This window comes from Pseudonaja textilis, chromosome 2 (genome assembly GCF_049901715.1).
Source record: "Pseudonaja textilis isolate UNSWEBS1 chromosome 2, rPseTex1.2, whole genome shotgun sequence".
NCBI lineage: Eukaryota > Metazoa > Chordata > Lepidosauria > Squamata > Elapidae > Pseudonaja > Pseudonaja textilis.
In genome coordinates this window covers 59371053-59432000 of record NC_141991.1, presented here as the reverse complement: position 1 = coordinate 59432000, position 60948 = coordinate 59371053, and the positions used below count along the sequence as shown (strand labels likewise).

At 38.5% G+C, this 60948-nt stretch overlaps 1 protein-coding gene across 1 annotated transcript; it reads left to right on the top strand.

Moving 5' to 3' along the window:
- Nucleotides 1–22547: 22547 nt before the first annotated feature.
- LOC113449837 (kelch-like protein 6) lies at nt 22548–28638 on the top strand. The gene is made up of 4 exons (XM_026720986.1): nt 22548–22632; nt 23235–23313; nt 25379–25606; nt 27198–28638. Exons 1-4 carry the CDS (start codon nt 22548–22550, stop codon nt 28636–28638), a joined length of 1833 nt encoding a protein of 610 aa, XP_026576771.1.
- Nucleotides 28639–60948: the final 32310 nt, after the last annotated feature.

Genomic DNA, 60948 nt, shown 5'->3' with positions numbered 1-60948 from the left:
AGACACTCAAAACATGGAGGCTGATTGGAAAGAGGGGTTTATTGATGAAGCGGAACCACATGACAAAATGGAGTTGAGAGTGGGTGGCTTTTTATACCTTCTTTGGGCTTTGTATTCCAGTTTCCTGTTCCTGTGCAAGAACATGTCCTTTAATATTCTATTGGCTGTTGTCAGATTCCTATGCGGGTCATCTAGGGTATATGTAGGGAACATAGCTGGCTCTATAGGCAAAAAAGGAAATGCAAATTCTAGGTGTTTATCTGAACTAACCTGGCCAACCTCTGGCTTATTGTTTATCTGAGCTCCCAAGGTTCCTGTGACTTTGAAGTTTGGACTGCTCTGAAGGTGCAATGAAGGGACTTGTGTTCTGAAAGGATGCTGGGCAGTTCCTACTGTGCCTAATGGCTTTTGTCCTATATTGGATCTTGAGTGAGAGGCTGCTTCTAATACTACAATTTCTGCCTTTGTTTCAAAATATCCTGTCTTGAATGGTTTGTCAAATCTGCATCTCCAAAAGCTAGCCTCCTCAGTCTCTACTTGAGGGCTGGAAGACTGGAGCTGGTCCAAGAGCTTGTTTCTCCATTTCTCCTTTTGGGGAAATATAATATCTTGCCTTTTTAATAGTCCTGAAAATATTTCATTCTTCCAGGAGGGGGGGCTTCCCACAGAAGACACTAATGACCCCAAGTCAGCTTGCAAATTCCCATGGCTGAAAGTGGATTAGAATTTGGATCTCCCCACTCTTAGTCCCATGGTTTAACTTTAGAGACTCTGAGTCCATTAAATCTTGTATTGTTAGAATGTTAATATTTTTGGTATCAGTAGAGATGTTGTCTTCCTCCTTAAATTAGCTGAAAAACTAGACAATTATCTATCTATCTATCTATCTATCTATCTATCTATCTATCTATCTATCATCTATCATCTATCATCTATCTATTTGATATATAGAGTTACTCATCTTACAGCAGTGACTCTGGGCTATACTCAAAGATTTAAAACCATCACAGAACTAGCAGCTTATGATATCCCAATTAAGCAATACCCGTTGTTTGGCTTAAAACCTGGAGGACAGTTAGGTCCTCAAAGCCTTACAAAAATGCATAGCCTTGTTATAAATAAACAATATACACATTAAGTAAGGTCTTTAAAGTTTCCCATACATCTTCTCTTTTGGCTACAATGCAGAAAGATTTCCCAAGAACCATAAGATATGGTATTACAGAACTTTGGCAATCATTAGAGATCTCCTGTTAGAGTATTGCCATCTCAGATCCAACATCCCATCATAGAGAACCTCTTGGAGAAGAAGGCATGTAGGAACTTACTTGGTCTTCAGACACCCTCTCAAACCAGTGGTAGCTCTATCTATAGTAGCTCTGAATCTGGCATAGTACAGCATGGGACATGAAGTCCATAAAACAAAGGAACTAAGATGGAAACTGAAGCTCAAAAACTCTATTTTTTTCCTTTCCATCAGTATAAGCCAAATAGGAACTTAGATATCACATGGACTCTCTCATTAGAGCTGTATTATTTTGGTGGCTTGTATTTTGCTTGACATTACCCAGAAATCTTGGCTCAGCCTTCCATTTTGTTTGCATTCTGTTCTGGATCTAGCTAGACCAGCTGGAGAAGGCTGAAGAAGCTGCCAGAAACAAAAGGCTGTTTTTAGCTGTAATTTGTATATCTCTGAACATAAATGAATTAAGTAGTCATCTGCATATGCCTGCTAATTTGATTCAGGGAAATTTCCTCAAGTGATAGTACAATTATACACTGCATATCTAATTAGGAGCCACTGCTCAGCTGGTAAATACTAAGGCTGTGCAAAACATTAAAAAAGGTGTTTCAGAAAATATTTTACCACAAAGTATCTGCTTTCAAAATGCCAGAGTAGTCACATCCTTTACAAAGGTTCCAATGGCTACTTCAAAAGATGTCAAAAGCCACTTCATTTTTCCTGCCATGCCCCCCTAAGAAGTCTATGGATAGAACTCAGATACAGGACAACCATATATAGTCTCTTCAGTGGCTCTTTTCCACCATTCATGAACATGAATGAAGTCTCTTTTCATTCAACTTTCTCTGGAATATGTCGCTATCATCTGTTATTCCATCATCTCCTTTGTAAACATACCTGTTCTTTGTATGTTCTATTTTCGTTCCTCAGCACCAAGCTTATAATTCTCTGGGTAGTAATCTCCAGTTGTTGATATCTCCCTTCCTTCCAATCTTTGAACACAACATATTTTCTTCTTATTTGCTGCTTGGGTTCTATTAATATTTTCTTCTTAGGTTTTCTTGACATACTCTCTTTAGATTATGATACTTCAAGTGAGTACGCAAATCCATCTGATAAGTCCATTTTCTTCTTTCTAAAAATAAATGATTGCCTCCTCCGTGCCTTTTTTATTTGTGTAAAATAAATGTGTTAATCTGTTTGCACACTAATGTTTACTTTTAAATCTTTGCTGTGATAATTTTATTTTCCATTGTTTGTGAGTTTGAAATAATTAATGGGACAGAAATAGCTTTTCCCACATAACAAATTGCTCTATACATATCAGCCCCTCAACAGATTGGCTCCTGTGAGTTTCTGTGCACTTTGGACCTCATCAAAGAATGAGGTAGTCTTTTAGATGGTAGAATTACTCTGAAATAATTCTGTATTTTTGACTTGTTCCTGAGTTGATGAAGTTAAGCCAGACATTTTGTAGATGTTTTGTCAAATGGGTATGGTGATTTTGTACCCACATTGCATCTTTGGGATTTAAAAGCATGCACCCTATGTTATTCTGGTTATGTTTCCTTACTGTTTCAGGCACATGCACACAGACACACACACACAGGCAACACAAATCAATCAAGAGATGAATGTAGATTTAGCTCATGGTAGATTGTGGAAATTCCATGTACAGATTGAGCCCTAACTATTAGCAAATAGATGGTTCAATAAAGAACTTACATATCCTTGAATGTCACATAGTGGAATTATCCTGCAAAATGAATTCATAGGGCTGGGCTTTACATTTATTTTGAATACAACTTATTTTCTACTTGTGGCGCATTTCAAAAATCACCCTAGAACAATGGTTTTAGAATAATAATATGTTTCATTAAAATATAAATATTCAGCAGAACAGCGAATACTCTGAAGCATTATCTGGCCAAAGGCTTTTGATTAATAATAACACCAGCCACGGTGGAATTTGCTTCTTCACATCACTTGCTCTCTCTCTCACTATGAGGAGCTACCCTCCTGTGAAACTAGAAGGGTGCAGATATTTTAATTTATCAAATGTAGAATGAGAGGAGTTTATATATACTTTTCGGTCTCCTTTGGGCCCTGACTAAATAAAGCAGAAGATAGTTGCTAAGAGAACCTCGACTGTGTCCACAGATCATGCTAGAACCAGGGAAGAGATTCTTACCTTGTGTTAAATCTGGGAGGACGGTTCAAGAACGGAGGCAAGACTCAGATAGCAACAACAGCTCTTTATTTGTGACTTCAGATCTGAGCAGCTAACCCCAGCCGCAGCAGCCCCTTATATAGGGCTGGCTGCGGCTAGGCAGCCAATGAAGGCGATTTGAGTTTGCCGCTCTTGGCAGGGCCAATCGCGGCAGCCCATTTACTGGCCAATTGCATCAGTCTATGGCGACCAATCACGATCGGCTTTCAGTGGGCCAATCAGATTTGCAGGCTACGAGCCTGGCAGTCCAGAACACCTTGCACTAATCTAGAGAAATAATTCCCTTTCCAGACTAGCCAGAAGTGTATATACATAATTCTGATACCTGCAAGCAGTGGTGTCAGATCCGTGTATCTGTCATTTCTTCAGTGGAAGAAGAAAAGTTGGGGGGAGGAGGCTGATAAAGAAATCCTTTCTTGATGTAACCTGAATATATCTAATCTTATATCGAATTTGTATAACCCACACATGATACAATGGAGGGAGAAAAGCCAGATGGCCAGAACCTATCACCTCCGAGAGGCACAGCCAGGAGATGAGAAGATCATAAAAATTCCACAGTGAGATGTATCCGGGGAATCTCTGGAAAAAGTTCGTTCTGAAAAGGGGGTGGGGGAAAATTAGGTATGTCCTGGGAAACTGTGAGAAAGATCGTTCCTACAGAAGGAGTGGGAGGGGAATTAACATACTGGCTTTTGTTTCTCTAAATACACATCGAGATAAGGGGAGGGGTTCCAAACTCCCTTATGCATGCCTAAGGTACCTCAGACGTTGCTTTGAACTCCTACATGAATTGTCTCATCTCAATAAAGGATTCCTTTTGATATGTTTGGTTCTCAGAAGTTCATTCTTGCTAATTGAATGGGAAAAAGTTCTGTAGCCTGACAAGTGGTATATTTGTACAACTTTAGTATGTGCCAAGAATAAAACAAGCATGTAGAATTAACAGTGTTAAGTAAAACCAGATCACCTTGCCTTGCAAAACCAAGAGAAAAAATATTTTTATTTTTATTTATTCATTTGTTTGTCGAGCATGTATTAGGTAATAAATGTAAGTATAAACATGATTATTAATACAGGAAATGGATACGAATAAAAGGGAACAGTAGGACAGGGATAATAGGCACGTTGGTGCGCTTATGCATGCCCCCTACAGACCTCTTAGGAAAGGGGTGAGGTGAATAGTAGACAGTCTAAGGTTAAAGTTTTGGGGTTTGGGGAATACCTCTGTATTGTATTCCTTTTTTAAAAAATAAAAGTTTTATTTAAGTTTTCACAAAACATACAAATACAAATAAAATATCTTTTTTTGAGAACATTGTGGCCCTGGGTTATCACTTCTCCATACAGATATAAACTCAATACATATTTATCTTATACATTCTAATTCATATCTTATAACTATTTTTGCAATTTTTTCAATAGCTTTTCCCTTTCTTTACTTCCTATAGCCTTATTTTAAATTATCTCATTCCTTTCTTAATTCAATTACATATCTTTTTCTAATTTTTAAAATCTTTCTAATCAATTTTTTTATACTTTTGTCTCTCCTGTTTACAATTTCACATTATCTTATCTCATTAAACAAATTTTCCCCTATAATTACTAGACTGGAGTGTAACACCTTTGTATCTTTTTTCAAATCTTGTTTAAAATTTTAAGTTACACCTTTACAGTTATAACATTCATTTTCTAACCTCTATTTTATAACACATACCTATTTTCAATCAAATTCTGCTTGGTACATTCCCTTAAAATACACACTAAATTCTTAAAAGAAAAAAGTATATATGTATATATATCTGTGTATATATGTATAACAATAGTAAATGGAATAATTATTCTCTTCAAGTACAGCCCTGCCATTAATATTAATAACAATCTTTTACATTTCTATTTCTTTTAACAAACATTACCTAATAATATCAGTTGTCTTTCACTTTAATCTTCTATATTTCATATTTTACTTATTACTGTCTTTAAATAAAAAAATCAAACAATAGTTATTAACAGTAGTCAATAAAGTTATTATTCTTATTCAAGTTCATCTTGTCAACTGATAAAAATTTTCCATGTTTCTTTTCAGTTTTTTTAAACATTCTTTTTAAACCATTGAGAGCCTTATTCTCTTTACAAATATTCCACTACACATCAATAGAATTTTTTTCTATCACTTTAATCATCTAACCTATTTTCTAACCCTTTTCTATTTCTAATATAACAATGCTATCCCATGCACCCTTGCAGAATCCTCTCCTTAAGTTAAATTTTAACCATTGTTTCTGTGTCTTTTAAATAAGTTTATACCTTTAATTCTTGTATGCTTTTCCTGTACCTCTATATCTTGTTTCTGTCTTTTGTAGCTTCTTTTCCTTTCCCTCTTCCCTCTCTTCTTCTCCCTCCCCTTTTTATTTCCTTTTCTATCTGATTCTCCCTTCTGTGATCCTCCCTTCTGCTTCTTCCTAATATTATGATTACTTTTCAAATTACTCTTTTTTTTTGGTTGTTGCTTCAGTGCTTAAGTTTTTAACTCCCTTTTCCCCCTTTCCCTATATTGCCCCGCTTAAAATTGCTTGGTCATTAAAGATGGCTTCTTCGTTGTCCCATCCTTCTCGTTCTGCCAGCGTTTCTTGTTGTTTTTCATAGCTCAAGATCTCCATTTCTAAAAATAGAAATATGAAACCAAAAGATCCTCTTCTGTCTTGTGCTTCTTCTTTGTGTTCTTTAAGTCTCATTTTTAACTCTTCAAGGAGTGATGCCATTTTAAAAAATTTAAACAACCCCCAATTGATTTTATTTTGTTTCATTAGGATCCTCCATCCAAAGTTCCAGGAATCATCCAATAATCCAAAACTGTTTCTTGCTTCTTTTCTCACTTTCTCTTTCCAGGGGCTTTGTTATCTTGTAACAAAGTTTCAGCTAAAATGTATCTTTTGCAAGCCTTGTTAAAATTCCACTATCAATTTTTTTTTAAGTTCCAGGTGGTCTCCTCCATTTTCCAGATTCCACCTTCTTTTTTCTTTTTTTCTCTCCGCTGCTTTCTTTCTTTTTTTAAAGAAAGTTTTTAAATTATCCAAGAATCTTTATCCCTTTGACACTTTATTTTCAACTAGAAATAGCCTATTAATGTCAAAGTGGATTAGTATCAATTTCTTATTTGAATCTCTTCTTCTTAATGTTCCAAGTCAGTTAAAACTGTTGATGTTAGAGGAAAAAAAGCCAATTCCGTTTCCTTTCCCTTTCTTTTGTAGCTTAAAATCTTTTTAGGAATAGTATTAGTCTTTAAAATTCAGGTTCCAGATACCTTAAATAGATGTTTTCCATTCCACCCGGTCAGTTAAACTTTCTCCTTTAAACTTCCTCCTGCACAATCTTGTCTGGTCGGGTTCTTCTTTGAGGTGGCCATTTCTGACCACTGCTGCAATTGCCTTTGGGAAAGGGAGTAATGGACAACTGAGGAGGAGAGATGTGGCTCTCCTCAACCCCGCTGATTGCTCCCTCTTTTTCATCACTTCTACGGGGTGGCTTCAGCCCTGAATCCGGGCCGCGAAGGGTGCTCCAGCGGTGAGCACAGATCAAAACCGCGCACGATCACGATTTTGGTCCATCACTGAAGAAGCCCAAACTGGAATTCCCCCTGTATTGTATTCCTATCAGTCACCACAGCATTTACAGTCAAATCTACTGGCCTGTCTATCATACAGGCTTCATAAATTGTGTCTGCCATTATGCTGGACTTCTCAGCTGGATTGGTGTTGTGACCAGGTCACAAAAGGGGATCCCATGACCCTGGGACTCTGCAACGGTCATAATTATGAATCAGCTGCCAAGCATCTGGATTTTGATCATGTGACCATGGGATTGCTGCAACAGTCCTAAGTGTGAAAAATAGTCATAAGTCACTTTTTTCACTGATGTTGTAACTTTGTTGTCCAACAACTTTGTTGTAACAGTCACTAAACAAACTGTTGTAAATTGAAGACTACCTGTATAAAAGGGCAAGGAGAACACAAACGATCATTTCTACTGGAAATGTTTCTTTAGTGAGTTCTTAAGATTGAGATAATGAATGGAGCAGTGGTGGTATTCGACCGGTTCGGCCCGGTTCTGGCAAACCAGTAGGAGTGATGAGCAGTGGAGACTGAACCAGTTTTCTCCACCGCTCTGCTGTTGGGCCCACCTAGCTGCCTGGGCTCCCATACTCACTTTTATCTGCTGAATTTGAAGTGCAGCTGCTTTGCGCAGCACGGAAGAGTGCCGTGCAGCAGCTGCTGAAGCGATCGGGGTCATGCAGGCTTGCAGGAAGTGAGTTAGAACGCCTCTGTGCCTCCGCAAAGTGCGCATTTGGCATGCGTGCACGCAAAGTGTGTGCACACGCACAAAGCTTGCCCACCAAGCCACACCCACCGAACCAGTGGCAACAATATTTGAATCCCACCACTGGTATGGGGGAAGGCAGTCGGTGCTTTTAATAGTTGCAAAGAAAAACAGATTTCAAAAGAGGCTGTTTATATGACAGGAAATTCCATCTAAACAAGCTTTGACCCCTTCGACTATCTATTTTCCCCCTTTTTCATCAATGATAATTCTTTGCCATCCAGCATTTCTGAGGCAGAAAGTTTCAGTTCAGTCTTCATGGAGACGGGAAGGAGAAGACAGAAACATTAAGAGAGGCTCCATTCTAGCATCTTAAAATTTCAAGATGGAATTCCAAATGCATGGTTTGTACTGAAAATAAAATTTACTGCATCCTCAGTCCTGCTCATTATTTGCAAATCCACAACCTTGGCAGGGGGGGGGGGAATTCTCTTGTTGATGCAGGTGAGGATGTTAAACAGTAAAGGTTGCCTGAAAGGAAGAGGGTGGCCTTCACAATCTTCCCTCACGCATTTCTTCATTCACGTGCAGCCCTTTTCTGTTCTTGTATCTGACAGAGTTTTCAGACCTCTTTCTGTAGTCAGGATCTGGTTCCCTTCATGAGGGAAAGATACACTGCAGACAAGATGCATCCTGCCAGATGCCATCAAAGGCTGGTAGTCTTGTATTGATGCTTTCTCTGTGCATAATCAGGGTAGCTGAATATAAGCCCTTGCTCATTCTTTTGACATCTAGTTTCCAGGCAACCACCAGGGGAATGGGAGAGGAGAAGACCTGTTTCCACTCCTCAAAAACGGTGTGAAGAAAAGCTCATATTTGGCATCTCCTGATTGCTGTCCAGAGTCGGCACTTGACTGAGCTACGCTTAGGCATTTCAGCCTTGTGGAAAAGTCTTATTTGCTATTTAGGCACAAAGAGATTCCAGCCAGCCTTATTTATATAAAGTGATTAAAAAGACTCCACAGAAGTCAGAGTGAGGATTTAGGCAATTGGGACAAGGGGCTTTTCTGAACAACCAGAGTCATTCAACCTCCTCTGCTAGGGCTTTCTTTATCATGAACGGACACCGGAAGAAGATCCTCTTAATTCTGTGGTCTTTTCAGATCAGGCTACACCTGATCATCCCCTGTTCATCTCAGTGTGCTTGGTGCAAATATTTACTTTTCTTCTTACAGGTAAAGAGCTTCTGTCTGTCCCCTCATTCTAACTATATCATATATTGAGCACTTGCTGCCTTAATACGTGGCTGTGGGGAAGAGAATAGAAAAGGAACACATGAAAGGGAGCCTCATCTGGCATCTTTCCGACAGTCATGGGCTGACCCAGGAGTGTGGGGGCAATGCAAGCCTCATTTAGAATCCTCCACCGCCTTCCGAGACCTCGGCTTCTATGCTGCGTTTGAAAAATAGCAACTATTTGGGGGGGGGGGGATGCTTTTTTTTTTTTTAAGGTTCATTTATCCTTTGTTGTGTTGTGCCTTGGATCCTGTTCTTTGCTTTTCTCCAAAGAACAGTCTCTTCATCCTTTACAAAAAAAAAAAAAAACCCTAACTTGAATTTCCAATGGAAAAACAAAGCTCCGGGGCTCCATTGCCCCAAGTCCAAGCTCCGTGTGCAATCACACAGGGCTGGGTTGGGTCTCCCTTGGCGTGCTGAAGCCTCAGTCCCACTTCACTGCCTGCCATGTCCTCGTACAGAACTGACATTTCCAGTCCTGACATTTCTACAGCTCCATCTGGGGATTAATGGCTGGGTATTAACGGTGATGGAGGCTGTTTATCATAATTAGGCTCATGAAGCTCTTGAGCATTAGGCTCCCCCTTTCCGTTTTTCCTCCCCTCCCCCTTTAATCAATTCTGAGGGAATAAGAGCAGAATCTAATGGCAGAAATAAGTGACAGACTGATCCAACAGACTGACAGACCGATTGGCGGATTGACTGACTGACGGATAGACTGATTGATTGATTTTGCTGTGCCAGGGTTTATCTGTAAAGATAGCCAAATTGTGCACGTCTTCATAGGGATAACCCCAAGCTTGACCTGACTTGGACATGTAATTGGAATTACCGAAGACATTTGGTATTTTGAAAAGACGTGTATTATTTTGACATTTTCTGTAATTCAGACCTTTTCCAAGGCAATCTAAATCGACAGTCCTGACAGGGATATTTCAAATACTGCAGATATTATAGTGCTATATCATCTGTAAGTGCACAGAAAAAAGTTAGATCATATGCAGTTTCCCACATTTCCTGTTCCTGTGACTGCAAGGGGACCTCAGAATTGCTCAATCAATATCATATGTGTGTGTGTGTGTGTGTGTGTGTATTATTGGATCTAAGGTCAGGGTATTTCATGGACATTTGAAATATTCAACAAAGGAACATCCATTATGTCTGTTACTTTTATTGTTAATATCTTTCCTAGATGTCTGGAACCTTTCAAGTGATGGGAGAAAACAGAAAGAAAAAAACTAAAAAATAGAATCTGTATCAATAAATCATACACAAAAATGAAAAAAACAACAACCCACATGCATGCACACACCCCCACACTCATACACACACACACACACACACACAACTCAAAGGTTACTTTTGATATATAGGGAAAAAAGAAAAAGGAAGTGAGTTAACTCAATTTTTCACCAATGTTGTTCGTAAAGTTTTCTTCCCCTGTAAAATAAGTTTTTCTTTCTTAATTCAGTCTAGGGGATGTTTAGAATTTCCATTCCAGTTTGGTAAAAAATGATACTCTTTGTTAGGAGGTGGTAGAAGGAGCTGCTGTTCTCACTTTATTTTTATCTTTCTATTAATATTTTTCTCTCCCTCTCCAGCCTCCCTGGCTACTCACAGCTCCTGGTTTAAAAAAAAAGAAAATTGTGAAAAAAGTTCCTTTATGGTATATTCCCTTGTTACATCCCACAGTCTGCTAGAGAAATAACCATAAAAGGGGAGACAAGAAACACACAGTGTGAAAATTTCAGCCAAGGGAAAAATAATTGAAAAAAGGCTAAAGCCTTCGTCTTCTTCTTTTAATGATCCTTCATAAGAGAATCAGCAAATAAATTACATGGTTCTCTCTCAGCTACAAAAATCTGGACTCAAGCTGACTTTCTTTATTTCTGAAGAGAGAAAAATAGAGAGAAGGCTCTCATATATTCACTGAAATTCCTGAAAAAGTATATATGGGACAAGATATACCATCCCTCCATTTACTCATAATAGTTGGAATATGGAGACTACTTTTTCCACAAGAGATGAGGTTAGTGGGAGCTCATGAATTGTGTTTTTCTATAGTGGTTGTCCTGAATGATAGCCACTTTGGTGTAGTGGTTAAGGCATCAGGCCAGAAACTGGGAGGCTATGAGTTCTAGACCTGCCTTAGGCTCAAACTCAGCTGGGTGATTTGGGTCAGTCACTCTCTCTCGGGCAATGGCAAAGCACTTCTGAAGAAACTTGCCAAGAAAACTTTAGGGGCTACGGAAGTCAGAAAAAGTGACTCAAAGGCACAAAAGAATGGCTCTGACTTTGTCAAACAGTTCTCAGTGGAGGCACCAGAAACATCGCCAAACCAGTTATTCCATAGGGTGTTTGAAAGTTGAAACTGCCTAGTTGTGCCAGCAGTTATGTGTTGTGATTATTATGTGTTGTTATTTTGATGCCCTCCTTTAGATTACGTTGATGTTTAAGAGTTACCAAAATGACAACATATCTATTTTAACCTTGATGAAATAAATCGACTTTGTATTCTTTCCTAATAATTTCCGTCTTTAGTCCATTCAAATAATATCATCAAACTTGACTTCTTTTCATTTTTATTTCTCCCTTCTCATAAGATTCTACAAAACTTTAAACAACCCTCTTTTATAAATCCAATAAGAGCTGTGGTGGCGCAGTGTTTTTTAAAGTATATTTTTATTGTTTACAAATATAGATATCAAACACAGTGCAACCGTCCTCGCATTTCTCTGTCATACATACTAACCCTAACCCTGACCCTGACCAGATCAAGATTGACTCAGTCTCCATCTTTCCTAGGTTGGTAAAATGAGGACCCAGATTGTTGTGGGCAATATGTTGACTCTGTAAACCACTTAGAGAGGGCTATAAAGCAGGGGTCGGCGACCTTTGGACCTCAGGGACCATCAAACTCATAATTTTAAATCCTGCGGACCACTAATATGAATTTTGACTGACGGTGGCTTGCTGATGTTTTCCCAGGGTCTCTGCAGAAAGCAGAAGAGACCCTGGGAAAATCCCCCCAAAAGTCTACAGGAAAATTCCCCACCCCATTTTCTTACTGATCGATCATTCTCCAGTCTCCAGCTCTGTTCTTAGGGGGAGAGAAAGAGGAAGAGAGACTTTTGGCTTCATGCAAAGAAAACAGCAGAAGTCTTTCTTTCTCTTCCCCCCAAACTCTGCCAGAAATGAGTCTTTGCCGGCACAGCCTCTTGGAGCAAGATCCCTTGCAGGGTCCCAAAAACTAATTTCTAGCGGAGTTTGGGGGAGAGAAAGAAAGACTTTTGCTGCTTTCCTTGCGTGCAGCCAAAAGCAGAAGAAGAAAGAAGAGGAAAGAAGCAGCCTGGTGGCCAGTCCAGGCGCGTGGGGTGAGTGGGGCAAGTTCCCCCCTGCCCTTTCCCTCACTACTCGTGTTGTTTGCAATACAAGCAACACAAGCCTTGTGTTGCCGCAGGCCTTGTGGGTGGTGAAGCCTTGTCTTCCCATCCAACCTGGATTAATTGCTTTGGGGATGACATTTCTCTGCAGACCACCGAAATTTTCTCACGGACCACCAGTGGTCCCCAGCCCACTGGTTGGCGACCACTGCTATAAAGCACTGTGAAGTGGTATATAAGTCTAAGTGCTATTGCTAATATAGCACAATTATTTGGGTCACACTCTTGCTTTATTGTTTGTATTTCCCTTTTAATTATTAAAACAGCCAGATTATTTTTTGTTGTCTAGTCTAGTGTAACATGTTTCTCGATGTCATTTTTGTAGCCTGTCATTTGTAAACACACTTTCAACTCAGTCTCTGTCTTGTCAGATAAAACCTGTTTCTCTTCCATTACATTTTTTTGACACAGTCTGTTCACAGGAGCAGATATTGCTGTTGACATTGTTAACTTTTGACTCTACTTTTCAAAAGTGTCCTTCCAACACTATTTCCAGTATTAGAATATTTTGTAAATATTCTGTAATTGAAAATAAAGTTTAATGTTTTTCTCTTTTAATTGTAATGTTAGTTCCCTCCACTGCCCAATTTTTCAAATTTTAACTTATCTTTTTTTTTTTAAATTCAAACAAATCATTTTCCCACAGAAACGATAACTTTAAAATTAATTCCAAAATTTTATTTCAAATTTCTCTGGACCCCATGTGCTGCTGTGAAACCTGTTGATCTAAGGGTTCCTAATTGTTGGGGTTCACCGGCAGCTGGTGCAGATGGCAGTGGAATTGGACAGTGGGGAAGAATGGGGACCAGTCCGGGAGTCTGGGGAGAACTCGAATAAAGGTCCCGCGTCTGATGCAGAGATGGGGCTAGGACCATCTGGGAATGGGGTGCTGTCTCCAGAGCCTCCGGAATCTGGCAGCAGTGAGGCAGAGGACCCAGTGGAGCCTGTTCCCAGTGTGTGTGTGCACAGAGCTGCTTGAAGGTGAGAGCAGCTGAAACAAAAGGGGTGACTCGGGAGTAAGACTGGGAGGTGATTGCCCCTCCCATAAGGTATAAAGGTCAAGTAAAGATGATGAAACCTTTGCAGGAAGCAAAATAGTTTGTTTGGTTCAGATTCATTCCTGAAGCTCTTTGTACTTCAGTTGTTGTTGTTTTTTTAGTTCGTTTGATACTTCTGTTATTGGCAGCATTTTACAGAACTGAAAGATGTGTGCTTATCTCGGGGGACTGTTTGAGATTAATTCCAGCTGGGAATGAAAACAATTCCCAGCGTTGCAATAAAATAAGTCTTATTTTTAAAAGATGTGTGTGCGTAATAGCTGAAAAGCAGTAAACAACCTTGAACTATGCCACCTATAGTTAGATTTAAGCGTAGCACACAACATTATCTGCTACAATGTCCTACCAGTCAATGACTACTTCAGCTTCAACCACAACAATACAAGAGCACACAATAGATACAAACTCAATGTAAACCGCTTCAGACTTGATTGCAGAAAGTATGACTTCAGCAACAGAGTGGTCAATGCCTGGAAGGCACTACCTGACTCTTGTTACATCATCTAACCCCTACTCCTTTAACCTCAAACTAACCACTATTGACCTCACCCCATTCCTAAGAGGTCTGAAAGGGGCATGCATAAGTGCACCATCGTGCCTACCGTCCCTGTCCTATTGTCCCCATTTATTCGTACCGATTTCCTGTATTCTTACTCATGTTTATACTTATATCTATTATCTTGTAAGCAATTGACAAGTCAAATCAAATCAAATCAAATGAATCAATCAATGAATCAATAAATAAATAAATGGCTATTCCCTTGTGTCCTAGACTGATGAACTGTCTTGTGGCAGCTTTCTGGAGCACTTGTGGATCATCTAAGTCTCCTTGTTCAGAAAGGTTTCAAAGAGCTGGTCTTACCTGCTGGCTCTTGTTCGCTGCAGTCTTCAGCTCCTCCTTTTTTGCGGTGCTGTCTTTAGACTGCCATTTCTTTCTTTAAAGTCAGCTTGTTTGATTTTTCTTGCTTGGAAGGTACATTCACTTCCAGTCATTAAAAAATATCTCTAATAACACCTATCCTTATTTTTAAGTGAATGGTGCAGAGAAAATGACTAGCCAATCTATGACGACAATGTCCTAGGAAATCTCCCCATCTCTGCTTTTTTCCATGCGTTGTAATAGTAAAATTTCAATTTCCGCATAAGTCCTGGTCACTAAGCTTGCTTGTTGTTTTGTTTAATTTTATTGAATTTGATCCTGGAATTGTTATCCTGGTCTTAGCCATTTTGATTTTCTATTCAGTTTCATGCATTTCGCATCAACTGAAACTATATAGAGGTCCTGCTATTTTTTCTGACATACATTCCAACACACTGCAAAATATTTTAAACATCACCACTATGAAATATCTGAATCTGCCCAGTGCTTTTTTACTCTTGGTGTTTGCTCTTAATAGTTATACACATGCTGAAGAACTACAAAGTTAAACAATGAAGATTCTTTTTCTCTATTAAATATTTACTAAATTGACTTTTAAAGGGATACTTATCTGTGGATTTTTCTTCTAGTTAACTTTTTATGATAATCATGCAACTACCCAAATTACATATTAGTATATTAGAATTAGAGAACCTTCCTTTGATCAGTTCCATTCTATATAGCAGCTATTATATTACACCACTGCACTATAATATGGCAGGTATGATATTCTTTATGGAACATAGTATATATTACATCATACATATAATGACAAACAAGGGAAAACCATGTCTATGTATACTATTTCTGTACAAAACAAAAATTCCAAAATTACATGCTATGATAGTGTTTAAATCTTGCTGTTGAAAACAATGCCAAATGAAAACAAACAACAAATATCCAAATAAATGACAGGTTTTTAATTATTGATGAATATCAATGAAAAGCAAAAGAAAGAACAATAAAATGGATGAAACTAGAGTATCAAAACTTATAAAATGGATAAATAGAAAAAGAAATCTGGCATATCTTATAATATATCAACATTGCTTAGCTCACTGTAAGATTTGCAAACAAAAACAAACAAACAAATGAGGAATAGTAGTAATAACTTGTTCTGATATTACCTTGAAATTCCATCAGGAATTTTTTGGTATATATGTATGTGTTCTGTCTCACCTGTGACCACGAGGTGAGAGTCCAAGTTTCCAAAGGAATAGAAATAAACAGACAGGACCAGGAATGACAGAGTTAAATTCCTTTGACTGGAGAAGTCCTTGGCAGTCTTCCAAAGGCTGCCTGCCAAGTCCGATAACAAGACAAGACCATAAATCAAAGGCAAACGCCACACAGAGAATTTGTCAAAGCTTCTATCCCAAATAAACAAGTTGTCCCGAATGAGGATTCAGAGTTAACATGCCCCCTTTTATTTCCTGAGGGGCAGGTCAGTCTCTCATCTCAGTCCCTGATTTGACATTTCCTTTTACGTTGCATTTCATGTCTATGTCTATGTCTTTGCCTTCCATCAAACCAACATTCTTCAGTTTGATCCTCAGCCAGAGGCTCCGCTACGATCTTCTGATTATCTGCCAACACCTGAGGCACAACCAGGGAGGAAGGTCCTGGGGAGGAAGATGATTCCGAATCCTCCAGCAATGCAGGCTCAAACCTCAGAGCCAAATCCTCCTCTTCCTCCTGGCTCAAGTCTGTGTCCTCCAGCAAAGCAGGCTCAAACCTCAAGGCCAAATCCCTCTCTTCCTCATTGCTTAAGTCTGTATCTTCTAACAAGGCAGGCTCAGACTTCCGAGTCACAACATGTATGTATTTCATTCTTCTCTATCCCGTTTGTACACAGTTATTCCAAATGTCTACTTTCCTTATGAATTCTGGAGCTGCCTCAAGTAAGCCACTCCCAGTATCTTCCTAGTGTAACTCCCAATAATTCCACCAATGAGTTTCCAGCAAAAAGTGATTATCCAAAGCTTCCTCTCCAGATGTTTGCTAGGTAAACATAAAAGATTTTGTGTTTACATATTAACATTAACATTCTTCTGGTGATGTTGATTGAAGGTAGTAATTATAGAACCAGATGGGGGATGTACATACCATCCTTGACATCAAGCCCACACACTGCTGGGTGGCATTTTTTTTTAATGAGAGGCCAACAACCAGCAGGAAGATCAGCAAAACAATTAAAAACTGAATGTCTAAATCTACTACTTGGCTTATTGCAGGTGAAAACTAAATGCTTTTGGCTGAAGCATTTGGCAAAATAAGTGTATATGGGAGCCATTCCAAGCTAATGTGCTTAAAACTGAGATACCCCTTGTTACAACATGACAGCAATAATACAATAATTAGATGCCATCACCTTTATGTTCATTGGTGAAATCCTTGTATATGAAAGGATTCTCTATGCAGTGGATGCTATGTTTGAAATTAATGTAGCACATGGATTTTTTTTCTGTGTAGTCTCTATATTTACTATTACATGATGCTGAAGGCTATTAGAAGCTGGTATGGAATCTCTGTAAATATTATTTATTTATTATTAGACTTCTATGCTGCCCATCTCACTAAGAGGCTCTAGATGACTTACAGGTATGCATTTAAAATATCATATAATACATTAATTAATTTGTATGCAATTCAGCTATTTGGAAGCATTGTCAACAGTTTTAATATGAAGGATTATAATAATTGTATTCAATTTTAGCCCCTGAATGCCAGTGGGAATGCTAGTCAGGAGAAGTTTACAAATATTGTGTAAATAAGATCTAGTTCTATTTTAGTTACCTGTAACTAAGAATAATTTGTGATTGTTCTAAGGTCAGTTTTTGTTCCCAAACTCTAGACTTCAGTGGCTGTTGGGACTAACTGACAGTAATATACAAACCAATGAGGCCATTCAGTATATCTCAGCCATTGAATTTGCTTGCAAGGTAACTATTGACATTGTTAAAGGCTTCATAAACTGAAAGTTATGATATTCATAAAGAAAAATGGAAATCCAATTGATAATGAATAGACACAGGCTCCCACAGGTAATAATAATATAGGCCTTGTATGCTCTTCCACAAATTTCAGTATTATACAGAAAGAGAATACTGTTTAATATATTACTATTAGAATAACTTGGAATAATTCCAGTTTTTCACTAATACAAAACTCCTGGCTTTACTGCTATTTGTAAATTTATAAATGGGTTTCTTTTTTAGTCCAGATGTTAATTCTATTATTCCGAAGACTCCTTGGGACTATTTTTTTTCTCTTTGAATAGGTTATCAATGTGTCAGACTTGGTTTGACACTCCAACAGATGAGTAAGATACTTAATTTGGGAAAATGCATAAGCGAACTTGGTATTTAGAGAGATATGCATAATCTAGCATAGACAGCAAATGTGGAACAAGACATGAGGTGTGAAAAGTGAAATGGAGATGAACCAAGGTTAACTGCACAAAATACAAGATCTACATTTGCAGGGGTGGGATTCTACCAGTTTGCACCTATTCGCTAGAACCGGTTGTTAACTTTCTAAGCAGTTCGGAGAACTGGTTGTTAGAAGAAATTACTGGCCTAATCCTGTAAGGAAGGCAAGAAGGAAATATTCTGGTGTTGTTTAGAGAAACTGCCTCTCCATTAACCCTTATTACATTCTTGGCAGGACTAGATTTCCTGTCTCAGGAACCTCTCTGGAGTTTTTTTTTTCCTCCTTTGCTGGTACTTTGTTTGTGTGGAGTGACCATTTTAAGTTACAATGGCACTGAAAAAAGTGACTTATAACCATTTTTCACACTTACAACTGTTGCAGCATACCCACAGTCAGGAGAGGCCATGTGAGGAGATGGGTGCCTCGATGTGAGTGATATTGAGTTGGCCATGCCCAGCGAATAACATGACCACCAAGCCACGCCCACCAACTAAGCCACACCCACAGAACCATTTGTTAAAAAATTTGAATCCCACCCCTGTACATATGTTTATAGTGAGTTCCACTCCAAATGCCAAAGAGATGCATTAAGTTTTCTATAATCATTTTAAATGCTTACTAGTTCATAACTTAGAGGGGATATGATTGGGACGTTCACATTTTGCTCTGGTAAGCAAATTACAGTTGAAGTGTCATGGATTATTTACACAAAGATAAATCTCTCTCTTAGACAGACTAGGTGCTAAGTCTACTACTTCAGCAAAGCTCTTATGATACTGCTAGAAGCATATCATAAGAGCCAAGCCCAACTTTGATTGGCCTTACTCAGCTGGACGTTTGGAATAGAGTTTCTTGGTCTCGGTAAATAGAAACAATTGTTCTCTGTGTTTGGGAAAGCCAATTCTTAGATCTATATCAAGGCTGCCAAATCAGAAAGTTTTTCCTGTTTACAAGAGAATGTTTCATAACAGTGGTGGGATTCAATTTTTTTTTTATTACCGGTTCTGTGGGCGTGGCTTGGTAGGCGTGACGGGGGAAGGATACTGTAAAATCTCCAGTCAGAGGTGATATTTGCTGGTTTTCCAAACTACTCAAAATTTCTGCTACTGGTTCTCCAGAACTGGTTAGACCCTGTTGAATACCACCTTTGTTTCATACCCACATTTCACTGCTTCTTCTGTGATTTATGTCTCTTAACTACAAAAGCTGGAAGCCAGGGTTGTTGTTTTTTTATTACTTTTATTTTTTTATTATTATTATGAAATGTATATTCTTACCCAAGAATTTCCAAGCTGCGAAATATACTGGTGTTTTCCCTGCATTTTGGCAAAGTATCAACAGATGGTGTGCTATGCCACATCCCTGTTTGCAATATATGTTAGGAAAGAAGCCATTGTAGAAGGTAAAAATAAATAAATAAAGCTCTTCTAGCTAAACTTAATTTATAGACATATCTATAAAGTGTTTCTGACAGCATTATGGAACTGGGCTGCCACTGTCTTTCTAGGATGATTTTTAATTTTTCAGTTTAGTTTGTGGCCCCAGGATTTCCTTAGGAGGGCCCACCTTGTTTTAGTTTTCAAGCTCAGAAAAGGTTAACTAGTTCATGGATAAGTGTGTATGTGTGTTGGTGCATGCTGAACTTCAACAACAAAGATCGATTGGTGGTTGGAAGGCTAGAGAGATTGAATTTCTTCACTTTTCTCTAGTTCTGATTAAGCTCTTGGTCCCTAAATGATTTGATAAAGGAAAGGAAGACAAATTCGTGCTATAAAAATCTGAGACAGAGAATGTGTTTTTTCCCCTCACTATACAGTCTGTCTTTGTTTCTGATAATATGTTACATTGGAATGCAGCTTATCTGGTCTGGCACTGAACACTGAGAACACACTGTTGTGATGTTACAAATCACTTCCAGGCTTTATTTAGAAATGATCGGGTTTGTTCCATATACAAGGAGATAATTGTATGAAAATAGGTATAGATTAAAATCAGAGCAAAATAAGTCTCAGCAAACAATACCTTATAAGCCTCATTAAAAGTATTACCTAAAGCATTTTGAGTAATTAAAACATTTTTTTTCTCATTGAGAAGATCATCCTGAGACAAATTTCACATTTTAATGCAAGGTCAGAAGGTTGCGCCTTTTATTAATTTGCATTTTACTGGCAGACCTGGTCCAGCTGGACATACTATGACACGGGCAGAATTGCCTCAGTTCATGAATTCTGTTGCTGAAAAACCCACTCTGGAGAGATACATCAAATATGGACAATTTTGAGCTAAATATTTGCAGTAAAAGAAGAAATAGTCACAATCATAAAGGCACAGTTGCCCATTAACTTAACAAATTGAATTCACTGATGTATGATTACATATATTTGTCACCTGAATATTGATTTGTTTAATCAATTTGTAAAGCCATTCAGCAGATTCTGGATGGCAAATAATATAAAAATAAATTAATATATCCCTCAAAGGAATTTAGAAATTTAGAAGGTAACTTAGGGAGTACCACAGCCCTTATGATATGTCATGAGAACTATTTTATCCAGTATGAAAGGAGAAATCTGAACAAAGAATAGTCTCACTCACCTGTTAAACAGGGACCTGGAAGACAGTTATAAGTATTTGAAAAATTAATGTTGAAGAGATAACCTTAGGACTGACCTTGCAAGCAGTGAGATCTGAAAGAGACACCAAGAAACATGTTGATCCTAGTATATACGATATATATTGGGGAAGGTCCCCATCTGGACTTTACTTCAAGCAGTAAATTATCTTGGGCTAATATAATGGAAGATTTGATTCAGGAAGATATAAGATATTATTTAGGAATAAAGAATAAAGAAAAATGCCTGTGTGAGTATTGGTAGTCCAAAGATGACAAGCAATGAAGTATCCCATGCTGTCTATAGTAAGATTATAGATTTATTTCCAGCATCACAGAATGGTTCTCTTTATACACTGCAGCTGTATGCTAAGAAACACTAGGTTCTAATACTGCTGGTATTAGGTTCTAATACTGCTGGTTGGTGGTTAATCTGTATTGGATTTTGACTTTCATAAGAGATCGTAAACGTTTTATCTCAATTTAGAAACATAGTTGTAGCCCACCTTCCTTATAAAAATTGTCCATTCTTCTGTCTATAACATCTCTTTATTTATGCTTGGTAATTTATCCAGAAGATTCCCATAATCATATGGAGGCAGACAAGTTGATCATGGAGGAATACTATCTTATTCTTCAACCCTTATGTGGTATAAAATATAGGACATCTCTTTTCCTAGAATAAGCATCCACATGGTATAACTGAGCTTTCAAAATGAGATCTTCATTTATAAATGTAAACTTCCCAAATGTTCTGTGTTAAAAGAAGAGATGATTTTGAACCTCTCCTTGATGCTGAAGTCTGAATTAATAGTGTCTAAAATATGCTTTATTAGTCCCACATTCAGTATGCAAATTAGAAATGGCACTAACAGCTCATTGGCTGCTGCCTGTTATTTCCAAGATATACTATCATAATGGGGGGCTAGAGTCTTTGGGAGCAACACTTGTACTCTGCATTTCTGACTTCTGCAATAATGCCCATGTATTTTGACTTCATCAATTAGCAGGAACAAAGCAAATCCACACAACCAGTTTCTTATGGAAAATCAACATGGATGATAAGTTATATAGCACTAGGCCTATTTTTCTCTTTTTTCCCCCTCCAATGCTGTTGGGGACTGCTTTTTCCTAAGATTTGTTCCAGGCCCTGTAAAAATAACTGATATAATTATCAAATAACACCGCCACCCCACCACCCAAAATCAGATTTGGACACTATTTTGATATTTATTTTTGGTAGATACCTGTGAATATCAGATGGAAATAAAAGTCATGGGCAGAGACTGGGTTTGTGAATGTTTGTTCCAGGTTAATCATTCATAGCACATAAAAACCTGAATGTTTAGCTAGTTGTTCATCTATCTATTCAGTACAGTAACTGCTCCCTATGTACCTACTCACTCATTGCAATCAGAGCAAAATGATCTGCTGCTACCTTGTTTTTGAAAAATGGAGAGGTCAGGGACCAAATCCAGGACTCTCTGCATGTGATGTCTGAGTTCTGTGAGCTATGCTTTCTCTACAACTTTAACCTAAAAAGCCAAATATATTGACTGTTCAATAATTAACCAGAAAAAGAGAGGGGAGCCATCAAGTGAGTGCAAGGGATATTATTCCAAGGTGCCTGGGAAGAGAAGATGAAACAATAAGATGATCAATGATGCTCTGAAGAAGACAGAAAAATTAGGTTATACATCTCAGTATAGATTTCAATTTGTCATGTGATTCAGAATTTCAAGATGAGACCTGGACTAAAAAAACCTCTAGGTTTCCAATGTATTATATAACAATGGGTCTCAGGAGGACAGCAGAGCATCTGTGATATATTTGGCTTGATGCTGCTGGGTCCTGGCGCTCTGTATTCTAACTCACATGAGGCTGCCATTGACATCTTATTGCCAATTATAGGATGGTGTCTTTTTCCTTAGACATGATTGGTTGATGAGTCTTAGAGAAGAATCCTTTTTTAAGAGATTCTTGTGCCTGTAGGTGGATTATGGATGCCAAAAAAGACTTCAACAATAGTCAAGAGATTGATATAAGGGTGAAGCCTACTACTTTGGGATATTATGTAACCCAGGGTAAGTTTATCGCAGAAATTAGTATATTAACTGCTCTATTTCCTCCACCAGGAAACCAAAACCTTTTTCTTCCCTGGAAATAATTTCTGCTTTCACTTAGAAGCTGCACTTTTGCCTCAGTCTCACTTTTTTGCCCTATCTGGGACTTTTGGGATTTGTAATCCAATTAATGTGGAGGAACCAAGTTGGGAAATGTTGTCTCATATTGATGTGAAATATGTTGTGATCTACACTAAGGCAATTTGAAGCAGCTTAAGTGTAGTACTCTGTATTCAGTTATGGTTTCTGGATTTCTTTTCTTTCTTTGATGGATCACCTCAGTTTGACATTTTTATGTTGATTTTACTTTTGTGGCTTTTATTCTAGCAAAATGAAAGCTGGAACAATAAACAGAATCCAAGAAATTAAAGCAGAAGACACCCTATACCACAAACTACTTCTAATATAATACTCAAATACAAACAGTATTGGAAACGAAAGATCCAGGACATCTCTAAAAACTTGGTGTTTTTCTTACTTGACCAGTGGGCGTGTCCATCTTCTTTTTTGTTTCTAGACAGGACCTAACATTCCAACTTGGTTTTGTTTCCCCATCTTGACAGGTTTGATGCACCTCTATAAGACTCAACAGCTTTGTGATGCCATCCTTGTAGCTGAAGGCAAGCACTTCCCATGTCACAGGTGTGTATTTTTCTGGATTTAGAAGTCTCGTTTTTTTTAAACATTGTCCTGAAAAGCCAAGTCATATTATACTGGTATGTAATCTGCAACCAGGCCAGGTTTTAGTCAGGGTTGTGAGATAGATAAATAAACTAGGGCAGATAATATATTAACAGCAAGATGTTGCAGTTCTAGGGAGCAACTGCAGACTCTATGATACTCTTTGTCACAATGGATCTCCCCATATCATCTCAAATCACTTGTACTTTTATGCAGCTCATGTTCCTGCCAAAGCTTGAGTCATTCATTTTTGCCTAACAAACTTTTTAAAATAAAAATTAGCATAGCATAAATCCCGTTCATGCTCCTAATAGTTGAGATTTATGTAAATGAAATATAATTAAAGTTAATAAAATTATGCCTGGTGTGAAGAAACTGGATAGAGATATCCACCCCCGCTTCTTAATATGAGGGTTCAGGGTCATCCAATAAAAGTGATTGGCAAAAGATTCAAGGAAAACAAAGTCCTCCTTCATATATCACATAATTAATGCACAAATTTCATCACCACTCATTATGTTAGACAGCTTTAAAGGAGGATTAAATATTTTCAGAGAAGATCAACCAATCAATATATAAACAGTTAATGGCTTGCAACAGAAAAACAGAATCTCTGTATTTGGGGGTACTAGATACCAGTTTCTAGAGGAAAGTATCTCATTTTTATTCCCTCATGGTGGACTTTGAGTGACTACATTGACTGGTCATTATGGAGAAGAGTGTGTTGAACAAGATGGCTTGATTAGTTTGGAACATTATCTTTCTAGTTGTTTGTATGCACATGTTTGCATTGAATTTATCAGCCATCCAACCCCAATGGACTATTTCAATATTTTGAAATATCGATATTAATACTGATGTTAACTTGTTTGTATTTATCATTCTTGTAATCTTGTAAAATATGGAGTACTTTAACAGTCGTGGAACATAAAATCAGCCTCCCTGAACTCCCCAGTTTCCAGATCAGCAACACTATACTTTCCATTATCCCAAAACTGCAGGGCCAATGATGGAGGATAGTAAAAGTTATAACACATTATGAAAGTTCTCAATTTGGCAAACTCGATATATTCCTTCATTCCGTATTCTCAGATTTGGAAAGATTTAAAAATGTACCTATGCTAATACTAGCTACCATTATTGAAAACAAACTATTATCTAAGGCTGCTTTTAGCATGGATTTAAGGACTCAGGAAGAACTAATGAAGTCTGCAGCAAAACTCTAAGTCTTGATGGGCGGGTGGAGGGGAGGAACGAGTAGAAGCCATCAGTGATAAGTTATCAATTCAAGCATATTAAACAGTCAACTTTTCCGCTTCTCAATTATTTGAAAGAAGTTTGAGACCAGCCCATTATCAGCTGCACTTCTGCCAGTCATGAAATGTTAAGAAAAAGACTATATATATGCAGGAATAGAGGAGGGGAAAAGAAGCTGGGAGAAAGACTGAAACAAATTCTTCAGTTCTACAGAACCAGATTAGTTGCTATATGAGCACACTTGGCTTCTGAGCGTTGCTGGTATCATGATATAGGACAGGTCAGAGCTTCAGATTCTGAACTCAGGCAATTTTTACCTTCAATTTTATGTTTGTCCTGTTTTTGTTTCACAAAAGAAAGAAATCCTCGTGGAAGCTTATTCAGTGATTATTTTTTCTAATTATATAATCTTCAGAGTATTTCTGTCTGATGGACAGTTTTTGTTAAGGGATTGCTTTTAGGTTCAGTGCATTTTTGAACACTGATTTCCTTAATATAAAACTTCTCTGTTTGCATTGTCTATTTATGTGTTTTATTGCAGTTCTTTTCTGAAGAGTTGTGTCATAATATTCAAATCAGTAGAAATGCCAACTGATAAAAATGTTGTAATTTGGACATTTTTGGAAAGCGTGAATTAGATTTGCATGGATATGCAAACTCAGTAACATTTTCCCTATCCCTGTTTAATAGAACCATATACTCTCAAAAATGTGCACTTAATGTTTAATGCAAGCTCACATTCTTAGTATTTTGCTGCCTCTCTTTGTAGGGCACTGTTGGCATCATTCAGTCCATACTTCCGTGCCATGTTCACCAGGCCCTTTAGAGAATGCTGGGAAAGGCAGGTTGTATTTGAAGATATGGCCTCATCCATCCTTCAGATAATCTTAGATTATCTCTACACAGGACGGTTACTACTTACACCAGAGATTGCACAAGATCTTTTCACAGCAGCCAACAGGCTTGTCATCCTCCCTCTGCAGGACATTATTGGCAGGTAATTTAGTCTAAACAGAATAATGTTTTGGAGCTGAAATTGGGGTTATCTGAGAAGGTGGATGCATCCTTAAAAAAACTAAAAGCAAAACATTTTTCTCTGTATAAGATAAATATTTTTATAGAACACAATTTATTTCATATTTATTTGAGACCTTTGAGCAAATAATGTGTGATGGAATATTCAGCATGACTGTCTGAATAGGTAACAATGTCAGACAAAGTAGCTATATTTATTTTGCTCGCATATATAAAGGGAGAATTTGTAATTTCATTCTTATCTTTAGTACTGCATCTTAGTCCTTCCTATAGGCCCAAAGAGTTTAAGATCTTTCCATTTACAGTTGAGACAATACATGTTTGAGATATATTAGCAAAATGAATGAAACATATCCTAATCTACATAGACATAATTTATTGCTTATGGGCTTTTTGCAGAAAATATCACAAGTGCTACTACATTATCAATTAAAGTCATATTCATGTAAATACAGTCATTGAAAATTCCAGCAATCTCATAGCAAGTTATTACAGCTGATTGTCTAATAGAAATAGAATGTTTCTATAATTGAAATCAGGAAAAAAACAGAAGATGGATGCCTAGTTAGTCTTGCTGCAATCTCTATTTCTGCCACAAAAATATGCTGCCTAAAAATGAGCAGTATTCATTCTCTGGTCCTCATCTTGGAATTGCTGTTGTATATTTCATTTCCCCATTACTTTAGAATTTGTTCTTTATCCACATACATCAAGAGTGTCTGTGCTATATGGTTAAAAAAAAATCTAGATGATCACCATGATGGAGGAGCAACACTCTGGCCGCCACCATCTTGCTTTTTTTGACCACACCTTGCAGACATCCTTGATATACATGGTTAAAGATCTCCATTTTATTCCACTCATCTCAGTCTCCTGCCTTGCCTTTGCTGAGGCTTATTTTGGCTCAGGTCCTGCATTTTGCCTTAACAAGTGCTTGACCTACAGAGCAGCCCTCTTTCTGTATTCTCCCCAAGCATTGCTTCATTTTACTCCATCTCCAAGGAAATCCAATTCCTAATCCTCACATGTTCGTTGAGCCTTCTGTGTGCTCTCTCAATTAATGGATTCTCTCTCCAATGAGTAATCATTCATGCTTGAAGTTAAATATTTTAATGTTTTATTGACTGATTTAAATTTATGTTGTAGATCACTCTGAGATTAGGGTACTCAGCAATGTAAGAACGTGTCAATAAATACAAATCAAAAACAGAGTCATAAGGGACTCATACTTAACTTTATATTTAAGAGAGCCTGGTGGAAGCCATAAATTATTTTGCTGACCACTCCTTTGTGAACATTTTGTCTTTTTATAATTGCTACAGAAAAGATAACATTGTTCCCTTTGTCAAACTTGTCTCAGTAGTTATATTCGATCTTTAGTGAAAGGGAAAATTGGCCAATGTCTGTGGGCATGGTGGATAAGCCATTCCACTAATGAATTGTGCTCCTTCCTTCCTTCCTTCCTTCCTTCCTTCCTTCTTTCCCTCCCTCCCTCCCTCCCTCCCTCCTTTTTTTCTTTTCTTCCCCTCTCCTTCACTTTTTGCACTTACTAGGTTCCTAGCTGACAGCATTTCTATGGACACTTGCCTAGAGATTTATGCTCTGGCCTATGCGCATAATCACCATACTTTGCTTCGTGTAGCCTCACGCCACATCACCTTGAATTTCGAGCCTCTTTCAGAACACGAGTCCTTTCCAGGCTTAGATCTCAGTACAGTGACCAGCATTGTCTCATCTGACAAACTTCTTGTGTCTTCTGAGCTAACAGTCTACCAGGCTGTGCAGAACTGGGTCAGATCTCAACCTGCAGAGCATTTCTCACTCATCAAGAAGCTGATGCAACAAGTTCGACTTCCACTTTTAACTGCTGAGGAAATCACAAGAGTCCAGAAAGACATTATTACAGAATATGGGCATGCCCATTTACAATGGGAGCAACTGGATGGAGCAGGAAGATTGCTGAAGAGTGGAGGTCTCAGGCATGGCATGTATGACGACTGGATTGTGAGTCTGGGACTCTTTGTAAGCAACATGCAAGGAGGAGTAGTGGAGCGTTTGAAAACTCATTTCCTGGGGTTCAATCTACAGACAGAAAGTTGGGAGGAGATACCACCCTTGATGTATCTGGATTCCTCTGGCTTCTTGTCTGTAGGGCACAAGCTTTATGTATCTGGAGGACAAAGGCTTAACGGTTCTGTTTTATGCAACCTGCATGAGTTTGATGCTCTTACTGGGAGATGGATGCAGCTACCTTCCATGTCTGTACCTCGACGAGAACATGGCTTTGTAGCATGCCAACATAAACTATATGCTCTGGGAGGCAGGAGTGGCCGAAGTGTACTCGATTCTGCAGAAAGATTTGACTTAGAAAAGAAGACCTGGTCTCCCATTGCCAGTCTACCCTTTGCAGTGAGTCATTTTGCCTCTGCTTCACTAAACAAAAAGCTCTACTTAATTGGAGGGTTCTCTCATACAAGAGCAAATGGTCTTGCCCACCGGGGCATCCTGATTTACAATACAAGCTTAAATGTGTGGAATCAGATGCCATTAGCTTTTCAGTGTTACAAATCAACTGCAGTGGCAATGGACAATGGCATCTTTGTCATTGGCGGGCTTGTCGAAGAGAGCAGCCGGCGTGAAACCCCTGGCACTGTAATCAGAGCTCTGATTTCTGGCACCCATAAATGTTTTTTCCTGAGCAAGGATGGCACAGTGAGCCAAGATGTGGCCATCCCAGACCTTCCCATATTGGTCTTGCCACCTTGTGCTGTGCAGTGGCAGAGTAGAATCCATGTGCTGGTGGGAAATACGATTTACCAGTGGAAACCCGGAGAGCCACACTGGACAAGGAGTCGGAAATGTGCTCCCAACACAAGGGTGACGTTTCTAACCGTGGTTAATGGGGTGACCCTGAAGGTGCCAAAGAAGACCCTGCAGCCCCTTTTGCGGGAAGCCTCAGCAGCCCTGACAGCCCTTTGGGTGGCTGACAATTAGGAGCGCTTTTTTGGCGCTTTTGAGCCTTTGTTCAGTATCTTAGGGCCATCTTCTGCCTTGAATGGAGAAGTCCATCACCTCTAGCCTTGATATTACAAGGGCAGATTCCTTTAGAAATAGGATTCAGTTACACTGATGCACTTGAGAAGGGGCTATCTGGCCCAGAGAAGTAGACTGCTGCTGAATAAACTCCATTCCTACCTTCAACTCACTTTACTTATATAGTTGTTCTGAGTGCAATGGGGTACAAGAGAAAGCTTAGAAGTTTATGACTGACAGAGTACTTTCCTTGGGGAAAAATAAGAGGGTTTTCTCTCCCAGACAGCCTACATCTGTTTCAGAATTTTGAGCCAGAGCCTCCCCTGGCAGGTGTGTATTCAAAAGAGGAATAGAGGCAATTTTTGTAACACAATATATTGCAAGGTCCTGTTTCTACTACAGGAAATGTGGTAACTCTTTCCTAATAGAGAGATGAAATCTATGGCTTCTAAACCATTTACCTTTTTCTGAAAAATAAAACCATGTGTGTTGGTGGTACTTCTGTTACAAAAACTGTATTTTCAAGTGATATGTTTAAACATCAGTTTAGGGTTAATGTACAGAAATGGTCCATAGTACATATAAGTCCATTATTTTTCAGGAAAAATATCTTTCTAGGAATATTAATAATGAAATCAGCTTTTGATTATTTTCACGCACCATGATAACTTATATTAAATTGCTAGTCCTTATAATTAAGGTTGCCTGTCTAAAATCAAAGGTTTTTCTCTCATTGTTTTTCATCTTGTTTCTCTACTGGTGCTTTTGCTAGATTACTAATCATAACACCTGTGCCTTGTTCTGTCCTACCACAACTATTTTTTTCATCCATTCAATTGCGTCCAGTTCTGGACAAGTCCCTGGAATTTTCTTGGCAAGAATTAATTTACCATTGCCTTCTTCCTAGGGATGAAAGGAAGTGACTGGCCCAAGGCCACCCAGCTGGCTATGTACTAAGGCGGGTCTGGAACTCAGGGTCTCCTAGTTTCTAGCCTGATGCCTTAGCTACTACACCAAACTGGCTCTCACTACAACTCTCACTATTACCATATCCACACTTAAAAAGCCTGGACTTAAATAGTCATTACTTCTCTGTAGTAACTACTTCTTTCATAAAAGGAAGTGGGGCATGGCTTATATCCAGAAGACAGAAATATAAATTCAAAACCATGTCAATAGATTAGAGCATTAGGATAAAGTAACAGACAAAAATCATTATGCACTTGTGGACTAGGAGTTAAATCCATATCCATAAGATCAGGTATATGTTGACAATAATACTTCTATAGAAGATCTTGGAACTTAGTTACAAACTGAATCTGAGTCTGCGATAACATGCGGCTGAAAAACAAGGTATGCAATTTTATACTGCCTCAGCAGAAGTATAGTTCCTGAATCATGACAATAATAACTCCACTTTATTCAACATTAGTTACACCTTACTTCAGATTTTGAGGGGCATTCAGATGAATTTAGAAAATGTCAGTGAGGATGATCAGGGCACTAACAGAATAACACAGTTGGAAGGGACCTTGGAGGTCTTCTAGTCTAACACCCTGCTCAAGCAGGAAACCCTATAACATTTCAGACAAATGGTTTCCAATCTCTCCTTGAAAATCTCCAGTGTTGGACCATCCACAACTTCAGCCATTCCACTGATTAACTGTTCTGTCAGGAAATTCCTCCTTAGTTTTAGGTTGATTCTCTCCTTGATTAGACTAGAAACTAAGTTCTGCTAGAATACATGGAAGAAATTGGGAAGATTCCTTAACCTTGAAAACAGAAGACTCCAGTCACTTTCAGATGGTAACATTAAAGAGATGTTTACTAATCTTTGATCTGGCATAATGCTATGTTAGCACATATTTTCTCATTCTCTTTGTTTATCCCTTCTCTGTAATAATACCTAAGCTGGAAGTGGTGCTGTCATTACTAATGTGTGAAAAGGAAAATAAAGGAATGGGTGGATTGTCTTAGCTTCATTTTCCCTTGAATCTGACAGGTTGGAAATGTGGGGCGATGCGTAGATTAGTGGATTTAGCCACTTGTCAAGTTGTCCTACTAATAGGCAGAAATGAAGAAATGCCCCCAATGCTCTTGTTTGGCACAATCCTTCCTCCACACCTGAGACCTTCAGACTATTTCTTAACATAGCACTACCTTCACCTGAAAGAGTGTTAAATCTGGATCCAGATATAGCCTGATTGACTAGTCCAAGCACAGAGGAAGAAGATGGGTTGAAGTGGGAAGTAATGAAACTGATCTTAGCTACGTCTATATGGAAATGGCAGTGCTGCAGGGAGTGACCAAAGTACCCAATTCTGACCCTGCAGCCAACAGTATCTGGAAGTAGAAAGGCACAGGGAGTACCCAGTTGTGGTTGCCTATGCATATAATAACAATAATCATCACCATTGTACTTTCTGCTGTAACATTCAGAGTGAGTATGCCAAATGGCACCAGTCCCTAAGTAATTAAAAAACAATAAAAGTAGGAGTTTGTGTGTGTGTGTGTGTGCGTGTGTGTGTGTGTATCAAAATTATATAGCTGCCCGTCTTACTAGAGCATGTCAAATCTATATGCATTTGAAACTCCTGGCTGGAAGGAGCAACAGAAAATCAGCAATGCATCGAAGGGTGACAGAATTGGCGACACAGAACTGGCAGAACCAGCTTTCTTTCCCTGATTTATCTAAAATTATGCAGCAAGGACTAGCACTAGACATTTTAAACAAAGCCCGGAGGTTCTTTGCAAAGGATGCTAAACTCGTGTTTACTAAGGATTTGTGTAAAACCTGACAAGCAATTTGAGAAGCACCAATCAGGCATTGCACATGCAGATGCCTTTGTGGAAAGCAGGTCTTTCCTGCAACCACGGAAACATGGCCTTGAAGGGCTGTGCCCAGCTTGCAAGAACCGATTATTAAAGCTTCTGGGATTTTTCAAGCCATACTTTTAGTATGCCAATCAGTACACCTTGGTCATCTGGAATGCAGCCGCTCCTTCCTGGGAATCCAGACTACATTCTACCACAAATTTTGCTGGTATATTCTGCAAACTACAGGTACCCTCAATTTATGACTGGTCATGTAATGACTTGGAGTTATGCTGTAAAGACTTCCAGACATTGTCAATTGTCACGCCTCCCCTCCAATCACATGACTGCAATTTCCAGTCTTTGGCAAATGGCTCACATTTACCACTGGTTGCAGCATCTTGCAGTCCATGACCGATGTTTGCACTGTTTTCATCAGTTTAGTAGTGTATTTTTTGTCTGAATCCATTCAGAAGAATGGTTTCGGACTGTTGACTGTGTGATTCACTTAACAACCACATGATATGGACTTATGACTTTGTGATTCAATTAATGATCACCATAAAGACTTGTCGTAAAAAAGTATGCAGTCACCTGGGTGCCTCAACTTACGATCCATCATGAGATACAAAAAAAATTCCAGTCTCAATTGAGGTCGTAAGTCAAATACTACCTGCACCTTTTCAAAGTACATTTCAATAACTGCAGTTAGCATAGGCAAATACAATTAGTCTGCAAATGATCAGGCAACTTTAATTTGGATTAAATGAGCTGATGGCCCATTTGTTTTCCCGAATCATATCTAGGCGGTCGTATAACCTTGGTATTAATTTCATACCTAAAGCATACTCTGATGTTCTCTGTCTGAGATCAATGAGATTTCAGAGTAAGAAACTTTTTAAAATTGCATTGTGTTCCCTAGAGCTTGCGCTCTCCTGGATTATTCTTCTCCCATATCTCATTTTAGTTTGCTGCTGCTGTAGGGAGTTTGCCATTCTGTTTTTTTTTATCCATCGTGTGCACCTTCTCGGTCCCACAGAGACTGTGCTCCCCCTCCCTCTCTCTCTCTCCCTCCCTCCCTCCTTTCCTCCCTCCCTCCCTCTCTCCCCCTTCTCTCTGTGTCTGTGTCTGTCTGTCTCTCTCTCCTCCCCCTCCCTCCCTCCCTCCCTCCCTCCCTCTTTCCCCCTTCTCTCTGTGTCTGTGTCTGTCTGTCTGTCTATCTCTCTGTGTGTGTGTGTGTGTGTGTGTGTGTGTGTCTGTCTGTCTCAGGGGTGGGATTCTACCAGTTCGCACCTATTCACTAGAACCGGTTGTTAACATTCTAAGCAGTTTGGAGAACTGGTTGTTAGAAGAAATTACTGGCCTAATCCTGTAAGGAAGGCAAGAAGGAAACATTCTGGTGTTGCGTATAGAAACTGCCTCTCTGTTAACCCTTATTACATTCTTGGCAGGACTAGACTTCCCGTCTCAGGAACTTCTCTGGAGTCTTTTTTCCCTCCTTTGCTGGTACTTTGCTTGTGTGGAGTGACCATTCAAAGTTACAATGGCACTAAAAAAACTGACATGACCATTTTTCATACTTACGACTGTTGCAGCATCCCCATAGTCATGAGAGGCCAGGCAAGGAGATGTGTGCCTCGATGTGAGTGATATTGAGTTGACCACATCCAGCCAATAACATGACCACCAAGCCATGTCCACCCAGTCACAGGACCACCAAGCCATGCCTACCACCTAAGCCATGCCCACAGAACCGGTTGTTAAAAAATTTGAATCCCACTCCTGGTCTTCTCTCTCTGACTTTCTCTCTGACTCTCTCTCTGTCTGTGTCTGTCTCTCTGTCTCCCTCTGTCTCTCCTCTCTCTCCTTCTTTCTCTCTCTCTCTCCACATGCAGACACACAGAAGTTATAAGCATGCTCATTTGAAACTGGAACAAGCATTAATGGTATGCTATAAATTATGCCCAGCAAAGCTCAGACCCCACTGAGGAGTGACTGCAGGTAGGCAGGTGAAAGCTACAAATAGCTATACCTGGTTTCTCTTTGATTCCAAGGTTGCTTCTCTGCATCCTCTTTGATATTTTATGCTGCTCTTACCAGCATCTCCACCAAAGCAAACAGCAGACTGCTACAATATCGCAGTGCTTAACAATGTGCAGGGAAATATCAGCTTCCCACCAGAACCCCACTTGTTTCCCCAGCATTCTGCAGACAGGGTTCCCCAGGGGAGTTACTATGAAGCATCTCCAAATGTTATCTCTCACAGCTTTATGTAGCCACCTGCATAGCATAGTAATGGCCACCTGCTCACTCCCTCAGCTTTAGGGAAGCACACCCACATCAAGCTGTTCAGCCGGAGGATTCATTCTTTATGGCAATAGAAAAAGGAGAAAATAGAAACAGAGAAGACCTTCTACTTGGGGGACAAAATTGAAGTCACCAGAAGAGCCTTTTTGAAAATTCCATGGCGTGTCTGATCACTCACCCTGAAAAAAAAATAATGAGGAAACCATATCATTCTGCCATGCTGTTTATTGCAATGTAAAATGAGAAGGAGAGCTAGTTTGTTATAGCGGTTAAGGCACCAGACTAGAGACTGGAGGAATGGGAGGTCTAATCCTGCCTTAGGATAGCTGGTAAACTTAGGCCAGTCACTCTTTCTCAACCCTAAGAAGCAGGCAAAGGCAAACCACTTCCAAAATCCTGCCATACGAACTACAGGGACCAATCCAATCAGTTCCAGAAGTTGAGACGTATAAGAAGCCCCCACTCCATAACACAAGCCCCTCCCCCAACCACCCCTAACCTCCATCCAGAAGAGAGATCATCAAGTATAAAACAATGTGCATCATTGAACAGAGGCCTAAGTTGTTTCTTGTTGTCAAAACTTGAAACCTGGGTTTCCCAGTGGCGGGATTTGGGAGGCCTATGTCTACGTTCAAAGTTTGGCCTAAATTGAATTCAGATAGCCCTCATTTAATGACTGCTGTGTTTAGCTGCAATTCAGTTATATGGTGCTGAAAAAGTAACTGTACAAATATTCCTCACATCTATGACCTTCCCAGGGCTGTAAAGCAAAGGAAAGTGAATGTCAGATCATAAGCACAGTTGCAGTTTCACTTTGCAACCACTTTGCTTAACAACCAAGTCACTAAATAAGGACTATCAGTATTTCAATCAGCAGAGGTGAATATCACCAGATAGAGGCAGGGAGCAGAAAGACAGGATCAGAATTCAGTAAATGGGCTCAAGAGAACTGAATTTGAGTTGAATGTGTGGCTCTTGTCATTCAGTGCCTTGCAGAGATGCAAGAGAAATCTAACCAAGACTGGATAAACACAGCATTATAATGCTGAAAGTTCCCATAAAACTTGATAACTCAGTAGTTGAAAGAGTTCATTAGCAAAAGAGCCAAGGAGACTCCCTTACCCAGAAATTTGCTTACTACAGTTATTTATCCAGTTAAAATTCATTAATAATTATATTACTTTAAAATTAAGTTCCAAGTGGCATTTACAATAATACCGTGTTTCTCATAAAACAAGGCCAGGTCTTATTTTTTTTGAGCCCCCCCCCAATGTCTAGGACATCTTTTCGGAGGTGACTTAATTTCCTCCCCCACATGCACCCCAACCTAGACCACCCCAAGTGCACTCAGTTCTCCACAAGGCTGCTTCTATCGGCCGATGGAAGCTCCCCAAAGGCAGAGTCACCAGCCGCTTCTATTGGCCGGTAGAAACGGTGTCATGGAGAGATGAGTGCGCATGAGGCGCTCTAGGTGGGGGTGTGCATGGGGGAGGAAATCTATTGGTGGGTAGAAGCGGCCGCGGGGCGAGCGCCCACGCGCAGTCCCCTCGCCACAAAGCCATTTCTATCAGCCAATGGAAGCTCCCCAAAGGCAGAGTCACCAGCCACTTCTATCGGCTGGTAGAAGTGGCCTCGGGGCAAGCGCCCATGCGCAGTCCCCTCGCCACGAAGCCATTTCTATCAGCCAATGGAAGCTCCCCAAAGGCAGAGTCACCAGCCACTTCTATCGGCTGGTAGAAGTGGCTGGTGACTCTGCCTTTGGGGAGCTTCCATCAGCCAATAGAAATGGTTTCATGGTAAGGGGAGTGTGCGTGGGGCACTTGCCCTGAGGCCACTTCCACTGGCCAATAGAAGCGGCTGGTGACTCTGCCTTTGGGGAGCTTCCATCGGCCGATAGAAATGGCTTCGTGGTGAGGGGAGTGCATGTGGGTGCTCACCCCAAGACTGCTTCTAACAGGCAATAGAAGTGGCTGGTGACTCTGCCTTCAGGGAGCTTCTATCGGCCGATGTTCTTTCAGTAGTAGATAGGGGTATTCTAGCCTAGGCTACATGCAGGGTGCTCCTAAAGGCAAGTTTTCTCCCTCCCCTTCCCCCCCATTTCTCTTCACCTCATGTAGTTTTAGCAAACGATGTGAGAAATGGCGGGGAAACGCATGGATTAAATAGGCCTAACTTTTGGGGGCGGGGCTTAATTTTACTTCATGCCTAGAAATCATGCTGGGCCTTCCTTTTTTGTTGGAGAAACACGGTATATAACAATGTTTTTTATAAGAAGAATATATAACTTGTTTGGCCTCATGACAGACCAAAGGGCAATAGCCTTCTCACATTGTTTCTTCCCAACCACTCTTATCTAGGGATATTATCAGTGGTGGGATTCAAAAAATTTTTCCTACTGGTTCTGTGGGTGTGACTTGGTGGACTTAGCTTGGCTTGCTGGGTATAGCTTGCTGGGCATGGCAGGGGAAGGATACTGTAAAATCTCCATTCCCTACCCACTCCAGGGGAAATATACTGCAAATTCCCCATTCCCTTCCCACCCCACTAACCTGCTTTCCAGCTCTATTCTCCTGTGCAGGGCAATGAAAGAAGACCCATCCGATCAGATGGGATCCAGGAGGCAGAGAATAGATGGGGGCGGGACCAGTCAGAGGTGGTATTTGCAGGTTCTCCGAACTACTCAAAATTTCCGCTGCCAGTTCTCCAGAACTGGTCAGATCCTGCTGCGTACCACCTCTGGATATCATGCCTTGGATCCCAGTGGTAGAAACAGGAAGAGCCACTGATAGGTTTTACTGTTCAAATCTCCTTATCAGGCCATCTAAAGCCATCAGCACATATTACAAAAGTGAGTGCAGTGTTTTAATTAGGTATTGTATAAAGAAGTTCCTTCCATTCTTTATCCTGCCTCTTTCAACATTTAGCTTTACTGGATCACCCACAAAGTGCTAATCTTATGAGAAAGGGGAAAAGATAGTCTCTCCATTTTTTTTCTGATATAATGTTATAACCTTCAATCATGCTATCATTATTTGATCTTTTTGTATATACTTAACACCATAGAGATTCTTTCTACATAGATGGAAGTGCACACTCGTATTTGATCTACTCTCCAAGTTTGAACATTTCTTTTTATTATCACATCAAAAATGGTGCAGACAGCAAAAGTCATCAGTTGAGTGAATTCAGCTCAATCAATCTGTATAGAGATCTTGGGGGTCAACTTCTTCATGCTGGCCACATACAAGTAGTCCTCAACATACAACAGTTCCTTTAGTGACCATTCAAACTTACAATGCCACTGAATAAAAGTTACTTATAACCATTTTTCACACTTATGACCATTGTGGCATCCTCATGGTCATGTGTTTTACATTCAGATGCTTGACAACTGGTATATTTATAACGGTGTCAGGTGTGGCTCCATTCAAATCCCAAGAAAGAAAGCCTTAGACTCCATTTTCATAGAGAAAAGGACTTTTACTGAAATTGAAGTGGTAGCAACAGAGAAATACAAGATCTGAAGCAAAAGGCGCGGAAATTACATATAGAAAGTTATCCCATGTCCTCACTCCCAACCATTCAAACTGGACATCCAATCTGAGGTGTGTATAATGTCATGTGAGTACATCTTCAGGTGGCGTGTCAGACATCTGGTATGCCAAGATGGTTGTCCTTGGCCTAGAAAAGATAAGTGGTTGCATTTGCGCAGTAAGCAAGAAAACATCCCAACTTTTACAATTCACACAACTTCAACCTCCGGCACCCTTCCCTCCATGAGGCCCAATTATTCCACCCCCACCCCCACCCCTTCATGTCTATGGCAGCCAGAAAGAGTCAAGCAGAAGAAGGAATCTTGGAGGCTGACAAACGGTTGCAGTGTCCTTGGGTTATGTGACCATATTTTGCATCAACTTCTGACAAGCAAGGTCAATGGGGAAACCAGATTCACTTAACAGCCGGGTTACTAACTTGTCAATTGCAATGATTCACTTATCAACTGTGGCAAGATAGGTCGTAAAATGGGACAAACTTACTTCACAAATTTTTCACTTAGGAACATAAATTTTGGCCTCAGTTGTGATTATAAGTTGAGAGCTACCTGTATTCCTGTTTTTGTTTCCTATTGATACATAAACAAACCTGTTTTTTATTTTTTTTGTCAGATGACTGCTACATGTATTCTGATATTCTTCAAAATAACAACAGACACATGCAGAAGCCCAGTCTCTAAAATAAATAATTTTGTATTAAACATTCCATTAATTTAAGAACTGAACCCTAAATCATTAGATAACTGCATATGTCTGTTTTAATCCTCTCTTATTTTAGTTGATTTAACATGCAAAAAGAAAAAGTAGCAATCAAAACCTATAGTTGATTGGTACTATATTCCACTGATTTTCAAAACAGCTCTAAGCAGAATATATTCAAATATTGCAACAATTTGGGAACTTTAGACACTGCTAATACATCTGGGCTATATTGTTATATCAAGCTCCATTTTAATTTAATATTTTGCAGTTTTAAATGTTCCAAAATCCCCTTGCAATAACTCAAATAATTTAAAAATCTTATTGGCAATATGCTGATCTAGAATACTAATAACTCTCTTTGCCGATGACTTCCAAAAATATTCAAACTGTGATTGCCCCAGAGTGTAAGTTTGTCATGCAAATTAGTATTAAAATTATGTTTTCAGCTCAACATCTTCCAAAGTTGCTTTGGAGACTTTAATTTTGGAAGTACAATAGAGTTATTGTTAAAAATGGGACCAATTTTTGCCAGATCAGAGACACAACATAATAACTGTAATTCAGATAAAGCAAATCTAAGGGTTTGTGCTTCCCATTAAATATTTCTTACTATTAATTGACTTGAAATAACTTACAGGTATTAGCATGTTGATACTTTTAAATGTATCATCTATCTATCTATCTATCTATCTATCTATCTATCTATCTATCTATCTATCTATCCCATCTCATCTCATCTCATCTCATCTCAATCTGGACACTGAAGAAGTGTCCCCTTAAGAAGTTATGCCTCTTCTGAGTGTCAAAAGGCAGAAGCCAGGTCAACTGGTAGCTTGTCTCAGGGTGGATCAGCAGCTCAGATGTTATGCCCTTTTACTCTAACTACATGAGTCTTTTTTTAAAGAAGAGATGCTACTTTTTTCATTTAGAAATGTTCTCAATTCATCCAATTCCATCACTTATTTTCCAACATCCATTTTGACCTAACCTGAAAGATCAGCCACTGTATTTAGCAAAACCAATGGTATTTTAATTATTAGAATCGGTCCTTTTCATGAAAGTAGAAAAAATAAATATCCAGAGATTAATTAATATAATCTACTTTCACTTCTTTTGTTTAAAAGCAGAACCAGACTATATATCATTACACTAAACTATACTATACTATGCTATACTATCTTTGTTTTGATTAATTCAAACTATGGCAACTGGCTTTGTATAACAGGTAAACTATAAATCAGGAAATCTCTGATTTGAATCTCAACTCTGCTAACTCTAGTTTTTAAAAAAGGAATATCTGTGTTTTTAATTATATTTCACTTTAAAGTTAAAGACTTTTATAATCTGCACCATCTTTGGTTTTTGAAATTCTATTCTGCTTTTTCTAAAATGTAATTTATACATTCACTTCTGAAGCCTTAATCTTCTTCTACCACCTAAAAAAGTTTTGTTTAGCAATAATGAAAAGTAAGTCCTTCTCTGTCTCAACTTCCAGGTTATGAAGCTCTTTTCTCAAAAGGAATTTGATTCAGGCTACCTGTCATAACTTTTAGGCAGATAGTTTTTTTAAAAGGAATATCTGTGTTTCTAACTATATTTTACTTTAATGTTAAAGGCTTTTATAATTTGCACCATCTTTGGTTTTTGAAACTCTATTCTGCTTTTTCTAAAATACATGAAGTCACTTTAGCAATGTTATTACTTTGATTTAATTTAAGCCACTTTGGAGGATTTACTAGGACCAAATGGTGGCCTAGAGAAGTGCTTTTTAATGAAGGAATAAATAAATAATGCACAGTTGAAATCACTCCACAGATGTATTATAAACCCTCCAACCAAAATTCCTCTATGTTTTTTTAAAATTTATTTCCAGGAGTAGATGAAATATGTCACAAATGGGTAAACTGCTGTCACTGACTTTTCCTCTATATTCCACAGGCACAAAGAAGGGAGAAAGAGACCTTTATTGTTCTGGTTTATAGAGTGTCCCCAAACTCTTGGGAACAGCAGTGTCAGATTCAGCATTCTGTATTGTGGATGCACAGATTCCATGGCAACCAAAGAGGTCAAGAGTCTGGAAATTAATTCCATTTTCACCCAGTAAATGACAATCAGAGGCCAGAGTGAATTCATTTACACACATAGAAATGCATACTTGCCTAGGTGGCTTTATATGAATACAAAATTTCAAACACAGAGACACAAAAGCAGATATCTGCATTCTGTCATGACACCCACAGATGTGCAACTTTCCACATACACAGGAGAGTAAATGAGCAGAGTGCTATTAAATCCATAAATCAAATGTGAGTATTAATTTCCATCGACAAACCCTCAAATTCAAATTTACATCCCTTGAGTACCTCCCTGAACTCTGACTTGGAATAATTTCTTCATTTACATTCTAATGTAGGCAAAACTTTGACTTTGATTAGTTCAATTACATTGTTCAGAATTGAACTAATGAAAGTCAAAATGTGATTTTGAACCAAGCAAAGTTTATGAAGCCGATGTAGCACTCCCACTGGCTTAAAATGAGGATTTCAAGTGTACAACATCCATCAGAGATTCCAACTCAAACCCTGATATTAAAAGACTGCCTGATGCATAACATCAATGTGAGCTTTCAGTGTGTCATCCTCAAGGAAATTGCATCAGAAAACCTTTCAAAATAATGGCTGATAAACTTCTGTATTCAGAACAGGCCAACTGCAGTGTCTTCAGTGTTCACACTTCTTCCATCCCTATGATGAATACTGAATAAAGAGCAAGCCTATGTGCCAATTTCCAATCATCCTCTTCAAATTCATTTCCCTCTTTTGTTTAAACAATAACTCCGCTAGGCAGATTTGCTATTTTTTATCATTTAATTCCAGAAAAAAGGATTCAACTGCTAGATAATTTCTGACTAGGTATTTGGTTCACTTGTATGAGAGAAGCCACCATCACCATCCTGGCTTTTAACTAGTTTTAGTTTACCAAGAACTGAGGAAACACTAGCTGTGTTGTCTTTTTAAACCAGGCAGCCAGCTAATCTAAAGTGCTCTTTCTCATTACATTCTTATGTCTGCTCTGAAAACCGAGACTCTACTCAAGAAAGTAATATGAGAAATTAGATTGATTTGTAGAAGTTTCCTCAAAAAAAATAAAAATCCATGGGGAATCTAAACCCATGGGGAAGATCTGGAACCTCTCCTTTTTCATCACCCCAGTTTTCCCTCAGCAGGTTCCATACATGAACATCTGGCTTACTCATTTTTAAAAAACATATTCTCAGCAATTTCTCATTAGTAGAATTTTACTCACCTGTCAGCCTGCTAATGTAGCATAAATATTAAGCTATCTCATTTTCATTTGGATATATTTCCCCAAATTCAGGAAATCTAATGATTAGAAAGATGAAACTAAGAGTTCTTAGCAGTAGATCTTAACAGTTCTATGTAGTCTATGATGCATAAACTAGAATTAATCCAGATAATGGCTTATCTGGCTTTGCTTCTTTAGTGTGTGTGTGATTCTGGCATTCACAGAAAGGGTATCCACTAAAGATATTATTTCAAATCTATCACATCATGCAACATCTTTCACTAAAGTGATCACTCACTTCTGATTAAATGGACACAAAGCTAGTCCTCCTTCCTAATGTCAATATTTGTAGCAATGATGAGACTCAGCCTGCACATGGAGAAGAATCTGGAAGAAAAATGATAGTCAGTTTTTGTGAATATTAATTTGGAAACAACAATGGTGTTTACATTTAAGTACAAATGTACCACATTAGAGAGACAAGTCATACCACAGCTTTTTTTATTTTTTTATTTTGCTTTTAAAATACATAGAAGTTTTTCAATAGAAGTGTGATCCTTCTAATACAGTGATATATATCCTGCCATTTTAGGATTTGGTTTCTTTATTGTGACCTTATTCTGCTATTTGTTAAACCAAGTCCATCACTGCCCTCTCAATACTTGTTTCTTCTTCTCTGCACGTACACACACACACACACACACACACACACACACACACACATACACACAAACAGAGTGATAATGCAAAACCACAATGTATTTATTCCATTTTGGGATTAGCAACAATAAACCTACTCTTGCTGTGGGTATTTCTTGAGTAAATATTTGTCTGGACAAGCTTCTAGTGCCTCCACAATATCTCATTTGGAAAATTGTCTTCTACTATATCAGTCTACTGATCCATTTTCCCTGGCATTGGAAAAATTCTCTTATTCTCAAAGTTGAATTTAAATTCTTCCACATGCCAAGAAAGTACTTTTTGACACAAGATGTCACAAACAGCTAGGTGGAGAGAGGTGGAGCAATGGTGCTGGAGTAAGGGATTAGTCTTTGTTACAATATCCACAACAGGAGAAGTCATTGTTACAATACCCCCAACAAATAATATAATTCATTAAAAATTATTATGATGTTGATGTTATATAGTAAGGGTCTTCAAACTTGGCAAGTTTAAGACTTGTGGACTTCAATTCCCAGAATTCCTGAGCTAATATGGCTGGAGGAGGAATTCTGGGAGTTGAAGTCCACAAGTGCAACTTTTTCAATCAAAACCAGGAAAGGTGATTTGGATTTGTCACTAGTGAGCCTACTGAAATTGCTAGCAGCTAGCAACTCCTTAAAGAAATTGCATTTTTCTGGATTCACACAGTAGTGAAAGAGGCTTAAGAGACATCACAAATTGCTGTCCTGTTGTTGCATCCTTCACTTTGGCATTGAGCTCTTATCCTAGCTAAGTCCAAGTGTTCTCCATCCATCTTTCAGCTATCAAAAACTATAATGGCATGAAATGTGTTACCATTGCCAGTTCCTATCCTCTGCTGCCTCTGTTTGAACTCACTGCCAAATGGTTCTGTAGTTGTTATATGAGGGAGCAGGTGATAGGCAAAGCAGTTGGTTGAGCCTCCTATTGTGTTGCTTTCTCTTCAACCTATCACCAGAGGATGGGAGCTACATCTGCCAATCACAGCACTGCAGTTTATATTTTTTTAAAGCCCTTCACATATTGATTTGAATGGTATTGTACCCAACTTAAGTAATAGTTCCTTGTGGAGGAACAGCAAACAATAGAAGGCATCAAGTTTATCCTTTTGTCTGGAGTTCCGGTTTGAGCTTCTTCATGGACAGACCGAAACTGCGATCGTGTGCGGTTTCAATCCATGCTCACTGCTGGAGCGCCCCGAGCTGGCTGGTTTTGGGGCTAAGCCACCCCATAGAGGTGGTGAAGAAGGGGGAGACTGCCAGCAGGGTTGAGGAGAACCACATCTCTCCTCCTCAGCTGGCCATTACTCCGTTTCCTGAAGGTGGTTGCAGCAGTGATCAGAAATGGCCACCTCAAAGAAGAACTCGACTGGAAAAGAATGTGCAGGAGGAAGATAAGAACAGAAAGTCTTGGTTAACCAGGTTAAACTGCAAAAGCAACAACTAGGGTATCCTGGAATTTAAGCTACAAAAAAAAAAAAGAAATAACATCCCCAAAGAAGATTTTGAAGCAGCGAAAGAGAGAGAAGGGTGTTAGAAATAACATAGGTTACCTAACGTGGTTTGGGTAAAATAATATATATAAACTATGATTGTAAGTTTAAGTGTGAGTCACTTTAAACTGCAAAGCATGTAATTTTGGGTGTGGTTGTGAACCGCCATAAGAGGGAGCAAGAGAACCTACTGATTCCTGATGATTGCTGACGATTGACTGGTTTGATGAATTGATGGTTTGTTAACTGCATGTTTTCCCTGCTGCTGAGTTGCTGAAGGAAGAGAGGAGTTTTTGACTTCTTCATATCTCTACTGCAAGGAGATATATTCCTAGACTGATATTTGTAAGTTTACTGACCTCTCTTTTTCGACACTGGAATTTGCAACTGAATAATCCCTGGATGGACTGAATTAGTGAATGATATATGGACTGTTTGACTATGCTATAACTCTTACTGGAATAAACTATTTAACTAGCACGGTGTATCTGTTTTACTGAGTGTAAGCTATAAAAACGTTTATCTCACATATTTTGCCTGCCTGCCTGACTGACTGCCATGCAGATTCTGCTAGGGTGTATCCCTAACAAAGGGAAAGGATTTGTTTTTTTTTTCTCTCTCTCCCTTTCCCTATATTGACAGCTAAGAGATTTAAGCAAGAAATTGGAAAAAGAATCCACTTTGACATCAATAGGCATTGAAGCTGAAAATAAAATGTCAAAGGGATAATAAAGATTTCTGGATACTTAAAAGCTTTTAAAAGCAGGAAAGGAGAGAAAAAGAATAAAAGGGCAGTATCTGGAAAAAAGGGAGGAGACTGCCTGGAATTAAAAGGAATCTACAGTAAAACTTTAACAAGACTTCTAAAAGATACATTTTAACTGAAACTTGGCAACAAAATAGTAGAACCCCAAGAAGAGAAAGTGGAAAAAAGAAGCAAAAAGAAACAGCTTGGGAGTATTTGGATTACTTGGTTATCTTTGGATTTTTGGTTGTTGCATTTGAATGACTAAAATCAATCGGGTGGTTGTTTAAAAGTTTTTAAAATGGCACTACTTTTAGACGAACTGAAGATGGAACTTAAAAAGTATAAAGAAAATGCACAAGAAGGAAGAAGCTCTTTTGGCTTCATATTTCAATTTTTAGAAATGGAGATTTGGAATTATGAGAAACAACAAGAAATGCCTGCAGAACAAGAAGATTGGGACAAAGAAGAAGCCATCTTTAATGAACAAGTAATTTTATGTGGGGAAGAAAAAGGAAAGGGGGGGGGAGGAAGAGAATGAAAAGTTTAAGATTTAAAAGAACAACCAAAGAAAAGAAAAATAGTTTGAAAAACAAGTATAATATTGGAAAGCAACAGAAGAGGGGAATACAGAAGAGAGAAATAGAACTAGAGAGACAAGGGGGTAAAAAGGGGAGGGAGAAGAAGAGAGGGAAGAAGGAAAGGAAAAGACGTTACAAAGGATAGAAACAAGATATAGAGAAAAAGGGCCTATTTAGAGATAATGGGTGAAAATTTAATTGAAAAAGGGATTCTGTAAAGGTACATAAGATTGTATTGTTATATTAGAAATAAAAATATTTTTAAAAAAATTTGAAACAATGTATGATTAAAATGATGGATAAAATCATTATTGTAACCCAGTGAAATGTTTGTTAATAAATAAATGAAATGAAATGAATGAGAGAATTGAATTAGGAAAGGATGGGAACATCATAATTATTTAACGTTTTATAAAATATAAGTGAAGAGGAATAGGGGAAAAAAAATAATTATGGAAAGCTTATAACTGTTCCCAAAGAAGTGTGATATTTAATTGAAAAGTAATGTTAAAGGAGTTAAGATTTTAATGAACATTAATATTAATTATAGAACTGAATTGGAATGGAATGAGTGTTTTAATTACATATATTTATAATCTTTTTAAAAGAATATAGTGTGTATTTTAAGAATGTACTAAGCAGAATTCGAATGGAAGTTATGTATTATATTGAATGTTATAACTTTAAGGTATATATTGAAGCTTAAATAAGAGTTAAATGGATAAAACTAAAAGATATAAAGGTGTCATACTCCAATTATTAATTACAGGAGAAAATTTATTTAATGAGAAAAGATAATATGAAATTGAAACAGGACAGACAAAAAGTATGAATATAATTATTTGAATTGAGTTGAGATAATCAAAATAAAATTGAGAAAATTAAAAGAGGGGAAAAGCTATGTAGAAAATGTAAAATATCAATAAGGTATGGAACAGAATATAAAAATGAGCATGAAATTGAATTTGTGTCCGTACTAAGAAGTGTAACCCAGGACCATGCTACTTTCAAAAAAGATGTTTTATTTGTATTATGGGGATTTTTTGTGGGAAAACTCAAATAAAATTTACAAAAAAAAAGTTTATTGTTTGTCTATCTTTTCTTCTACCTATCTGAAGGACGGTGTCTGAAGCATGTATCTCATCAATACTAAGTAATGAGGTTGTGTGATCAATTCTCCTCAGTTTTCTTTTTTTTGCATAGTTAGGTTTTCAGTTGATATAGATTCAAGTGACATTTAGGGTTAGAGTTAGGGTTAATTTGAAATTATTCTTTATATCTCTTTTGCAAATACTTTGTATTATGTCAAATTTCCTACAGTGAGATTCTAAAGTTATAGGATTTTTTAAAAAAGGCTAATAATTTGCAGAGTGTTGTAAATGAACTGAAAAATTTAGGAAGTATCTAAAGGTATATCTCTTTGACACAGTTTGACCATGTCCCTACCAAGATCATGTCCCTACTGATGCACCCTCTGGAAAGCAAGTTCAATTGCCATCCATGCCAAAGTATTAAGAACAGGTAACTATATCAAAGAATTAACACAACCCCATGTAGCCTCTGTGGAATGAAGAGTTCCACACCAAGCCTGCTATTGAAAAGATTTATTGACTGATTTGAACTCAACACTCTGTGAGCAGCTCTGTAGAGAAATGTAGAGATAGGCTCCCTGACCCCCTCCCCCCCAAAAAAACCTATGAAATTCACTCAGAAGGAAGAAAAATAATAATAAAAGCCATATGACTGGCATAAAAGTAAGGATCCATTTTAGGTTCATGAATTTCTATAAAGTTCAGTATTCAAATATTTGTGAATGTTGACATCAAATGTAGTAGGCTTTTAGAGCAGCTTTGTACTCTTCAGATTCATTGGTTTTTGGAAGGATGGCACCAAATCTCCCTCATTGCATTCTCAACAGAATTTGAAGTTAGCATTTGTTGACTGTATAAAGCAGGAGTCCCCAAACTTGGCAACTTTAAGACTTGTGGACTTCAACTCCCAGAATTCCCTAGCCAGCTATGCTATGCTGGCTGAAGAATTCTGGGAGTTGCAGTCCACAAGTCTTAAAGTTGCCAAGTTTGGAGACTTCTGGTATAAAGAAAGGAAAAAACGGTAGGCAGGGGAATCTAAATTTTTTTTAAAAAACTTATTATATTTGTGTTAGAGCAAAATGTGGTAGAGGAGAAGAAGCACAGAAAGAAGCTGAGTCATGTCAGCTTCTTCAGCTACAGCCAGCCCATTTTTGCTTCAGTGCTTCCATTGGCAGGTCCTTTTCCCATCAGGTAGGGATGGATTGAAGAGAAGGCAGCAAATATGATGGATCAGCCAATTAAACAAAGCCTTTGTTTAAGCATTGGGTTCTGCATTCATTATCTTCAATGTATTGAGCTTCCTATACAGCATAGATATTTGGGGTAAGGGAGCTGAAGGAGAGGGAAGTGATAAAAAGAATGTTCTGTCAAGCCAGTGGGAGACCTAAACCTTCACCCACAACACCAGGGAAACATATACTTGTTCATCCCACAGTGTGATATATTGCCATAATCTAGTCTTCTCCACCCTGGAGGGCTTCCAGATTTGTGGATGTGAATGCCAGAATCTTTAGCACTGGCTATCTTGACTGTGGAACCTGGAACTGAAATCCACAGGCTGCCAATATCTATCAGCAATATCCTATGCATTTTACATTAGAAAAACTCCCTAATCTCAGTGCAAAAGAATACATGAATGTCAATCTGACTTCAGAAACAACTGGATTCAAAAACCAGTAGGAAAATGTTTTAACTCTCCAGAGCATATTGTTGCTGACCTTGAGATGACTATCTTTGCAAAAGAAAAAAAAATTTATAGTAACCAATTTCATTGTGAAACAGCTGAATTAAATGAGATTTAACATCATTTCTTACACATTAACCAGAGAATGAGGTGTCTTATCACACTGCTTCTGTTAGCCAGCAAATCAATGCAAGAATGTCTATGTAACACCTAATTGCTGTTCTGCTAAGAGTTCTTATCTATAGGTAATTCTGTCTCTTGGCTTTCAACATCTCCCTTCTCCCCACCCTGCTTCCTCCAGCAAAACTATATGCGTATGTCTCTGTGTATATATGTATTTATGTGTACTGATAAAAATATTATTATAAAAATTATGCTATATAATCTTAAAGTTTATGTTGTCTTTTATCTTCAAAAAAATTATCTATCATAGATGAACTCAGAAAGTCCATGTCGAGCAGTAGATTATTTACTTTTTTAATTTATTAAATTAAATGTTCTGGGAGTGGGGGAGGATGAGCAAGGTGTAATAGATTACGACATCTTATGTCAACTTCAGTTAACTGGTGTGAAGGAGTCACCGGAATGTCAAGAAGCTGTCTCCCCATACCACAACAACAGAGAATTGTGGAGGCTGATTGCAAAGGTAGACAATTTGAACATAAGCAGAATAGGTTCTTCCTGTTCAAATTGACACGAAATGTAAATCGGTCACCTTGGTTGCATTTGAGATGTAGTTTTCAGAGAAGGTACTGCCTTCTTATAACAAAAATGTGACTTAGAATAAGGGATCTGATTCAAATGCAACAGCTTTCCCCAATGTAGAGGCCACAAGATGGGTTAGACAATGACCCGCATCATTTCCAAATGCCGTGTTTGCTGCTGACACATATATGGCCAAGCAAATGCATGCTTGATTTTCTCAGATATTTTCTTTCATCTTGTAATGAGACTCCAAGATTAGATGAGTCACCTTTCGTGATGTAAATGTCACCAGACAGTGAACCAAAGCTCACCCTTCCTTTCTGCTTTTCTTCAGTTCTACTGACTTGCAGTGCAAATAAATTGCTTCAGATTCCTGTAACTCAGGCAGAAAACCAGACCCCTTGCTGATAAAACCAGCTGGCCTGGATAGTGTTGCTATGGCAACTTGCACTTTCTTTCCTCATCCCTTTGTTTGGTTGCAGACCTGGACTTCATGCACAGTCATAATGGAGCCAGTCTCTTGGGATATTTTGGAGTGAGGGGGGAATGGTTTCACCCTGCAAGATTGGAATTTCATTGGCCCATTTTTCCCCTCAAAGAAGAACATGGAATATTATTAGCTAAGAAGTCTCCATGCAGCAATAAAGAAAGCTCTTCAGAGGTTTAGGAAGTCATACATATGCTACAGCTGGGCAGTGCCTCCAAAATCATTCAGAAAAAGTGCTTTAACACTGCCGTATTGTTTCCCAGGATCACATGGCAGCTGAGGAGGATAGCCACAAAATCCCAGGAAAAGGCATGGCTGCTTTAAAGAGTTGCAGACAGAATTTGTGGCATTTGTTAACCTATTTTCTGAAATCCAAAATATTGTAGAACCCCTGTTCATCACACACACACACACACACACATATTTCCTATCCTATAAACATTTCATTCACTTAATCACATAAATGTGGTCAGGGCATATTTGTGACTGTCCTGTCTTTCGTTATACAGGTTTTGGTAGGGTCCCTAGCTTCTCATGCTTCATCCAGCAAAGCTATCACGAGAGATACCTATGGTTTGATTTCACTTTTAGAACACAAGATATGGACATCCAGAAAAATGACATGAGATGAAGATGTGTTACAAGAATACATACACATTTTCAGTCAGTCGGTCAGTGAGTCAGTCATTTTCATTCTAAAATGCATACTCTCTCACTTCAGAACAACAAAGGAAGCTTAAAAATATATACATTTCAAAAGAAATTCCCAATAATGTGGAAAAATAGAACCACAGTGGAAGAAAAGTTATTGGAAATTGGGAACTGAAGTCAGTAAATAATTAAAACTACTCAGACAGATAATTATGGCACCAAACAAAAAACTGGGAGACTGAATTTCTAGTCTGTCTGTGTGTCTGTCTGTCTTTCTCTCCCTCTTTTTCTCTCTCTCTCCTTCCCTCCCTCCCCCTCCCTCCCTTCCCCCTCTCTCCATGCATCCACATACATGCTATGCTATGCTATGCTATGCTATGCTATGCTATGCTATGCTATGCTATGCTATGCTATGCTACACAAACACACACACATTCATATAATCTACTTTATTATGCAATATTAAAAGAAGAAATAGATTTCCTACAAAAATCTTCAGGTGTTTGGTTTAGTCGTAGGAGATGTACAACTTCTCTGTATTCCCTGTAAACACTGTTAAAGTGAGTAAGTGCAATAAAATCTTCAGAGTGTGCAGGAAAGCCGGCTCTGCCCAGTCTATTTTTCGTTTCTCCAATGTTGAGAATGGGCACTTACCTTTCTTCCATGCACACAAATAAACTCATATTTTTCTGATCTGGGGAAATGGAATGGGAGAAATACACAACTGGCTTGGCAGGAAGTGTGATGGGGAGAGACCTTATTTTCGCTCGATGTAATATCTCTCACAGAACAGAGATATTTAAGAAAATTCACATTATATTATTTTCTTTGATTTTGCTTCCCTTGAACACATGAGAAGAATTATATTGTGAAGAAAATGAGAAACAGACCAAAGGGAGGAGTGAAGGAAGCAAATATGGATATTTTAAGAATTCACATACTCATATCCAAATGTAAAGTTTCTGCTTCTGTTTATGTAAAAATCCCAAGATATGAGTAAGAAAAGAGAGCTGGCACAAAATTCAGTGTCAAATTTTTCCCCACTGTTTCTCACAGTGAATTTTCTAGTGATGTGTCTGAGTAAGATAACATAAGCCTATATATTTTATCATAATTGGCATTTATAGTCAAAGTCAGAACAGAGCTAGAAGGAACCTTGGAGGTCTTCTAGTCCAACCCGCTGCTCAAGCAGGAGAACCTATATGATTTTCAGACAAGTGACTGTCCAATCTATCTTAAAAACTTCCAGTGATGTAGCATCCACAACTTCTGGTGGCAAGTTGTTCCACTGGTTAATTGTCCTCACTGTTAGGAAGTTTCTCCTTAATTCCAAGTTGCTTCTCTCCTTGATTAGTTTCCATCCATTGTTTCTTGTCCTGCCCTCCGGTGCTTTGGAAAATAATTTGACCCCCTCTTCTTTGCGGTAGCCCCTCAAATACTGGAATACTGCTATCATGTCCCCCCTAATCCTTCTTTTCCCTAGACTAGGAGTTTAATAATCTTAGCTGCTCTTCTCTACACTTTTCCCAAAGTCTCAGCATCTTTTTTGTAAGGTGGTGACCAAAACTGGATGCAGTATTCCAGGTGTGGTCTTACTAAGGCTTTATAAAATGGTACTAATGCTTCATGTGATTTTGATTTTATGCCTCTGTTTATACAACCAATGATTGTATTTGCTTTTTTTTTTTTTTTTTTGGCAGCTGCTGCACACTGCTGGCTCATATTTAAGTGATTGTCTACTAGGATTCCAAGATCCCTCCCACAGTTACTGTATTTGAGCCAGGTTTCACCTATTCTGTACTTCTACCTTTGAGTATTTCCTGCCTAAGTGTAAAACCTTGCTTTTCTCCACATTAAATTTCCTTTTGTTGGATAGGGCCCATTGTTCAAGTCTGTCAAGATCCGTTTGGATATTGAGTTTGTCTTATGGCCGTGATGGTGAACCTATGGCATGTGTGCTACAGGTGGCACCCAGAGCCCACTCTGTGGGCACACGAGCTGTCACCTGAGCTCAGCTCTGCCGCACATGCGTGCGTGCATCCTGCCGGCCAGCTGGTCTTCGGGTCTCTGCCATGCATGCGTGGGGGCAGGGCGCAGGAGGGCAGGGCGCAAGTGCGGGAGATGCACATGAATGCATGGGAGATGCATGCTTGGGAGATGCATGCGCATGTGTGGGAGATGTGCATGTTTGTGCGGGGTGGGGCGCATGCACTGGATGGGTGTACATACATTGCATTTTGGAGGTGCATGCACATGCGCATATGCTGTGGGCAGTCAGTGCCGAAAGGTTAGCCATCACTGTCTTATGGGGTGTTGGCTATTCCTGCCAGCTTAGTACCATCTGAAGATTTTATGAGTTCCCCTTCTATTTGCTCATCTAAATCATTTATGAAGATATTGAAGACTACCGGACCTAAGACGGAACCTGATGGTACCCCATTGCTTATTTCTCACCATGTAGATGTAGATATAGATTAAGGACTACTAATTAAGTACAGTTTGTCAGTGCGTTACAAATCCGTCTGGTGGTGATGCTGTCTACCCCACATAGGAAGTAGATTGTAGCTTACTTTATCAAATGCCTTGCTGAAATCTAAGTATACTATGTCCATAGCATTTCTCTGGTCAACTAATTTAGTCACTTTGTCAAAGAATGAAATAAGATTGGTTTCTTTTTAACAAACTCATGCTGGCTTCTAGTTATAACTGTATTTGTTCTAGATGTTTGCAGATCATCTTTTCCAATATCTTCCAAGGTATTGATGTTAGGCTGATTGGTCTGTAGTTTCCTGGATCTCTTTTTTTTCTTTTTTGAAGATGGGAACCACACCAGCTCTTTTCCAATTCTCAGGTAGTTCCCTGGTGCTCCAATATTTTTTGAAAGGTATGGTACAATGGTTCTGAGATAACAACTGCCAGCTCCTTCAGAACTCTGGGATGTAATCTGTCAAATCCCAGTGATTTATATTCATTAAGATCAGACAGGTGTTTTCTTACCATTTTCTTGCTTATTTTAATTTTTATTTCTAGTCTGTCTTTTATGGTTATGTTTTTGGTAGGTTGGGCTATAGTTTCTTTTTGCATGAAAACTGATGCAAAGAATGAGTTAAGCAGCTCTGCTTTCTCTCTACTCTCTATTACTTCCTTGCCATCTTATCCCTTTAGTGGACTGACTATTTCCTTGACTTTTTTCTTGTTATTTATGTGTTGAAATAAACTTTTTCTTATTATCTTTGACTTTTGTTGAAAGACTTTGTTCATTCTGAGCTTTTGCTTTTCTGATTTCGTCTTTGCAAATTCTGGGTATCTGGTGATAGTTATGTGATAGTAAGTTATCTGCTGATAGTTAATTATGTATCCCTCTTTCCATTATTTTTGTACTTGTCCTTTTTGTCTTTTAGTTTATCAGAGAGATCTTTGTGCAAACATGCTGGTTTCTTCTTGGATTTCTTGTTTTTCTTTTTAGGTGGTATTGTGCTGGACTGAGTTTTATGATCATGTTTTTCAGAGTTTCCCACACTTCTTGTTTCCCTTTTAGGATTTTCATCCATGGACTCTTTCTTAGGCTCTTTCTTTGTTAAAATCAGCTCTTTTAATGTTTACGACACTGATTGGATTATGTTCTATTGCTTGTGTTTGCATTATTTTGAATTCCAATATGATGTGGTCAACTCTTACCCAAAGTTCTGGCAACTTCAGCTCCTTCTATCATTTCTCTATTAGTAAGAATTAGGTCCAGCATAGTTTTCCTTCTTCTCTATATTTCAGTTCTAAGTGCTTTCCTTCCAAGAAAAGTGATATCATGATTACATATGTATTTGATATTATGAAACTTGTCTGCTAATGCAGACAAAATTTGATGACTCACTAGTCAGCTAGTGAATTTCTGAAAGAGAGATCATTTGAATTGTGCTTTGTGAAGGACTTGGCATCTGTCCATCTTGAAATTCTTATCCCTAAATAGGAATAGTGTTTTCTAAAGTGTTTGCTATCCTATTTTCAGGGAAGCAATGGCAAACTCATAAAGCTCATGACTACAATGGAAAGAGAAGCTGGTGAATGGATTAGTTCCTCAGAATTCTTTTCTTGAAGTCAACTCAAGATAGCTCACTCAAGTGACCATCAAGTACAGCATATATCAAGGTGATCCACTGTTCCCACTGTTGTTCAGCATAGGCTTGAAACCCTTTAGCTAAATAATCACAAGGGCTAGATATGGATACAAATTCCAGAATGGCTACCATCAGCCACCTCTTCTACATGGACGACATCAAGTTGTATGCCAAGAATGAGCGGAGACTTTGACTTGCTGATCCACCTGATGCAAATCTACAGTGGGAACATTGAAATGTTATTCAGACTTGAGAAGTGTGACTGGAAGATAGTCAAGGTAGTTAAGACTGATAGCGTGGAACTAGCAGCAGGCCACATGGCAAACATACAGATAAATTACAAGAACCTTGGTATCCCATACTCACATGAGAACCATGATAAAGAGGCAAGAAAGACAACAACATATCACCCTAGGACAAGAGGAACCAGCTGAATGGGAAGAACAAGATCGATGCCATCAACATGTATGCCCTGCTGTTCATCAAGTACCCTCTCAATATAATGAATTGGCCATAGCAGGACATGGAAGTTATTGATATAAAGACTTGGAAGCTTCTCACAGTGTATGTAGGTGGTAGAGCAGTTGGAAAGAGGGTGAGTGGAGTCTGGTGCATGTCAAAGCCATTGTCTTGGATGATACCAGAGCATCGAGGAGTACATCAGTAAGATGATACACAAAGATAAGCCGTTGACAGAATGCCTTAGGCAACAGCAGACATGGGTGGAATATCAAGCAGTGGAAGTTCATCACAAGACATAACCCTGCAAGGGATTTTATGATCAACAGACAGCTAAGGTGACAAACACTTGGAAATCCTACCAGTGTCTGGAAAGCCTAGACAAACTGACAGTACTGATCATGGCAACAGAAAAACAGGCACTAAGCACCTGATCTATAGAAGCAGGGATCTACCACACTAGACAGGTTCCAAGGTGCCGACTATGCAGAGAGGCCTCAGAGATGGTCCAACACATAGGATGTAAGATGCAGGAAGGAACAGCATGCACCAAACAATACAACCAAATAGCTGGTATTGTGTACAGGAACATCTGCATGGCACATAGGCTAGATCCTCCCAAGTTCAAATGGGAGATTCCATAGAAGGTTGTGAATAATAAGAGATCTAAGATCCTGTGGGACTTCCACATCTAGATAGACAGGCATGGACTAGGCGATCAACCGACTTCATCCTTCATCATAGTAGACAAGGATCTGAAGACAGTGGCTGTGATAGATGTAGCAGTCTTGAGTGACAGCAATATCAGAAAGAAGGAATGTGAAAAGCTGGGAAAGTACCGAGGCCTGAAAAAGGATGTGGAAAATAAAGGTCAAAGTGCTCCCAGTGACAGTAGGAATACTTGGGGTTGTGACTCCTAAAATGGGAGAGTGGCTTCAAAGAGATTCCAGAACAAAATTAGAACTCTGTCCAGACCAATGCAGTGTTAGAAACATTTAAGATACTGTGCAGAACTCTCAAATTTCCAGGCCTAAAACATGACTAGAACATTGATTTTGGGAAGTTATAAACTGATTAAGGGGTCAGATGTACTTGAAATAAATTTTGAAATTAATTACAAGAATACTTCCCGTGGATTGATTTTGAAACTAACTGTAAGAAACTTTTCAATCGGAAAGTGTTTAGGGAAGGGGAATGAAAAGGGGATTAGAGGGAACCAGAAAGAGCTAAAGCGTATAAATAAAGGAGAAGAGTCTCATTAATGCAAACTGGAGCAATATTATTTGACTGTGGGAGAATTCAAAGATATTTGGGGACAATGCATTCAGAAAATTCTGAGGCTGATTTGAATGTGGATCTGAAAATGGATTTTAAAATATCAGGCTATAAGAATGATATTGAAAACAGTGTTATACTGGATTTATAAGTGAAACTGGCTGATGTCTTAATAATTAAAGGAATGATACAAATAATAAATCAGAAGAGTGACTTAGATAGATTTCTTATCTTGTATTTACAAAAGAGACATGTTAAACTTGTTTCTGAGAGAAAACAAAGGAAATTATAAGAAATCAGCTTATAGAATACTATTTGAAAGGATTAAATATGAAGATTCTTAACAGTGAATGGAGGAAATATAAAGTGGGTTTATTTGATTAAGATTAAAATATATAAGTTGTGCATTTTAATTTTTAATTTTGATATTTTTCTTAGTTTGCACTAGTTTTTTATCTTTAAATTTTAAACTTTAATTAAAATTATAAGTTTTTACTATCTCTCTATTCTTTATATCATCTGGAAATTTGATAATCATATTTTTTTATCCCTTTGTCCAATTCAAAAATAAATCTGAGGTAAACCACAACATTTTCTTTCATCTTGATAAATAGCCATTGGGTGCAATTGTTCAATCAGCTCTTATTCATCTAATGGTAATACTTTATAGTACCACCCTCTTTTTTGTCAATTTCTTTGGGAGACCACACATATATATCTGCTGCATTTTTGTGGACAACTACACTGGTTATTCTGCCTTAAAAGTTTGGTTTGGATGATCTATTCTTGATAAATGTGTGCTGGCTCATACCAGGCAATAATGAAGGTTGACAACATTTCCAAAATATGACCTATCTGCAGCCTGACTTAAATAAGTCACTAACAAGGGAAGTAGATGAGCAACAACAACACCAACCAAATGGTCTGAATACAGAGTGAATGTGACATGTGAGGAAGAAGCTGACAAATATATCATATGACTATTTGAATGCTTTCAAAAATTTGATAATGTCACCACCTTGAATATCAATACATTCCTAAGAAGATGTATAAAGGCACTGCTATGCTGTTTGGTTCATGACCCTCTACTCTGTCTACTGAGAGATCTAGTGCAAGTTTAGAGCAAACTACTCCTTATTAAAATGTGGCAGGTACTCATTTAGGGGGCAAAATTTTTTAATACACCTATTTTATCTATCAAATATGAACAAACAGGAAAAGTGTGCACCTGGGAGATAATTTAGTGTTTTGCAATTAACATTGTAACATTTTAGTTAATTGGTCAATTTGGAAAAGGATCACACATTTATAAGCTAATAATAATATTAATCAAGAATCAGAAATGCCATAGTTAATAGTAATGTAAATATTATAAAACAGCTAATAGGTTTTCTTCTATTATTCTCTAGGCAATATGTTAAGCTGAAGTTTATGGAGCAGAATTGAAAATAATACTTTTTTCCCATTCTAAACGGAAACTTTTAAGATATTTTAAAAGCCTGGTTATAAAGTAGCAACTTCCAAAGAAGCAGCAAACATTTCAGATTAATAACAAATGTTAGAAAAACTGCAGGTACCTTGGAAGGCATAAAATATGTGGAAGGCTGAACAGGGAAAAAGAAGCACTGCAAAAAACATGAATAAATACTGAGCTGCATACGATTTATGAGATAATGATTATGCTCTTGTTTATTCATAAGAGGTTGAGATGCCTTCTGTAGTTTGAAAAGCACATGATTCCTAACGCCGACATAGAGCGGCTGCAATTTAATGGGAATGGATTGGATACATCAATGGGACAGTACTGATTTCATATTGTATATTTTCAATTTGTGTAAGGCTCAAAAGCAAATACTGCAGAGATATTAACATGGGGCTTACTTGAGTATGGTTTAACTCATTCTTCTTTCCAATTAGTAGAATATTTGTGTTGAAAACATACAAATTGCCGCAGACAAAGTAGATCATACTTTCAGCTGGATTCTATATGCATTTTTATACTTTGCACTGAAAAGTTCTTTAAGGTTGCAGATGGCTTTGAAATGCATAACTCTGCCCCCCAGACTCCCACCCCCAGACTGTTAAGGTTTCTGCACTTCAGCAATGGCAGGAATGATTTATAAATCTTTCTGTCTATAAATGTAAGATCGTTATCATTATTAATGAAGTTAATTGCCGTACTGCAGCAAAACAGCCTCATCAGTTCCTTGATTTGCTCTTCAGCCTGACGACAAGCAGATAAAAATGTAGCAAACACATCAAACAAATGAAAAACCCAGACACATAAACAACATCATATTTCCAACAAATGGCATGCTTTGCATTTTCAAGCTGTAATTTCTGCGCCTCAACTCTGTGGGGATTTTTAAAAATAAATGCCTTGCCCTGTATACAAGAAAGCTGAATTTCTTTTGATTTGGGGCATGTTATTGATTCACGTTTGTTTTCCTATTATGTTTTCTAATGCACCAGCTTCTCTTTAAGTTGGCAACATCAAGCTGGTTTGTCTTTTAAGCAGGGTATGACTCATCATCTATCTCCTCATTTATCAAAGCAGTTTTATAGCTGCCCCTGATAAATTCCACAATTTGGAAATTTATGGCTGTTGATTCCTTTACTATCAGAACCAGCAGAGTTCTAACATTTTCTGAAGTTTTCTTTGCCACCTTCCCCGCCTCCCCCTCCCTTCAGCCTTCAACTTTCATTTATTTTAGATCAGTTCCAGTTTCATTTAACTTTTGGCTATAAAACAAAACATGTTTAGAGAAGCAACCGGACTTCACAGAAGCATGTTGGCCATTGCTTCTAACAATTGTCATTGAATCTTATAGATAAAGGAGGACATATGAAAGCATACCTTTGATTCCACTTTGATATTTGTGCAAATTTATGTTTATTCTATTGCTGGTATGTTTCTAATAAATCTAGTTCATGGCTCTCGTGAACCCAAAACTTTAAAAAATCCATAAGTATAGTAGAAATACGGTCCAATAATTTGGAATTGTCCAAGAGCAGAAGCACGCAAAATACCCCATTATACATGACTGCAATATTTACAAAGCAAAAGGTGATTGTAAACATTACAAGTGGAATTGTCATAAAGAGGAGCCAGCTTCCTTCTGAACCCAAAGCACGCAATATTAGGTGTCCCATTCTCTCAAACAAGCTATTATTGTTTTCAATATCATTTGCAAAATAATGTATTTAGCTGCTCCAGGTAGTAATAATCATCCAAAGAAGATCTTGGTATTTAAAACGTTCAGGTTTTTTTACTATTAAATAATCTTGGTATTTAAAACATTCAGGTTTTTTTACTATTAAATAATGCAACTCAATCTGGCTGCAATTGGCTTTTGTTTTGGTTTTTTTATGTGGGTGCCTTGCTTCTCCTAAAATTAATTTTCTCCTTTCCTGATAGAAAGTCTGTTTATGTTTCCCTTTATGTGGGTTTTTTTCTAGGCTAGCTCCATGGCATTTTTCTTAAGAAAACAGACAGGTTTAATTTCCAGAAATCCTGTATAATTTTAGAAAGAATTAGGGAGAGAGAGACTCAAGTCCTGCTTTTTTTATCTCAGAGTAACATGTATCATTTTTATATTTGCAAATATTACCATATTATGGCCTAATATGTTGTGCTTGCTGTTTTCAGTTTTAGACCGAGGCCACTTCCCCGCAAGTGATTTACAGATATCTTCTAATATCACCCGGCTATCACTGAGGCAATTTAAAGCTGTCCTCCTTATAACAAGAGCTGGATGGTGGGAAAGCACTTTGGAAGTCATCAGTGAGGAAATGAGGTGAGTCTAAATTATCTAACATGTCTACAACATCAGGCCTAATTGTTGGATTTTTCTATTTTTTGCACCACCAAACCTAATGTAGAATTCTTGAAGGGGAAAAACAGACACTTAAAAATGTCTACATTTTATTAACCCTTCCTGATAATCCATGTGTGGATGAATTTTACTGCAATGTTTGGGCTTGGTGTTTCTTATCTTGAAGACACTATTGCCCATCCTTTTCTCATCAGCATCTTTTGCTATAGAATTATCCTTATTGCTCTGAATTTAAACACGTGCTCTCCCAGAACATAAGATGTATGTTTGACCATACTCAGCCTTAATTTATCTTAGAATCAGGAATTCTAACATCATGTGCTCCCCAAGGTTCCTGCTTCCTCCACTTTGGATGTAAATTAATGGATTACTATAAAGTCAAGGATACTGTTTGGACTCAGCCTAAGCAGAAGCAAAAAACAGACTCCTTGTCATGAAAAACCTATCTTTATTTACCTCTTGTGAATTCATTGCATTCATGCACCGAAAAGTCCAGGCTGTAAAATGGGTGTGCATAAGAAAGAGGCAGGACTGTAGGATAAAGGAAAACTCTTTATTTAAGGTTCAGGAACAAAAAAAGGCCAACCGCAACAAGCGCCGGCTTTTATAGCCAGCGCTGTCCAACATTTCAGCCGCTGACGGCACTTTATTATTCCCACCAGTGGCTGGACCAATGAGTGGAGTTTGATGTCAGACTCCACTCTGCATACAATGTACATACATATTAATGAGGTGTCATTGCATATTTAACACCCCTCCCATCTTAGTTAGGTTAACCAATCACAAACCCTTTGGCAGACGTAGTCCCACAAGTAGGCAGGGCTTCGGTGGGTGCGACTGGGCCTGTGTGTCTCATTCATTCCTAGAGTGGTGGCCTGTGTGGATGGGTCTACTGCTGCTCCAGACCCCGCCCTTGGAACCACCTCGAAGTTTCCCAGAGGCGTGGCAGGCTCTGTTGAGCTGGAGGCCCCAGAAATACTACACTGGACTTCTCCTTCTAAAGATAAGCCACTCAGTATTCTACTCAGGTTTGAGTCTAGGATTAGAGTTCTTTCTGGTGGTTCTTGTTCTCTAGTTTTAGCTAGGGTTGGTTGTGATTTTTTGTTTTGGTTTTCAGGGGTTTTTCTGCCGGTTGTGTTATTCGGCCTCATAACTGGACAATGTGCCGGTTCCATGTTTTTCTACCTTCCACCTCTACTCTGTATGATCTGGGTCTGGTGCTTTCTAGTATTTTTGTTGGGACCCAGGTGGCCCCTCCTGTGTAATTGTGAGCATATACCTGGTCCCCTGGTGTGAAAATCCTACACTTCACTGTGGAGTCTATTGGGGTGTCACTTTGTAGTTCAGGTGGACCCTATTGAGGGGTGATCTTAGCTTTCTGCCCATCAGCATTTCTGCTGGGCTTCTGTGGGTTGCTGCACTGGGTGTAATGATCAGCAGCATTTTATCTATTTTTTCTTGCCAGTCCCCTGGGCCCATTTTCTTTAGGATTTTTTTGGTTGTTCTAACCATTCTCTCCACTTGCTCATTTGTTGCCGGGTGTGTCGACGCTGACAAGGCATGGAGGATCCCCAAACTAGCAAGGAACCTCTTGAATTGGTGTGCTGTGAATTGAGGTCCATTATTGGACACCAGCACATCAGGTAGCCCATGGGTAGCAAACAACTTTCTTAAGGCTCTTATGATTGTCTCTGTTGTAGTAGACTTCATTAGGACCACCTCCAACCATTTGAAATAGGCATTGACCATTAACAGGAAGGTTTGCCCT

Bases quoted from the DNA above. Each gene is read 5' to 3' on its own strand.
- LOC113449837 (XM_026720986.1), top strand. From the start codon at position 22,548: ATGGATGCCAAAAAAGACTTCAACAATAGTCAAGAGATTGATATAAGG. The intron at 23,314-25,378 runs GTGTGTATTTTT...CTCTCTTTGTAG, and splicing joins AAGCACTTCCCATGTCACAG to GGCACTGTTGGCATCATTCA. The intron at 25,607-27,197 runs GTAATTTAGTCT...TGCACTTACTAG, and splicing joins CTGCAGGACATTATTGGCAG to GTTCCTAGCTGACAGCATTT.